This window comes from Salvia hispanica, chromosome 6, assembly GCF_023119035.1.
Source record: "Salvia hispanica cultivar TCC Black 2014 chromosome 6, UniMelb_Shisp_WGS_1.0, whole genome shotgun sequence".
In the NCBI taxonomy this organism is placed as follows: Eukaryota; Viridiplantae; Streptophyta; class Magnoliopsida; order Lamiales; family Lamiaceae; genus Salvia; species Salvia hispanica.
In genome coordinates, this window is record NC_062970.1 from 17,226,544 (window position 1) to 17,298,632 (window position 72,089).

A 72,089-nucleotide genomic window follows, 5' to 3' on the forward strand; every position below is an offset into this window, starting at 1 on the left:
GTCTGCGAATACGTGATTTGACATCCCTACATCCACATTTTATTTTATCGACTGAGATGTCAAGTAGTACTATAATTTTACCAAACAAATCAAATATGTCATGAGTTAATTGCGAACAAATCCATTCTTTATAATTTTTTGACATAATTTTGAAGATGTATGACATATCCGAATTTGATCTGATTATATACTTCTTCCATCCCATAAAAGTAGACCTGTCAAATTGAGTACTCATGGATTAGGGGTGGGTAAACGGTTTTCGGTTAATCGGTTAACCGAGAACCGAACCGAAACCGGTCGGTTATCGGTTAACCGATAACCGACATTTACGATTATCGGTTCGGTTCCGGTTTTAAGTTTTGCTAAATGTCGGTTATCGGTTATAACCGACCGGTTATCGGTTATAACCGATACCGAATTAAATTCAATTTTAATTTTAATTATATGTTTATTTAATACTAGAATAAAGTATAATTTACTTCAAACTTTGTCACAATTGAAGAAATTGTAATTTATATCTAAATTTTGTCTAAATCAATGTCAAAAAAAAGTCCATTTTAATTTGTGTCACTATCAATTAGAGTATTAAGTATAGAATATAGATCATGTAAAGTTCAAGTCTTTTAAAGTGCCTAAACAATTTATATATTACTTTTAAATAGGAGTATAATAATAATAATAATAACAATAATAATAATAATAATAAAAAGTAGATGAAAACTTAAAAGTTAAAACAATAAATAATTTTAAATTCAATTATATTTTTAATTAATAATAACTGAAATTGTAATTTACTTTTAAACTTTGTCACAATAGAAGAATATGTAATTTACTTCCAAATTTTGTCAAAGTCTCATGTTGCATATTTGCAATGTCAAAAAAATCTATTTTAATTTGTTAACTATTAGTTATTTATACTTATAAAGTTATAATATATCAAATTCAATAAAGTTTCTAAATATATTTTAAAAAATAAGATCTCTCAAAGTTAACGAGTGCTTAAGCAATACTACTATTTTAAAAATAAGATAACCTTTCACTTATTATTAGAGAAAAGTTTTCAAATTTTAGATCATTTAAAGTTTAAGTCTATTAAAGAGCCTAAATAATAATAATAATAATAATCATCTGTAATTTACTTCTAAATTTTATCAAAGTCTCATATTGCAAATTTGCAATGTCAAAAAAGTCTATTTTAATTTGAATTTATTATGGTGTAATAATAATAAAAAGTAGATGAAAACTTAAAAGTTAAAACAATAAATAATTTTAAATTCAATTATATTTTTAATTAATAATAACTGAAATTGTAATTTACTTTTAAACTTTGTCACAATAGAAGAATATGTAATTTACTTCCAAATTTTGTCAAAGTCTCATGTTGCATATTTGCAATGTCAAAAAAATCTATTTTAATTTGTTAACTATTAGTTATTTATACTTATAAAGTTATAATATATCAAATTCAATAAAGTTTCTAAATATATTTTAAAAAATAAGATCTCTCAAAGTTAACGAGTGCTTAAGCAATACTACTATTTTAAAAATAAGATAACCTTTCACTTATTATTAGAGAAAAGTTTTCAAATTTTAGATCATTTAAAGTTTAAGTCTATTAAAGAGCCTAAATAATAATAATAATAATAATCATCTGTAATTTACTTCTAAATTTTATCAAAGTCTCATATTGCAAATTTGCAATGTCAAAAAAGTCTATTTTAATTTGAATTTATTATGGTGTAGGATGAAATTGAATGATTATGACTAAAATGCAAAAAAATATGATAAAAAATTTGACGTTTTCGGTTTTACAATCATGCAGAAATGCGTAGAATTGAGAATACACAAAATCAATTAACAAGTGAGAAAATTTCAGAATTTTATATATTATAGATTGAATCATTGAATTGAATGATTGATCATTGAAGGATGACCGTGAAATAGTTAATTCAACTTTCGGTGATAAACTAATAGTGTGATTAGGTGTAGGTTGAGTTATCTATCACAACCTTAATCATGCAAAATAAACATTTGAATAAGTTAAATCAATTCGGTTAGTTCGGTTATAACCGAGAACCGACCGGTTCTAACCGAGTCGGTTAATCAAGTAACCGAACCGAAGATCGGGTCGGTTCCGGTTAGTTTTTTGAAGGCATTTTGGGGTCGGTTAACCGACTAGTCGGTTCGGTTATTAACCGAACCGACCGAATAACCAGCCCTATCATGGATACCTAATCTGAAATTTTCTGGTACGCGATCGCAAAATTCTCAAAATCCAATACACGATACCCGGCCCGAATTTGATTTCGAGTATCCAGCCCCGAAAAATTGAGTACCCAGTCCCGATTGTAATTTTATTTTTTTTTATATTTTTTTGAAAATTAACTACAAAGTTTTACAATTCATTTAATATCATTTAGTTCGAATTTAATACAAAATTGAAGTAGTATTCAAGAGAAAATAACTGCAAACTTTTAGCCATACAAAGTTCTTGTAGTAGTTCGAATTTAAGAGAAAAATAACTACAAACTTTGATAAATACAAAATTCATAAGTTATAGTAACATATTAACATCTTTTATCCATCCAAAATAAGAAAATAAATTACATTAAGAAATTAAATTACATACTAACATCTTTCATCCATCCACATGTAATTAAGATACTAAATTACATTTTTCATCTTTCATCCCTCTACAATAAGAAATTAAGTAAAATTAAATTACATCTTTCATCCTTCCACAATAAGAAATTGACATATTAACATCTTTCATCCATCTACATGTAATTAAGAAATTAAATTATATTTAATTATAATAAAAACATAATCTATTAATTTTAGAAAACAAATCGGATAATTCGGGTATACCCAATTGGGTATCGGGTAACCTGATACTGATCCAACACCCGATCATCCAAAATTCTCACTACCCGATCCTGATTTGATACCCGAAAAAATCAGGTTTCGCGTATCCAATTACCTGACATTTTCAGATTTGGATATCGGGTATCCAATACCGAATATCCATTTTGACAGACCTACATAAAAGTATGAGCATATGATATGATACGAGAATTAAGACAAAATTGGTAAAGTAAAAGAGAAGGGTAGTTAAAGTGGTGTTAGTGAATAGTGAGACCCTCATTATTACTAGTGTTTTTATAGTGATATAAGTTATAAATAACTTGATGTATAGGGAAAATAAATTTTGATGGTTTTCCATAATCATAAATTCCCATATTTTTATGAGACGAACGAAAATAGAAAGTACACGTATTTTTATGGGAGTGAGTGAGTATTTTTTACGATAATTTGCCCTTAAAAAAATATTTAACCAAATTGAATCAATCAAATTTCAAAGGAAAAATCTATTCATACCTAATAAAATGAATTTTGAAAAACAAAAGTTAAAAATCAAATTGAACCGACTTCAAATTTTTCCTCAAGCTCAGTTTGGATATTTATTTGCCCCTAGTCAGTATTTCCTGATAGTATAAAAAATCGTGATTATATATAAACCAACCAAGGACTTCATTTTTAATTACAGATTGAAAGTAATGTGGCTGAATTATCTCAAGCCCAAACAGAAATCAAGTCCAGGCCCAAGAAAGAAGCTCAAGCTCTTGGATATATCGTTTAGCTCATTGTTGAAGCTGAAAGGCGTTACTTTTCTATTTTAAAACGGCTAGGTTTTGTCGTTTCATCTCTTGTATTGTGTTTCATATATAAGGGGAATCAGAGAGAGAGATATAGCAGCACACACAAAAACCACGCAGCTTTTCCATTCTGAGTTTTACAATTGAAGCAGGGATTTTCAATTGAGGGATTAGCTTTAGAGATTGGTTTGATTTGTATCAGGATTCTTTGTTTCTGCGTTGAATAAAATCACCTCCTACTTCGTCCGTGGATGTAAATCTCGCAAGAGATTAAACCACGTAATTCTCGCGTCGTCTAATCGATATATTTGTTCTTGATTTAACAAATTGGCGCCGTTTGTGGGAAGATGATGACGCCGAGGATGGAGGCTGAAAAGTTCACTGGTCGAAATGATTTTGGGCTCTAGCGAATCAAGATGAAAGCCCTACTGATACAACAGGGGCTGTCCGAGGCGATCAAGTCGGATATGCCGGAAATTGTAGAAGGAGAGGATGAGAGAATCTTGGCCAAGAAGTGGGAAACGTTCGAGAATGCTCACAACGCTATTGTGTTGTGTCTTGGAGATAAGGTTCTTAGGGAGGTATCCAAAGAAACTACTGCGGCTGGGATTTGGGCAAAATTGGAATCTCTCTACATGACGAAATCTCTTGTGAACCGCCTATACATGAAGCAGAGGTTGTATTCCTGCAAGTTTCAAGATGGAAAGTCAGTCGAAGAGCAGTTAGATGATTTTAATAAGGTTGTAGACGTTAGCCTTGATGATGAAGATAAGGCTATCTTGCTTCTAAATGCGCTTCCAAAATCCTTCGATCATCTCCGAGATGCTATGTTGTATAGGAGAGAGAAGACCATCACTCTAGACGAGGTTCAATGTGTTCTAAAGGCGAAGGAACCTCAGAAAGTTTCTGGCTCGAGTCGTGATTGTATTTTGGGCCAGAAGCAGGGTGAAGAAGTAAAGGAAACGAGGAAGTTCCATTGGTGCCAAAAACTGGGCCATTTCAAAAGGAATTGCTATGCATGGAAGCGGAAGCAGTCAGAGTTGAATGGCGAGGCAAGCACGGCTGATTGTGTAGCTGAACTGGAGCCGGCACAAGTTCTTAATGTGGATGAGAAGGAGATAGCTGATTCTTGGATCATGGACTCGGGATGCTCTTTCCATATATGCTCGCACAAGGATTGGAATGAGAATCTTGTTGAGGCCGATAGATCGGTTTTGTTGGGCAATAATCAGGTATGTACCATTAAAGGATTGGCAATATACGTTTTAAAATTCATGATGGTATCGTTAAGTTGCTCACGGGTGTAAGATGCATACCGACAATAAAGAGAAATCTCATTTCTTTGGGAATGTTGAAACTGAAGGGCTATTCTTTTACTTCATCTCATGGTTGTATGAGGGTTTGTAAGGGGGATTTGTAGCTGTAATGACTGCCATTAGGAGGAACAACCTTTATTATCTTCAAGCTGAAGTTGTTGTTGGGAGCTCTTGTATAGCTGAGGATGACAGCTTAAATATGTGGCACATGAGTTTGGGCCATGTTGGGGAAAGAGGAATAAAGGAGTTGTTGAAGAGAGGCTTGATAAACGGCAGTGATCCGGGTACAACGAGATTGTGCGAATCATGCTTATTGGGAAAAAAGTAAGAAACTGCCCTATAGTTCGGGTAAACACAGTTCCACAAAACCTCTTGATTACTGTCACAATGACTTGTAGGGGCCGAGTCCAGTCAATTCTGTAGGGGGAGGAAGGTATTTCATGAGTATAATAGATGACTACAGTAGGAAAGTTTGGATATATGTTCTCAAAGAAAAATCAGAGACTTTTGATAAGTTCAAAATATGGTGCAAAGCTGTGGAGGTGGAAAAGGGGTACAGTCTGAAATGTTTAAGGACTGATAATGGTATGGAGTTCCTGTCTAGCGAGTTTGACAACTTCTACAAGGAAAGAGGATTAAGAGACATAGGACCTCACCTGGGAATCCGGAACAATATGGGACAGCAGAGCGAATGAATAGGACTTTATTGGAGAAGGTCAGATGCATGATGCTTACATTTGGGGTTCCTAAGAAGTTTTGGGCAGAGGCCGTCTCTACTGCTGCAAAATTGATAAATAAGTGTCCATACTCAGCCATAAATTTTGATACGCCGGACAGCAGGTGGTTTGGTAATCCTGGAAGCTATGAGAAGTTGAAAGTCTTTGGCTGCAAAGCTTATGCTCACATCAAACAAGGAAAATTGGAGGCAAGAGCTTTGAAATGCATTTTCTTGGGGTATCAAGATGGAATGAAGGGGTACAGATTATGGTGTACCGAACCTGGTCATCAGAAGATTGTAATCAGTCGTGATGTTATTTTCAATGAATCAGAAATGCCCTACAAGGTTGGCAATACAACAAAGGAGACCACTGAGTTTGTGGATTTTTGATCTAAATAATCAGAATGGTCAAAGTGGCGATGATTATGAATCAGTCCAGACAGATTCAGATCAAGAAAGTGAACCACCTGAGCAGATACTTGAAGCATCAAACGATCATGATAGAGGAAGTGATTATTTGTTGGCAAGAGATAGGATAAGAAGAGAGGAGGTCAGACCACCTAGCAGATATAGAGATGCAGATTTTGTCTACTATGCACTTTGCATAGCAGAAGAGTTAGAGCTTACAGAGCCAAGTACTTATAAAGAAGCCATTGGCAGCAAGGATAAACAGAAGTGGATAAAGGCAATGAACGAAGAGATAGAATCCTTGTTGAAGAACAAAACGTGGATTCTTGTTTTAAGATCTCAGATTCAGCAAAGGCCTATTAGTTGCAAATGGATTTATAAGAAGAAGGTGAAGGCTTCACAAGACGACAAAATTCGATTCAATGCAAGATTGGTGGCTCGGGGTTTCACACAAGAGGAGGGAGTCGATTACAATGAGATCTTTTCCCCGGTTGTGAAGCATAGCTCTATAAGGATCTTGTTGGATATTGTGGTCTGCAAAGACTGGGAATTACATCAATTGGATGTAAAAACCGCCTTCTTGCATGGAGAATTGGAGGAAATCATATATATGGAGCAGCCACAGGGCTATGTGAAGCCAGGTGATGAAGACAAAGTTTGTATGCTCAAAAGGAGCATCTATGGTTTGAAACGGAGTAGCAGACAATGGTATCTGAAATTTGATGATCAGATGTCCAAGATGGGGTTCAAAAGGTCAGCTTTTGACAGCTGTGTGTACATTAAATTCAAGAACAGGAAACAAGTAGCATATCTCCTATTGTATGTTGATGATATGCTTGTGGTTGGGCCAAGCATATCAGAGGTAAATCAGGTCAAGGTGGAGCTTGAAAGTGTCTTTGAAATGAAGGATTTAGGAGAAGCAAAGAGGATACTTGGGATGGACATCATACGTGACAAAGCTAAAGGAAGTTTATTGCTGGTACAACAGGGATATATCATGAAAAAGTTGAGTGAATTTCGGATGATCAGTTCGAAGCCAGTATCTACTCCATTGAGTCAGCATTTCAAGCTCTCAATCGACCAGAGCCCTAAATCTGATTTGGAAACGAAGAAGATGTCCAAGATACCATAATGTACACTATGGTATGTACAAGACCCGACTTATCTCATGCTATTAGTCTAACCAGCAGGTACATGGCTGATCATGGGGATGAACATTGGCAAGCTCTAAAATGGACTTTGAGGTATCTGGTGCGCACTCAAAGCCATGGACTGGTTTTTTCAAAGCAAGAAGTAGTTGAGGATGAAGAGCTTGTTGGCTATTGTGATTCTGATTTTGCTGCAAATACAGATAACATAACAGAAAGTCTCAATCTGCATATATCTTCAAGCTTTATGGGACACAATCAGTTGGAAGTCCAACCTTCAGTCTGTGGTCGCACTTTCAACGACCGAAGCAGAATATATTGCTCTTGCGGAGGCAGTCAAGGAAGCAATATGGCCAAAAGGGATACTCAATGATTTTGGTGTTGATCAAAGTTCAGTAACAATCTTATGTGATAGCAATAGTGCTATCATCTTGGCAAAACATCAAGTTTTCCATGAAAGGAGTAAACATATTGATGTTAAACTCCATTTTGTGAGAGATGAGATAGCAAATGGAAGGGTGAAAGTGAAGAAGGTACACACTGCAGAGAATGCTGCAGACATGCTGACAAAGGCATTACCAAGTTCTAAGTTTAATAATTGCTTAGACTTGGTTAAGCTTATTGATCGATGAAGGGATATTGATGAAGGTGGAGGTGATGATAATGCAGCCAAGGTGGAGATTTGAAAGTAATGTGGCTGAATTATCTCAAACCCAAACAGAAATCAAGTCCGGGCCCAAGAAAGAAGCTCAAGCTCTTGGATATATCGTTCAGCTCATTGTTGAAGCTGAAAGGCGTTACTTTTCTGTTTTAAAACGGCTAGGTTTTGTCGTTTCATCTCTTGTATTGTGTTTCATATATAAGGGGAATAAGAGAGAGAGATATAACAACACACACAAAAACCACATAGCTTTTCCATTCTGAGTTTTACAATTGAAGCAGGGATTTTCAATTGAGGGATTAGCTTTAGAGATTGGTTTGATTTGTATTGGGATTCTTTGTTTCTGCGTTGAATAAAATCACCTCCTACTTCGTCCGTGGATGTAAATCTCGCAAGAGATTGAACCACGTAATTCTCGCGTCGTCTAATCGATATATTTGTTCTTGATTTAACACAGATGTTGTAATTGGTACCACAACTGTGAACAGAGTCGTTAGCTATGCAGTTGACTGTTGAAAATGTGCTTCAGCTAGCCTGTTTGACACCCCCGAAAACATTGAGGACAAAAAAATTTAAGTAAATTGAATTATGAATCTAAAATATATAGTTCTCCCTCCATCCCCGATTAAGAGTCACATTTTTCTATTTCGGTCCGTCCCTAATTAAGAGTCACACTTCATTTTTAGCATAAATAGTAAGTAGGTCTCACATTCCACTAACTCAAGTCACTCACATTTTTTTATAAAACCAATATTAAAAAATGGGTCACACATTCCACTAACCTTTTTCAACCAACTTTTCTTTACATTTCTTAAAACGCGTGTCCGGTCAAAGTGTGACTCCTAATCGGGAACGGAGGGAGTACTATAAATCAAATAAATATCATCGCTAATTTAATCTATCAATATATAGATAAATAAAACAATTAGAAAGGAAATATGATAAAATTAAATAAAATTTGTAAAGTAGAATCGTTGATTAACTGGATCTCTCTTAAGTCATTTGCTTTTAAGACTCCATGTGCTTTCTTCAAACGAAGAATCATGTGAAAAAAATATGATTTACACGTTGGTACAAGGGGTAGAACTGTACCCCCAAAATTTTGTACATTAATACGTAGTCCGGTTTAGACAAAATTCGTCCGTGGCCTAGTGGTAAGTTACCTCTCTTCTCCAAATTAAGTTTATTTTAATCTATATCATATCTAATTCAATTTTATTTTTGTTCTCAATTCATATTTAAGTTTTATTAATTATTTTGTTTTTAACAAATATATTTATTAGTTTAACCACTAACTTGCTCTTTTTTAATTTAAATGCATTCTTTCATATTTAACTTTCATTAATTAATTTTTTAATAGATACTTATATGACAAATATAAAATATATATTTGTAATTTAAAAAAAAAAACTCAATGTAAATTACTAAATTGAAATAAGTATTATAAAATACTCCATATTTATAAAACTAACTTCCTCATTATATTCATATCTATATTATATATTGCTAATTAACAAAACATGAATACATGTATTTCAAATGTATAATTTATGTGATACTATAAAATAATTTATTTTTATTTAAAATAAAATTTTGAGACGTTCTAATTATTTTTGCATCCCCAAACTGAAAATCCTGGATACGCCACCGTGGATAATAGTAAATTCTACTGATGGATTAAGAGAATAGACCATGGAGAAACATAACAAATCATTTGATAGTTATTTCCAAGTTTCAACAGACACATTTATAGTGCAAAGGAGGTTGAGATCTGATATGATTCGGATTCTATAAGACATATATAGTGATATATGATGGGGAGAGATTGAGCTTTGATTGAAAATAAATCTTCAAAAAATGGCGAACATTTGCATGACCTCTTATGCGGATTGTGGGTTCGGTACTACATACCAACAAGACGACTTCTTCCACGGATAGCGGGTTTGGTACTACCACACCAATATACGATAAGAAATGTTCTGTCTCGTGCAATTTCAATAAAATAAGCATAATTTTTCCTACCGAGTTTTGATTGAGGTGTGCAAGATATCAATGCAAAAATCTTTTAAATATATAGAACGTGGTGGAACTAAGAGATTAACTTAAACTCGTATTTGAAATAAGTTTTGAGGGAAATATGATGTTATTTCATGGTTTTTTTGTCAATGTAGTGTATTAAGAACTTTTTTCTAATATATGATGGAAACATGAATACATTTCATGTGTTTTGTGATTAAATATATAACTTTAATAATTTTTTTATGTTGTTAGTTGTTCAATTTTAATGTTGGATTCATTATGATCAAATGCGTTTCAATTTGCATAACCATAGAATAGCTCTACGAAACTCAATTTAGTCTTAATTTCATATTTTTCAACTGCTACATTTTTAAAACAATCATGATTGTACATAAAACCGACTATTTTAAATTAGAATTACATACCATAATTGTATCGATTGGCCATATTTATAATCATTTTATTCATAAAAAATGACATGCAAATGGATATGATTTTGTTTTAGCAATACAAATTAATTTTGCTATATAGCAACACAAAATTTATTAATACTAATACAATACCCTCCGCGGCTCCGTCCTAAGGTAGATGAGTCATTTTTTTCACTCATTTTACAAAATTGATACTAATAAATAGTTAAAGTGAAGAGAGAATAACATAGAGAAAGTCTTCCTTATCTATTATTCTCTTTTTTACTTTACTCTCTCTCCATTTTAATTGTTTATATTTATTTTTGCAAAACATGTTCAAAGAAGAATCGATATAACTATCTTGGAATGGAGGGAGAACATAACTACGTACTCTTTAGAACATCCACAATAGGACGGACTAGCCAATAGCCTAGTACTAGGATTAACTAAAAACACCTTCTGCCACATCACTAGGACTTCCCACCTATCACTAGGACTAGCCGACGCCCTAGCCAATAAAACAATTTCACAAATTCACAAATTTTGAATTAAAAATTCGACATGAATACGGAAAAGTGCAACCATTTTATTTCATTTAAAAAAACATACATAATTCAAAAAAAAAAATACATAGTGAAAAAAAAAAAACCATCTCCAAGCTTCACATACACGGCCCCTGTTTCACTCTTCGGAGTCCCCTTGGCCATTCCCGGCGGCATCGGCATCCCCAACAGCTCTCCCAACGGCATCCCCGTATATATAGAGTTGAAATTAAAAAATAAAAATAAAAAATAGTTCGCCGATCACGTTAGCACAATAGCGGACGAGCGATCGGCTAACACCCTCCGACCGCGGACGACCGCTCATCTACCCCGTTCGTCCGACCCGCTTTCGCCGCCCCAATAGTGGCGAACGCGACGCTCGAGCCGCTAGCTGGTCGCTAGGGAGGGCGTGCGTACGTCCGCTATTGCGGATGCTCTTATTGTAACTGAAATGTCTTCCATTGTGCATAGTACGGCACCAATTAAAGGTCGAAAAGGCGGTGCTTTCTTCTTACTAATTTATCATATATCAATTAATTATTGTATATCTATATGGACCATGTAGTAATTAGGCTTGGCTATGGACCATGTAGTAATTAGCCCTGGCTAAATAATCGGTTCGATCAATAACTGAACCAGCCCATTAGTCAACTGACTCTTAAAAAGGGTTGAAAAGCTAACTGGTACAGTTGTTCGTTACTTCACTAACCGAATTGGAATCGAATCGATATCAATTCAAAAATAGTTACATTGAATTTCATTGAAATATTACGTGATACAAATATATTTGTAGTTTAAACATTTATAAAGAGTTAGAAATTAAACAAAATAAGAGGAAACATCTAATTAAACACTATAATAAAATTAATCAAAGTCCGACAATTAAAGCATAATTAATCACAAATTAAGAGCAAAACAATTCACCAAAATTTCATCTAATAAACAAAATTCAAACACAATGTGTAAAACAACAATTCATGACGTTCATACTTCACCAATAAAAGTTTAAAAAAAAAGCACATAATCAAGTGCTTGAGTTTCACCCAACAAAACATGCTACTATTATTAATTGAAAATCAATATTGAAACTAAAAGCAAATCTAATTGCAGTTATCTGCACTGACCAATAGCAGACTTCACTCAAAATACAAAACCGGTACCGACCTAAACACCGACATGTTAGTTATTGTTTAACCGACATCCGATCGATTCCGATTCAATTATCGGGTAACCGAGGAACCGTTTATCCAGACTATTACTACTTTGGTAATTAAAAACACAACTCACATGTTTAGTTTCGAGAATGCGTCAATAATGTTAAATTGGATTAGCCTTGGGTGATCTGTTTATTGCCCTTTTCCATAAATAAAGCATTTTGATAGCAGATACTAATAATTAGAATCAACTATCTCCATTAATTGAAATTTAAAGGAAAGTTGCAGTTAAGTAGTTAACTCTATTATTATTTGACTGTCATTAAAAACGAAGGAGTCCTATTTCGCATCCCACGGTCAAACATCTATCAAATCATCAAAATTGAAAATTTCTATCACACGTAATATCATTGGGATTGAGATGTAATCAAATGAAAACTCTAAATATTGTATAAATTCAAAACTATGATCTGAATCATTGAAAAATGTCAACAGATCACAAAAAAGCATTAACAGGAAAATGTCAACAAAATTTCAACGGTAGTCAATGATTGATGTTGTGTTGATATTGTGTTGATATTGTGTTGACATTAATATCTTGAAATTTTACACTGTGTTGATATTTGAAACTGTGTTGAGGAGTTTTGAGTTTGTACAATATATAAGTTTGTATTTTATCACTACCCATCATCATTTATATTAAGTTGTAGCATAGTTTTGAATTTTGATGACTGAGAAAAAACTACTCCTATATCTTTATGTTACTTCACTATATTTTATACTTCGCCTGCCAATAAATATTCCAATTTATTAAAATGGGGTGTCCATATTATATAAATGATTTCATATTTCGTTAACAAAAAATAATTAAAATACAGGGTTCATATTATACAATCAAAACTAAATAAAATATTATATTGATGAACTGTATTCAAATATGAGTATATGACAATTTTTTCGGCAGATGTATCGGCCTGGTCGCGTTCCAATCATTTGCAGGCGATTAGACTCTGTCATCGAATATTCAAATTTTTCTATAGTACTACTAGCATTATTTTGAATTAAAAATATATTCAACGCAGTTTGTGTCCATAAACGATACAATAATAAATCAGTGCTCTGCCAAATAGTTTATTCATAATATCATACAGTCATGAATTGGTTTGAAATTACGTTTATTAAACCTGGAAAAACTCTATTAAGGTTAGATAATATATTCACAATAAGTTGCTATATTAATTAACTTCTTATAGCAATTAAACCTGGTTAGAGATTTTTATAGTAATTATTAGTTATAGAGTAAATAAAAAGTCGCATCTACTTAATAAGTTAATATGATTCGTGCGTAGCGTGAACCCAACATTAATTATGTTTTGCCAACCGCTAAAATGACTTCATAACGATAGGATGGTCCACACCAGATTGCTTCTCCAAACCATTTGCAAGGTTTCCAGAAACCAAGTTTCTACGCATATACCAACACCATATATTTATTCATATATATATATATATAATACCCATCGCTTAATTTGTATTTGCATCGGTTGGATATATATTGGAAGCTGGACGTGCACCGTTCTCGCTTTCGGAACACAAATTTCGTCGTTTCCAATCAGGTATAAGCCTAAACCAGATTCAAAGTATCGAAAAACATGGATTTTATCTCTTTCTCAATCTTCTCCTTCACTAATTGTGATTTACTTCGCGCGTTCCCCTGTTTTTAGATGATTATATATGATTTTTCGTTGTTTTTGGTGATTCAACGAATGCGATCGAATGATTCGCTGCGGTGACTTTCGTTTAATCCGATAGATTCGCAAATCTGGAAATTTTTAGCTGTATGAAATGGATATTTGTGGAAATTTGGGGCTGCCATGCAGTTTTGAAAAATTATGAGGTGGAACAACGCGATTCATACGACTTTTCTGTTTTATTGGAATAAAATATGACGTCGGCTGACAGCTGCTGTATATGTTAATGGTCTCTTTCTTTCTTCTCCTGATATGTTACTGATATTGATGTTGCGATTTAATTTCATGCTGCTCTTTCGTTATTGACTACTGAGCATTCGATGAACTCTATTTGGGGTAAAAACTGAATCTCTGGCTTTTTTGAGAGTTTCGATGTTTGAGGTGATAGTTACCTACAAAAAGGAAATCGTGTCACTAACTTTGCCTTGATACATCATCATCTTCTGATTCGATCATGGGGTTGTGGCACTGTCATTTTAAAATTTCCATAACTGTATATACTGAAAATGGCTATAACAGTGAAGGAAATTTTGATACACATGTGGTAGCATTGCTTTTATTTTATTAATCTGATGTTCAAAATATTGAGCGATCTCTGCATTTTCTATTTTTAGTATTGATGATAGATACTGATATTGTTGCAGATGTGAGTTCGATCGATGGACTTTAGCAGTGTTATAAGCAGTTTGGTAATGAGATTCTCGAAGAGAAGAATATCTTGATTGTTAAGAAGCTCTCTTGTCTGGTGCCTGTGTTCTGGCCATAGAAGTGAAGGCTAATTCAGTCGAACATGGAGATTAATCAGTCCAATGAATCTACCAAAAACTTGAAGCATTTCCCATTGACTCCGTTTAGAATTTTCAGGGGTCTGCTATGTTTAGTAGTATACCTTTTGACTGCGTCTATGTTCTTAGTGTATTTCGCACCTGCAGCTGCTGTTATCCTACGGCTATTCAGTCTGCGCTGCAGTAGAAAAGCTGTGTCGTTATTGTTTGGCCTATGGCTTGGTCTCTGGCCATTTTTGTTTGAGAAGATAAACAAAACCAGGGTTATATTTTCTGGTGATCAAGTTCCAGTGGAAGAGCGTGTTCTCATAATCTCCAACCACAGAACCGAGGTTGACTGGATGTATCTATGGGATTTCGCCCTACGGAAAGGATGTTTGGGGTACATTAAGTATGTTCTAAAGAGCAGCTTGATGAAGCTGCCAATTTTTGGCTGGGGATTTCACATTTTAGAGTTCATCCCAGTGGAGAGAAAGTGGGAAGTTGATGAACCAGTAATGAATGAGATGCTCTCAAGCTTTGGCGATCGTGAGGATCCATTGTGGCTTGCTGTGTTCCCTGAAGGAACAGATTACACGTAAAGCCTCTGCTTTTCTCTTGCTCGCTGCAGTTTTTTCAGACATTCGTATATCAGCTTTTTTTTATCCCTCTTCTTTTTATGACATTTCTGATATACTGCCCTCTTGCTTCATGCAGAGAACAGAAATGCATGAGAAGTCAGAAGTTTGCAAGGGAAGGTGGATTGCCAATACTTAAAAATGTCTTGCTTCCGAAGACAAAGGGCTTCAATGCTTGTTTGAAGATCTTGAGGGACTCTCTGGATGCAGGTTTTTTCTCTAGATTGTTTTCTGTTAATTATTTGGGATGGTCATTTAAAATTTATGATCTAGAGCAATATGCCTTCATCAACCAGTCTTTTGTCTACTAATCATAATCAGTTATTGGTTATCCTGGCCTAATGCATAAAACCTTTGTACCGTGAATCATGAGTTAGTTTTGTAATGGTTCTGTTTGGCATTTGCATATTCGCGTCTGTCTGTCTGTCTGTCTGTCACTTCTGTCTGTTCTGCTTGGCACTACATACATGACTACTGATGTCACTTGAACAAGATGTGTTAGGATCATGGGCGTTCACTTTGTGTGATAGGATCAAATTTGAAGGATTAGAGACCAAACAAGTTTCACTATTAAGCAAACCTCAAATAATCTGCTGTCATAATATTGAGGCTTCATAAATCTCACTTCTTGAAATCATATATTGGCAGTTTATGATGTAACTATAGCCTACAAGAGTCGATGCCCTTCTTTCATGGACAACGTATTCGGTGTGGACCCTGCTGAAGTGCACATGCATATTAGACGCATCCCTCTGCAGCAAATCCCCTCAACTGAAAACGAAGCTGCTACGTGGTTAATGGATGCTTTTGTACTAAAGGATCAGCTGCTCACCGATTTCATCGTGAACGGTCATTTTCCTGACCAAGGAACAGAAGAGCAACTCTCAACAGTGAAATGTGTTGCTAATTGTGCAGTAGTGATTGCTTTTACTAGCCTATTCTTGTTTCTAACATTTTTCTCATCCTTTTGGTTTAAAGTTTACGTTTGTTTAGCTTGTGTATACCTAGCTTGTGCTAGCTATTTTAATGTCAGACTAAAGTCTGCTGATACATTCGTCAAAGGTAGATCCATGAAGAAAAGTTATTGAACAGATTGATTATTGTGCTTTCAATCAATTAGACGTTCAATCCATGTGTTCATCTCTTTGAATGTGCTACGCACTACAAAAATAGCTCGTCTCTAAGAAGTCCAGAGACAAAATCTGTGGTCGTTGCACTTTGTATGAAAATTCTCTTACAAATATCGTCACTGTTTACGTTGTCTATTAGAAATGTTGAGATGAATCGGCACTGTTAGAACTGTTTTTATTAATTACACGTTTAAACGCTAAGCGTTGCAGCTCTGGGCCTACAACAAAAGATATTAATAACTATTGGCACTCATAATCGGGAACTATTCAGGTACCTGAAACCCAATCCTGACATCAGTTAATCCAATAAAGAGGAAAACCATTACACCAGTTTTCTCGTATTTGAACCCATAATTTAGGGTTTCAGGCTCCCAAAATCCACTAGGTATCTGGTTGGGATTGGGTATACAGAAATACGAGAACTAAAAATGAATTTGTGAAATTGAGATTTTGTGATATTATGTACTAAGAAATTAATTAATTGTCATGTTTCAGTCTTAAATTAATACTGATTTCTTATAAAGAAGTAGGTTCCTGACTTATATCAAATTCGGATCATGTGCGTATCTATATGCTAGGATTAAGATGAGGAATTGACGAGTTGAATCAACTCTTTTCCCTGGATTTTTTTATCCATTGAATCAACTCTTTTCCAAATCTTGATTTAGCAATTTATGGAGCTGCTTTTATTAATAAGAGTTAACTAGGAGTACTATGTTTTGCGTGTGTGGGTCAAATGATAGAGTGATTAATGCTTGGACCAAATGTCACGAGTTCAAGTCGATCATAGTACGACCTTTAAAAAGTTATGTTTATTTATCAATAAAAGAGTGAACTACATAAACTGTCTCTGGACTTTGCCGTTTGCACGTATGCAGTCCATGAACATTAAATACTAGTACTATATCAATTGCGGTCCTTGGACTTTAATATTTGCACGCTTTTTTGTTGGTCCTTTTGCACTTTTTTTTTTTTCATTTTTTCATAGTCCAGAGACCGCAAATGATAATTTTAAAGTTCAAGGACGGTGCAAACGAAAAAGTACATGGATCATTTTTATAGTGTCTATTAATAAAGATAATTTTGCAGAATTTTTGGAAAAATAAGAAAAAAGAAAAGGTGCTCTCCATTATAGTTCAAAGTTGCGTTATTGAATTTTGTTGTCTTCATTCTTATAATCTGTTCAAATTATTAACCTTATTTTCATAATTACATATTATTTGAAGTATACATGGGAAGACTCTCCAATTTACAGAATAGGTTATTCAGATTTTATGAAAATTATAATAGTTTAGATTTATTGTATTGAATTTTTTTTTTGTAATTGAGTTAGATGGTTTAAGTTAATGAAACTTTTATGAAATATTGTACTTTTAGAAAAATGAGTGTGAGTTTTCTAGTTTTTAGTTTTTGGATAATTTTATGCAATTTTGATTTTTTTTTTAATGTTGGGAAAGGTTTTTATTGATTTTGATTTTTTCAGATAATCCGGATATGTTTCAATTTTCGGTTCAATTTCAATTTTTGGTTCAATTAATTTAAGCAAAAAAATGAAGCAAAAATGAATATTAACCCCTAGTTGAAATCACATATAATAGCAACTGCAAGAGTAATTTATTTAACATATGTAGCGACATAGACAACGTGTTCTTTATATTTTATGAATCCTAGTTTTTTATTTTCAATATAGTTTTTAAAATCACGAAATTTGGTTAAATTTTAATCAGATTCTTACGATTTGAAATTGAATTGTTAAATAAAAAAGTTTCAATTATCCCGTCAACATACAAAGTGTCTTTAGCGATGTTTAAAAGAACATTGTTTTAAAATAGGGGCAACTGCTTTTAAAGTCACAAACTTTCCATGAATTCTGGTTTTTCCCACGAACTTTAAAAAGTTCATGTAATGTCACGAACTTTATTATAGGTTGTCATTTTCTCATGTCAGGTTTTCCGGTCTGAATCAAACTGTTCGTTTCCTATTAAGACAATGTACAAATTCTTTTATCTTACTATCGTTATCTTCGTCTTTGAAATAGCTTCGTGTGCGTACCTTGTACGCCTCAATTGGAACTCGGATGAAGAAGTTATGGTCATTTGATGAAGGCTACGACCTTTGTGCGACCTTGTACTATCATAATGGCCATGGCTTCTTCATCCGAGTTCCGATTGAGGCGTACAATGTACCCCTGCTAAGCTATTTCAAAGACGAAGATAACGCTAGTAAGATAAAACAATTTGGACTGTCTTAATAGAAAACGAACAGTTTGAATCAGACCGGAAAACCTGACATGGGAAAATGGCAACCGACAATAAAGTTCGTGTCATTACACAAACTTTTTAAAGTTCGTGGGAAAAACCAAAATTCATGGAAAGTTGATGACTTTAAAAGCAGTTACCCCTTTTAAAATATGTAAAGAAAAACTCATTTTAAGCATCAACAAAAAATGTCTTTTAAGGATGAAATAATTGAGAAAAGTTACAATTTTGTAATTTAATAGGAGTATTATGTTTTTGAATATTGTAGAACATTTCTTTAACCAAATTTTCATGATTTAAATAATTATTCCTTTTTATAATTAATCGATCATACTAAATCAGTTGACGTTCATTACCATTCCATCCTTTAACTATTCATGACCTCACACCATTTATAACCATTTTTTATTTCATCCTTAAATTAAGAGACAACACCTGCAACAATTCATCACATCCCATAACTATTCATTAGTCTCACTATTTCATTCTTCAATTTAAAATACAAGTAATAAAATGTCATTACAAAACTTGAAAATTACATTTCAAATTCCCAAAATTAAAATTTACATAATTTAAATCCTAAAAATTAAAAAGGACACAATTTAAATCATAAAAAATGAAAATTATAAATTATAATATTAAGTTAATTAGATTAATCTGGTTTAGTTAAAATTATATTTATTCATTAATTGGTCAAAACACGTTTGACCGTTAATTTTTTTTTAAAAAATGCGAATTCTGGACTAAAACATACTCCCTCCGTTCCATAACAGTGGAATTATTTTGCTATTTTTGTATGTTCTATAGTAGTGGAGGGATTATTGCTTATGATCCAAAAATAACACTTTTATTGTATAGAATCGAAATATTTTTAGGACAAATATAAAAGACTAAATTTGTAATTTAGTAAAAAATTTTTTATCAGAGTTGTAATGCTCATCCAAGACAATCTACAGGAATTGATTCCATGAAAATCCAATACAAAAGAACATAGCATTGTGGATTAAAAAGATTTCATTGGATAATACTGATAATGATAAAATGTGAAAGCGTAAGCTTTATCCTTATTTTTTATTCACACGAAGAAAATATTCCCCATATCCATAACAACAAGCATTAATGAGATTCAAATCTAAAACTAAAGTTTTCAAGAAAAAAATGTCAATTATAGTGCAACGGAAATAATACTTAAATAATTCTTCCATCCTCTAAAAATAGAAACTCTTTCTTTTTTGGCTCATCTTCTAAAAAATAAAAACTTTTTATTTAACGAAATTTCTCTCTCTCTAAAAAGGTGATACCCATTTTTCTGTTAACACACTTTTTTTTCTATCCTCTCTTATTTTAGTTATTTTACATTAAAATCTGTGCCGTTTTAAAAATATCTATTTTTTCCGAGACAGATGGTAGAATATTTAAACTGTAAGTAGAGAGGAAACTACTAAGCAATTTCTTGTGAATATTTGGCTGTTTACTGTCACACAATTTTCAATTTCTATATAAACCCCATCGTTGTTTCCAATTTCCAAACCTTCAAAATTGTATAATAATGGCGATTGCAACCATTATTACAAAGCCCTTCAGCACCGGGGTTTCGAAGCTCCGCCACCTCCGCTCCAAGCCAAACACCGCCACTCATCCACCGCCGTTGCCAAAATCCGGCAGCAGAGAAGAGGAATTCCGGCGGGTTTTCCGGTTCTTGGACGCCGACAACGACGGAAGCATATCGGCGGACGAGCTGACGGCTTACTTCGGCAGCGTGGGGGAGGCGGTGTCGCGCGAGGAGGCGGAGAGGATCATCGGGGAGTTCTCGGGAGGAGGGTCGTTGATGCTCAAGTTCGAGGAGTTCGTGAGGGTGATGGAGGGAGGCGCGGAGGAGGAGGTTCTCCGGCAGGCATTCGAGGTGTACGAGGAGGAGAAGGGGAGCGGCTGCATCACGGCGGAGGGGCTCAGGCAGGTGCTCACCCGCCTCGGCCACGTCAAGTCGCTTCGTGAATGCAAGGCCATGATTGGGGTCTTTGATCTTGATGGCAATGGGGTTCTTGATTTCCATGAGTTTTGTAAGATGATGACTTAGATTTCATTTCTTACTATAACAAATTCAATTAAATATGAATTAATTGTAATAGATTGTGACTATCTTTTATTACAAATTTATTAATTGAAAACAATGATTTTTAGTACTTCACAATTATATATAGTTATGTGTTTGTTAACAGTATGATAATCTTTTCTGACTGATTTTCTAACATTATTTGGAATAATGCTGCAGCTTACGCAAATCAAATTATTAAGCGATAGTCAGATTTTGTCGACGGTGATAAAATGCAACAACTATATAAGTTTATAATATTACATGTCAAATTTAAAATTTGTGTAAAAAAATACTTTGAAAATTTCGTGATATTAGGCGCTAACACCCCTAAATAAATTACTTAGTAAGATCAAATATAGTTTTGTATGCCGTGTGAATTCTTTTTCTTCATTCCTTTTTATTTTATTTGGATATACATGATTAGTTTCTTATCGAAATCCTGGGTGAAACATTTATAGCTGTAGTCCAAAAAAATGTTAATAATGAAAGTGTATATATATTTTACTTCGTAATACAATTTGTATGCATGCATAATAGGAGTGCGTTAAAATGAAAACACCTTTTAAAATAACACCATACCACCATTCTTAGCTAATTATTTGTACACGTGGACGAATAATAAGCTGTCATATGACAATAATAAAAATACTCAAATGTAAAAATCTCGGCCAACAATATACTACAACACTGTATACAACAATTTTTTCTCGGCCAGCAATATCCAACACGCTATACAGCAATCTATAGATTGTTGTATAACGTTTATAATATTGTTGTGTATCGTTTATAATATTGCTGGATATGTTGTGTCACGGTGTCACTTTAAGAGATGTTGTCATTTTAAGTATACGTATATATAAAATCCTATGATACGTTATTTTTTTTTAATCTACCTACCATGGAATTAAATAATGATGATGATGGATATAATAGGATTATGCTATATAAGGAGTATCATTTTTTCTATGTACAGTATATAAAATTATTGCTATATAATACTATAATACTGAAATTGCTATATGATATTGTTGCTATATATTTTCTATATATTATTATTGCTATGTAGTAATATTATACAGAAATTGCTATACAATACTATTGCTATATATATAACTATATATCTATATTTGTGAAGGAAAATCTAAATAATACTCCTGCACAAAGCTTATTACTATATGGAGTACTAATAATCTCTCCATGATTCTATCCACAATCGAGATTATAGTTATGGCTCCATTTTTGATTATACACAAAAATCAATCATTTTTTATTTTTATTTTTAGCAAGTCATGCATTAGTACCCCTAACATTTTAGTTATTTTTGTCTCTTTATTTATAAATTAGTAACACTGAAATCTGTATTAACTGTAAATCAAGACTATTTGATTCTGAAGCTTCAAGAAGTTGAATATGTTAAGATTGGTGTCCTTTTCTTTTTAATTAGCAAACAAAATAAATACTATAGGTAATACTAACAAATAATATAATCCAATAACGGCCCATGCAGCAGCAATAAATGTGTCATCCTTTCGCCTCGAAATACTGCTACTAAGATCTGCCACAAATTAACCACAGCATATATAGTATAGTTGATGCAATTGTGTTATATTCTAAAATCAATTTGATTAAAATTTATAAATATAAGTTTTAAAAAATTAGAAAATAGTAGTCTAAAATAAAGTAAGTGAATAATGTTACTTCTCAAGGATTATAAATATTGCTTAAAAAACGAGAATACTAATACTAAATTATTAATTTAGTGCTCAAGACGCAGATGCGCTCACAATTTAAATCCTTCACTTTTCAACTTGTAAAGTTTGATATATAAGAGGACGGTCGAAATTATATGCCACTTGTCTGGAACGACATATCAAGACAAAAAAAATGTATGGTTGATTGGAAGAACCCAATGTGTAGGACATTGTATTTATTAACTTTATATTTGGGAGATACATAAAAAAACAATCTTTTGACTAATTTTCGAAAATTCCGTATTCTACAATCTATATACAGCTCATTTTTCACTCATTAACCCTTATTTTACAAAATATGGTGTATATATTTTTTGATCCTTACCAACCCAATTAGATTGAAATAAAAAAATTTAAATGCTTATATCAGTGGCGGACGCAGGATTTTAACACTGGGGGTCCCAAACTAACGTTATCAAGTTGCGTATTTTTAGTATCAATAAGGCCAGAAACAATCACGACATGAACAATACGGATGACGTGAGATAAATAATTTGAAAATGAGAAATATAAGTTAAAGTACGTACAAAGATAGTAAAAAAAAAACAAAACTTATATAACTAGAAAAAACATAAATATATTAATCTAGCTATGAGAAAGTAAAGAACCATGAATAAATTAATGGATAAATAAATCTATTTAGTTGCCTGAGAAAATCGCAAAAATCAACATATATATTCATCACCACAAGAATAGGAACCTGTGACATCCGTGTAACTTGGCCGACGAATTGACCAACTGAGCTATGTATTCACTTGCCAATTTTATTATGAATACTACATATACAGTAACATCCAAATTGAGTGGGGGTTCCAAGGGACCCCATGGCTCTTAGTGGGTCCGCCTCTGGCTTATATAGACAAAATATATAAAGCAATATTCTGGTCATCCTACTCCACATTCGAGTAAATAATCTAAAGTTTGTGGTATCATTTCAAATAATCTTTATGAGGACGTGAAATTGAATAAGGTTTATTTTTAATTATAAATATATGATTATTTTATGATTTTAATTTAGAATATAAATTTTCAGAGTTTTTGGGTTCTAAACATATGAGGCTATTTTGAGTGATAAAAATTGGTTTTGGGCATCGGTAAATCTGAGTGATAATCCATTCAACTCTCCAATCTATTAATTCGGAGTTGTTGGCTTTAAATGAAGGTAAATAATTTCTAGTTTTTCACATTTTGTAGATTTTAGGCACACATTAGAGAAGGAATGATGTTTGAGTTCTAGTTCATTCAAAGTGCGACATATTTTAAATATATTTGAGAGATAAAGAGAAATAGACTTAGCAGTGGACTGTGTGGGTTTTAAAGCAAATTAGTGAAGTAAGAGTAATGGAGAAAAAAAGTGGTTGACATATTACTAGTGGAAAATGAGACCTTCCTATTAGAGATTCCTGTTAGAGAGAGATACTTACTATAGATAGATCAAGACTAAATTTGATGGATGGATCAAAATGAAAAAACATGATTATTTATCATGGACGGATGAAGTATATAGTTTGGAATGTTGATCAACTTTTAAATAAAATCTGACCTCTTATGAACTTGTTGTTGCAGTAACGTTTCTTAAGATATACTACCTCTGTCCCTGAAAATTTGATACATATTACCATTTCGGTCCGTTCCTGAAAATTTGATACACTTCACTTTTACCATTTTTGGTAGTGGACCCCATATTCCACTAACTCATTCCTACTCACATTTTATTATAAAACTAATACTTTAAAAGTAGGACCCACATCCCACCAACCTTTTCAATTCACTTTCCATTACATTTCTTAAAACCCGTGTCGGGTCAAAGTGTAGCAAATTTTGAGGGACGGAGGTAGTACTATTACAGTAGTATTTTGCATGTAGAATCTCATACTTCAGCTTCTAAGACTAGGTAGACTCCTAGAATTTCATGGTCAGTTATTCTGACTGATTAAATAAATTTGATCGAGTATATTTGTTGGTTCCTTTTGTATTTGTAATTTGTGTTTAACCAAATATATTCATTGCACTGCCCTTGTCCCTACCAGATACTTATTGTGAAGTGTGATTACCTCTCCTACAGGATTCAATGTTGAGACAGTTGAATACAAAAACATAAGCTTCACTGTCTGGGATGTTGGTGGTCAAGACAAGGTATAAGCTCTACCTCATTTTGAACTGCATTATTGACATTCAAGTACCTTTGAGATTTGTGATCAAAATGAGTATCCTCATAAGAACATTAAAATAAGGTGCTTCAAACCTGCTATGTGCATCTCTTTATCTTACTGAGCTACTCGAGTTAGTTGGGCATCATAGGACTAGTCCAGCCTTCCATAGCATATTACAGCTTGAGCCATAAAAAATGCTTAGAAGGAATTAATATTCTAGTTTATATTTGATGCAAATATTTATTTGATATACAATGTTAGGATAGGTCAATGAACTCTTAATGATTCATGGAAAATTTAAGATCAGGTTCCAATAGAGGAAAACATGTTTATTTACGATAACTTTATATAGTTTTGTTGCTTCTCGATATTACCATTTGAATGTCAAAATGTTGATTAATTGTTTAGTAATAGACTATGGTCAATGTTACTGTTCTCAGTAGTTTCTGTTTGTGTTGAGTGACATACTGACATTGAAGCAATGAGGTGGAATTGGTAAGCTAATTGTTTCTCATGTGTTAGTCGGTATCCAAAGTATGTAATACTTTGCTTAGCAAACTGACTCCTTTAGATAGATGTATGTTTTTCCTGATGATGGTTTCCTGAAAGATGCTTTAATATGGATCTTGTGGATTCAAGGAACATATGTTACGCAAGACATGTTCTTGCAAAATATTCAAATAAACATAACAAAGAAATAAAACATTAAGAAAATGATGACAAGGAAACGAAAATGAATGTGTATGAGTTAGATTAATGATTGAGACCTTTGAATCTTCTCCAAAACAATGAAGACAATTCAAGACAACTTTCACCAAAACAAAAACCTAATGGCTCCACTAAACTCAACAAGAACTAATAAGACATACCTTAACATTGAACTTATCCAGGCAAAAGAACAATTCAACCATAAGAGATTTTTGATAAATCTTCAAAGATGAAGAAGATTCTCAAAATTAAGTATTTGGAGTGTTTACATGTCAAAAGTTGCTATAAACAAACCATAACTATGTATACTAGGTGTGAAAAAGAGAGCAAAATTGCAATGTCTTGCATATATAGCTAATTTCTGGACAAATTGTCCGATCGTGCAAAATTGGGATTTGAAAACGTCCAGCCCGCACAAACTCAGAATGCACTTGCGCACTGTACAAAACGTCTGACAACACGTTTTTACGCATCAAAATGCCTGGCCCGCGCAAATCAATCTAGAATGCGCGATTTTCGTAAAATGGCCATAACTTCCTCTCATGTAGCCTGCAAGGTACTCAAGTGAAGCTGTTTCGAAGATGAAGATAACGGTGGTCTTAGAAGTGAATTTGGACATAATATTGATAGTAATATCACTGTTTGAATCAAACCCAGGTCTGACTTGACTTCTTGTTATGTGTTCACCCTCTTCTCGGACCCCCATGAACCCATGACCCTCGACGATGTTGTATTATATGATGTTGAACACCAGGTTTCACATCATGCATGGTTTAGATCTTTAAGAAAGTGCCATGCTTGTACTGCATTAGGAGTCTATGAGCTTTCTGAAAATTTAAGAATAGCGAAATTAACTACTCCTACTTGAGATTAATACATATCGTTTTTCATGGGCTTCAGCTTCATCTCTTGAGATGCTCATCCTATGGTGAAGTCTTCTTATCATTCTTGGATTTATTTCCTAGCTGCCTTTTATTGTACCTAAGCCATTTTAGCGCATAACTAAGTTTTCATGCCTTGTTTACATAGTTTGAAACTTTTACCAGGAATTGTACTTGTTAACACTCTAGGAACAATTGCTCAATCTTTTTACGCAATCTAAAGCTAAACGAACATATCGTTGTTGTTATTTCATGTTTGTTTTTTCTTTTTAGCTTTTAGCTAAAGCAATATTCATGCCTTGTTATTTTTATGCTTCTTGCTTGCACCCGACTATGTTCATTATGGCCTCCATTGTCTAGATTCGACCATTGTGGAGGCATTACTTCCAGAACACTCAAGGGTTGATTTTTGTGGTTGATAGTAATGATCGAAATCGTGTTGTTGAGGCTAAGGATGAGCTTCATAGAATGTTAAATGAGGTAAAACATGACTACTTTTAGTTTTTGCTTTACAAAATCATCAGTAATTCATTTTATTACAACTTTTTTTTTGTCATGCTGGGTTGTGGCGAAGTCAATTAAATTTCTTGAAGAATTATGCTCAAATCTTATATTGAGTGAATAATTTAACCCTACTTATAAAAGGGTTTGTGTGGTGCCTATGTAGGATGAACTGAGGGATGCCGTGCTGCTAGTTTTGCCAACAAACAGGATCTCCCAAATGCTATGAATGCTGCTGAGATAACTGACAAGCTTGGGCTTCACTCCCTTCGTCAACGCCATTGGTACCCCCTCCCTCTATCTCTTACTATATGTAAGTAGATTATTGCCTATTTTTACTCTAAAGACGGTGTGTTGGTATGGGTTGCGGGTGTCACACCCCAACCCGGCTGATATATATTCTTAAAATAAATAAATTCAAAAATTTTAAAGATATTAATCCACATGTCAAATAAAACACTTCTATCATATACATTTGAAAACCAACATCTATTTATTACATAGATATCTATGAGCCACAATCCAATGTATATAAATTTCACCTTTAATTTCATATTACAATTATCAAACATATTCTCCATCCAATACATATAATCATAAGCATTAATAATCATAAATAATTTCACATCCATATGAATATGCATATCTGTCTAATTTTGTTGTTCTGTGACAAATCAAGCCTGATATCTGCCCGAAATTTTCAATATGCCAATATGATTTGACCCGAAGGTCCCAATATGATTTGACCTGTAGGTCCCAATATGATTGACCCGAAGGTCCCAATATGTCCACTGTGATTTCAGACCCAGAACAAGACCGTCACATATCCTCTTTAATCAAATGATTCAAATAGATCCAATATCATACGTAAACCAAATCAGTTGCTTCACTTACATATTCTCATCATACTTCGTCAAATGCTTCCTTCACGATATATAAAATATATTTATTGCATCAATCATATATAACTGCACCGATCACGAATCCATATCATATTTCACAAAATAATTTCAATATGATATATAAAACATATCTATTACACTAATCACAAATCTATATCATTTTCCACCATCAATATCAAATAACACATTACTATATTAGATTCATATCATATAATTCAAATATTCATTATAATTCAAATATTCATTTCAAGTCGACTTAATCAATCAATCATATAGCACTGTAATTAAAAGCGTAATCTATACCCATCTGATTAAAATAGATAATTTATTCGAGCTCCTAATCTCATGCTCCTGCTTCCCAGTTGCAATCATTGCTCTATTTTTCTTCCGAAGTTGGATTTTGGTTAACTGACAGTGTGTGTGAAGTTTTCTATTTTCTTTCTTTACCAAGCACCACTATTTCTGTCTAATATTGTGATTTTTCTATCTCCCTTTCTTTTCTTATGAAGGATAAAGATCTGTGTATATGCATGCGAGAGAGTTTTTTTTGGTATTCCGTTCCTCCCCTCTAAAAATATTTTCAAAGCCTATTTGTATACATAATATCCTATATTGGATTTGAGAAGGTTTATAAAATAGACAAGTGTTCATTTTAGTAAATAGGCCACGTATATAAATTTGATGACTAATCTTCTTTCTGAATTCTTTTATTTTGTTATTTCTTTAATAATTAGTAGGTGTACTAAACATATATATCATATATAATAAAACCATTTAAAATATATAGGAATTAAAGTTGTATGTACATATAGTTTTCCATATACACACACTAGATTCATAACAATACACTTTCATACACACACATTTAATATTAATATTTACTATTTATGATCACATATTTTACACGTACTATATCTATATATATTTATATCTATTATTAAATTTTTTCAAGAATTCAAACTAAATATATTGAAAGGCACGATTTAATAAGTACAAGTATTACTCTATACAATACTCACTAAATATATTTATAACCTAACTTATACTAAAATATACGAAAATATTAAATAATACTTATTTGGGTCGTGAATGTTAGAGCAGGTATATCCAGAGCACATGTGCCACCTCTGGAGAAGGGCTATATAAGGGGCTTGATTGGCTCTCAAACAGCATTGCTAACAAAATAGTTTGAGTGATTCCCTGAAGGAGCTAATGGAAATTGATTACATCTTATTTAAGTCTTAAAGACGAAAGGTTGGATGGTTTTTGGCGCCAATTTAGAGTACGGAGTTTTTTTTTTTTTTTTTTCGGTATTTTCTCATGTGATCATGTACTGTGATTACTTGTTTTTCTTTTTTAAATATGGATATCCTACTATTTTCTCATTTCACAATCCACAACCACAGTCCTTTACTGCCCCTTGGACAGGCATGACTTGCGTCTTGCAGGGTTGAACTTATAAAATCACAAGAACAAAAGTCATCTTAAACTGCCCATTCGTAACTCAAATGTCACATACTATGATACTTCAGTACATATCCACAATATTTCGCCTAATCTTACCATTGTTTCTGACCAACGAAACTACAAAATTTTTGTTAATTCATCAATGGATTGATGTGAAATCTACTTGAATAGATAATTACTTTGTTAATTCATGAATTTTAAAATTTCAATTTTTTTATAAATGTTAATCACAATATATTATATAATGATATATTTTTATCATGATATAACAAATATTATTACAATAATAAAATTAAAGTGTGACATTTTGAGTATGGGAGATGAGATCTCAAAAATAGTGACATTAGTGAATACTCCCTCCGTCTGTGAATAGGAGTCTCATTTCTATTCGGCACAAGTTTTAAGAAATGTTAAGAAAAGTGAGTAGAAGAAAGTTAGTGGAATATTGATCTCAATTGTATATATTAGTTTTAAATGATATGTGAGTGGAATAAGTTAGTGAAATGTGATGTCTCTTTATCATTTATGGTAATTATGAACCGGAACTCCTATTCGTGGACGAACCAAAATGGAAAAAACGGGACTCCTATTCGTTAACGGAGGGAGTAATAATTACTCTCTTTGCCCTTTACTATGATTTATCTCACTTTCACAATTTTAACTAAAGGAAAATAAGTGAAAAATGGATCCTACTTTATAGTTTTATAGTATTAACAAAATGTGATTAGTAGAATTGTAAAATTCATTTATAAAAAAAATATAAAATTGAAATGACACGTTTAATAAAAGTCGTCTTAAATTTAAAAAGTGAGACACATAATGAACTATAAAAATGGTCTCTGAATTATAGGTTTATCTCGTAAATAGTCTCTAGACTTTAAAATATTTATAGTAGTCCTTGAACTAAAAATTTATTGTAAAATTGGTCCTTTTGGCATTTTTCCACCTGAAAATGCCCTTTTGGGTTGCTGGGTTATTTCGTCTTTTCACATTTTTTACTTTTTCAATGTGATATTATTTCAATGATATACTAAATGTCTAAATCTGATATTATTTCAAAATTATCTTCTTCTTCCATTTTCCATCTTTCATTTTGTTTCATTTTCTAAATATCAAATTAATTCTATAATTTAAATTAAAAAATTTAGATTATTAAATTTTAATAAATTATTTTAATTAAAATTATTAATTTATGTATTTTTTTCGTCTCACATTTATATATATGGAAATAAAACAATGCAACCAGCTCATACGAAACTCTTTTATAATATAATACATAAATTAATAATTTTAATTAAAAATAATTTATTAATATTTAAAAATCTAAATTTTAAATTTAGTTTTATAAAATTAAATCTAATATTGAAATAAAGAAACAAAGTGAAGGATGACAAAGGTAATAAAAAATAATTTTGAAATAATATCATCATTGAAATAATAATAGATTGAAAAAGTTAAAAATGTGAAAAGATAAAATTGCCTAATAGTCCAAAAAAGACTTTCGGGTGAAAAAAATGTTAAAAGGACCAATTTTAAACTAAACTCTTAATTCAAGGACTAATGTAGATATTTTTAAAGTGAAGAGACTACGAGATAAACTATAATTATTCATGGACTATTCGTATAGTTCACTAAAAAAAATTCATGTTCATCCGAATGCGTCAATTGCATGATTTTGGGTGATAAATTGATAATGCAACTTCTATTTAAACGTATGAAATTGGTAAATTGAAGTTTTCAATCATTGTGAAACGATATACCAGGGCAGGAATCATTACTCGGGGAAGGTTGCCGAGCGTGGCGTGGGGCGAGGCGGCGGCGCTGCTACAGATTTACATACTACTACTTTGCTTCTGGTGAAGTTTCCATCTGAGCATTTACTTATTCATTTTTAGCATCCGGCAACTCACTTATTAGTTGATTTCGATTCATGTGATGTTTGTATAATAATGTGATTCCAGCGGAAAATTAATTTTCCCCAAATTTGCAGAGATCGTGTAAAAACTGAGCACATAAACCTCAGATCGGAGTAACACACAATTCCATGGCGGCGATTTACAGCCTCTACATCATCAATAAATCTGGCGGTCTCATTTTCTATAAGGTAAAATGCCTTTTTTCTGTACCTTTCACTCTGTTTAGTGTTCGATGTTTTGGAATTCAAGAGCAAATCTTAATACTGAATTTAGGATTATGGATCAGCCGGAAGAATGGACACTAACGACAGTTTGAGGTTAGCGAGTCTCTGGCACTCGATGCACGCCATCTCGCAGCAGCTCTCTCCCGTTTCCGGCTGCTTTGGGATCGAGCTTCTTCAGGCTGATACTTTCGATCTTCACTGTTTCCAGTCTCTTACTGGTTAGATTTTTCTCCTATTGCTGGTTTGGGCTTTTGTGTTTAACTCATTGGGGTTACAGCAATTTTATCTAATTTCTTAAGCTATTTAGGGTAGCTCTTATACTCATCATTGCTCTTGTCCTCTGGTTGAACATGTACTTCAAAGTTCAAATCATACAATTGCATAGTGCTCTAATAAACAGTTTGGAAAGATCATTTGAGAATCTGAGATTGTTGTGGGTACATAACCTGGATTCGCCTTTACAGTGATTGACTAAATAATTGACTGGATTTCTATCCTTGACATGATTTCTAAATCGACCTATGATGGCAAAGTTATATTTAAGCTCATGTATGGGAGCTATGACCTTACGGGTTGTTAGAGAGAGACCCATCATACAAGTAAGGACAACTCTCTTGCTTGATTTTATTCATGCTCATGCTCTCTTTTTAGTTTTTATAGCGATTACATGGATGTAATTAAACGAAGATAAATTTACTACATCTTGAAATGAGGAGGAGTTCTTCATAAGACGTTGCCTGATAGAAAATCAAGCTAGAAATCCCAAGCAAGTTCTAGATACCAGCTAATAAAACTGTACTCTCAAGCCTGGTTGGCTGATTGCCATTCTTCACTCATGTTTCACTTTGCAATTCACACCAAATGAACATTAAATACCATAAAGTATTGTGGCGTAACATGCAATACACATATCATTAATAATAGTGAAAATGAGATGTAACATAAAGATGTACCTGGAAATTGCATACAACACCAAACTTGTGTGTCAAAAATGTGAAAGTATCCTTGAAGTATCCTCTCCCAACAGCTTGCAGCCACCTTGGATTTCAACTTTGAGGTACATCCATGCATGTTGGTAACTTGGTATTGTCCATTGCTGCTTCTGGTCATTTCCATTATAAAAGTGCCAACAAATTTCTTTGCGCCTTCTCATCTCAAACTGTTAAGTCTAAAGTTGTTGTAGTGGTCACGAACACTTCACCTTCTTTATAAACCTCATTGCTGAGCCTAGTCCTAATATATACCTTTGGCGGTAGTCGTGTTTGCTTATGGTTGATAAAGTTAGTCTGATGCTCAGTTATAATCATTACAGGGTCAAATAGTGAAATATTGTTAGGCCCATGATTGTGATAATTGGTCGACTGTACTAATGGTATAATACAGCTGATAATTTGTGGAGACAGGTCACTGATTTTGATGCAACATTTTCATTAATGAACCAAACATGGATTCATGGGACCAAGGGCTGTAAATCGCCGAGCATTGTATCTCGACTTGATAGTTTTCGAACAAACTCGTTATTTCGTGTCAGCTTTTTAGTTTCAATTGAGGCTGTCAATTATTATCAGCATTTATGCATTATACTTTAATTTAAGTTGAGCAGTTCAAGTTTGACAACTACTATTAATGCTGGTCTAAAAGTAAATGGAATAAATTTGTTATTTCTTGAAAAAGATCTATGCAGTAATGTGGTAATTGCATGTATATATGATTACTTCTTGGGAATCTCCTGACAGTTACCTATGTAAAGGCGGTTTTCTCTATCTCGCCACTGCCCCCCTTATATATTGCCTAGTGATTCTTGAAACTTTGTGGGCTTTTTTCATCTCACGTGGTATCATGTATGAAATAACTGTAGTTTAATGAATCATATTGTGTAGGTACTAAATTCTTTGTGGTCTGTGAGCCTGGAACTCAGCATATGGAGAATCTCTTGAAACATACATATGAGTTATACACAGATTATGTCTTGAAGAACCCTTTCTATGAGATGGAGATGCCAATTCGATGCGAGTTGTTTGACATAAGTTTGGCACAGGCTGTACAGAAGGAGCGAGTCTCCTTATTGGGGAGATGATCTGCAACATCATAACCTGCTATCAGGCTATCTCGTGTTCATGCTCGTTCTATAGTAAGCTTGTTTCGATTATTTTGTGGTTCTGTTTTGAAAACCATGATAGAAGGTAAGGTGATTCAGTTTTAGGAAACACAGATTTGTATATGCACATGCTGCCTTGTCGAGGCTGATTGTTTTATAATTCAGATTTTTGAACTCGTGCTGAGCATGGGAAATGCATATGATAAGTTATGTTACTAATATGCCATGCTGCTTTCTTGTTTATAAATGCTGCACTGGTTTGTGCTCTGCTCCTTGAAGAGACCATATGTTGCTTATCTATGTTGTGTTTTGGGGCCAAAACACACAAGATTTTTTTTTTTTTTTTGCAACAATACTTGAATCATCCAAACAAAACTAAAAAAATCTTAGAGCCTCACTGTATATTTTTCTTCTTTTTCTTCTCATTATCTATAGTTTAATCCACAACAATACAATCAAAATCAGTCCCATTTTAGTCCAAATCAATGTTTTCATTTCATAAATTTTATTTAATTGTGATATTTGCAAAATCAAAATTAATGACTTAATAATAGTAAAAATTACTTCAATATACTTGATGAAATAATTGTGATTTAGTTGTGTGTCTAATTTCTTTGATTAGATCTTGCTGAAGACCAACGTAAGTTCGGTCTGCTTTGATGAAAGCCAGTCGACTAGGAAATTGTTGGAATTCGGGCGATAGAAACAGATCTAAGTAGAGATTTTATACAGACGTTTGTACTGCAACTCTGCAACAGACAAACAGGTCTGGATAATACAGGTAATTTGCCTTCGTCGAAGATGCAAAGACTATGAGCAAATCCAACTACTACATGCAAACTAAAGACAGCCACAAAACATGTGAGTCTTCTTTATTTAGGTAAAAGGTTCATCACCATCAACCAGAAACCTGGCTACTTGCTCCGAAGCCAGGGAAGTCCATTGCAGAATCGTTATAAATTTCCCACCAGCGGTCAACCAACATTTTTACATCTGCTCTCTCCATATGCTCCCCTTCCCCCGTATACTGCCATGGCTTTGAACCAGCGACGCAGAAGTGAACCACCTTCAGTACATCAAACTCAACATGCTCGGGGTGGCGCCATATCATTGCCACTAACAAGTTGTAGACCTGATGGATTGGCTTCGCGCTGTCCTTGAAGAACAAGTTAAGCAGATCCTGCAGATTGAACTGCTAAGACAAGTATGTGTGGAGATCTTTAACTTATTCAAGAAGCAGTCGGCATATTTTTACCTGCTCGGCAAATGGGGTTAAAGGTGTGACATCAAGGGTGCTCAAGAGTCTGGCGTATGTGTCGAGACAAGGCTCAAAAAGAAACATGCCACAATTTAAATAAAACGGAGGCCTTTCCCCCAGTTCTTGGGGACCCGGAACCACCTGCGGACAAGTTTGGCCACCCATCTCGCACAAGCAATCCATCACTGCGTAGAAGCAACCAGACGGTAAATCGAAGAGGTTGTCTATATTCGCAAGCACTTGAATGTCTGCATCCATGCAAATCATCTTTCTATACTCTGCAAACTGCAAAAATTTTAAAAATCTCATTTCATATTAAATTTGAGTACATTTGTGGCTCATATTATGCCTACTTATGTAGTTAGAAAAATACTACTACTAATTAATAAAATGGACTCAATGAATATAAATTAATAAGATACATTAACGTCTTCCTTAAGACAGCCTAAACATTACATGCAACAGTGAAAACTGCTAACTGTCCCAATGTAACAATCACCAGACCTGACAGTTAATTTTTTTTCAAAAAAGGAAAGAAAAATGCAATCAATCACCTTCCAAAGCCGAAGCTTGCAGTAGTTGATGGTGAAATATGCCCTAGCAAAGGAGCTCTCCTTGTTGCTGATAGGATCAATCTCACGAAGGATACATCCCTGGTTCAAGAGCATGTTGCGATGCTCCTCTGGAACGTCAGGAAAAACAGCCACCACAAGCGGATAAGCTGCTTGCACCTTCCTTAATCCCTTCGCCAAACAAACAACACCTTTCACATAATCACCATCACCTGCCAATAAAGTAACGTATGCATAACTATGAGGACCGCTATCTATAATCTCATGATCCATTTGAGCTACAAGTACTAAAAAAACAAGAACAATTTTCTAATGAACTTGAAGCATGCACAAGCATATAAACAGATATACATAGCATCAACAGTGTGCATGTTCTCCACTGGGCACTGCTTTTAGGTAGGAGTCATTACAACGCCTAGCCACGTTTCAGAATTTCAGGGAAACGGATGAGACGCGTATTCAAGAAGCACTATCTGCTCACATTTTTCACATTCCTCATGCAGTAGAGTAGATGATGGATCAACCGCTTGAACGGAATTAAAGGCGTTGCTTTTCTGTCACAGTGGAGAGATAATGCAAGTCCTTACAGCCATGCTATGACTTCAACTAATTTGTTTGTTTATTAATTTGTAACCGTCAAAGAATAAATCCGGCCCCAACCATTGATATCACCTTCCAGTTTTGGCGCCTCTCAAAAGCATTTATTGAATAAATGTTGCGTCCCATTCGCACCATGTAAGCATGTACTTGTACCGGTGTGGTCTAAAGTTTAGCACCACTCAGTTGTCCTGCGAAGACCTTGCAAGTCATGATAGTATATCCTGAGGAGGCAGCCGGGGTTGATAGTCAGTTGTTGGATGCTAATTGAGCCACAAGATTATGATGGATGAATCACACAATCTCATTTGGAGACATCTCCATCCCTGCCTTGAGGACAAGGCTGTTTTCGGAATTGATATAGATCAAAATTAGCAAGGATCTGTGGCATGTTAATCTTAATTCTTGTTAGTAGTAGTTCAGCTGGGAGATAATAATTCAAACTCTCCACTGCAGGCTAACAGAACATGAAATAGCCTCAGACAACCAACTAGAAAATCAGTGTATATGTAAAGCTCCACAAGTTTATATGTATGAATAGAGTACTTAGAAAGTTAATGTGTTGATGATTTTTGTTTGATTTACACAAATTTAATAAATTTGAGAATGTTACAACTTTTATTTCAATTTTGAAACAATGAAAATATTAAAGATAGATATAAAAAGGGGTCTCATCTAAATAATAAAACTGTAAACACTCAAATTTAGCTAATTTAACAAAAGTAGTTTTTAAAAATATTAATAAAAATATTTGTAAATTTTTTATTTTATTAATCAATCAAAAAATTTTCATATGGTAATAGTACTATAAAGAGGCTTCAACTGAGTCTACCATATTGTCTGTTCCAAATTTTTTGTCTTCGAGCGGTCCAATTGTAATTCAAGTTTGTTTATAAATCGGGTCTTTGACTCATCATTTCTCTTTATCATTCAACAAGATTAAGATCGATAGATTGCATATGAATATGTGTTGATTTGTTCAAGATCGATTTTTAAGATTGCCCTAAGAAATTGGTGGATCTTCAAATCACCTTCTTCTCCTTATTTTCATTTCAATTTGTTCAAATACCCGACTAATTTAGATACTTGTTGAAACAATTTCATTCCCAAAGACCAAAGCCGAAAAATCAAACAAAATAAGACCTTCAAATCATCAAAAAAACCTGTTTATGTGTTTTCGAATCGCTCGAATCCCTATAAATGGTACACATATTAATAAATGAAGAATAATATTAATGTCAATCAAGTTCATTCCAATATTAAAACACTATCTCAAAAGCATATCAAATCCCAAAACACAACCTAGTCCAAACTAAATGAAAAACTAAAATCAATATCATAGGGAACAAATCCAACTAAATGAAAGACTAAAATCAATGTCGTACTGAACAAAGGGATCAGAAATGATAAGATCCAGACAACAATATATATCCTCAGTTTAATTTCAGTCCGCAATATAGTCCATTATTGAAATATTCCTCTTTTCCTCTCCTTTTTAGTTGACGGTTTTTCTCTATCTCATCTCAGTTTTTGTATCTTCTTCAATGACGATTTCTCAACTATTTTCGTTCACCATTTTTAACATTGTGCTCCTAAATATTCATTTTCCAGTCTATTTTCTCTTGCCTAAATCTCTTCTCTCTGTTTCGTTTGCTCGATCAATAACACACTTATATAGAGAACTGTTTCGTTTGCTCGATCAATAACAACTTATATAGAGAACATAATAGATAAGAGAAAAGATGATGGGAAAAAGAATTGTAGAAATTTCTAGTTGAAAAATATAGGAGAGAATAGAAAAATACATAAGAGAATGGGGAAGAGAAAAGAGTCTAGGAAAAGAATATTACTATAAACTTCTTATAAAAAATTAGAAGCACAATTTATATAATTTTAATTATAATTAAAATATTTATAATAATAACAATATTAGAGGAAAAGTGTTCAATATAGTATAATCCATATCCGCATGCCTGATTGGATTTTTTTAGGTATCAGATCCCGAAATCCAAAAAATAATAAGAAGAAAGAAGAAGAAAAGAAGTAAATAGACCAATTAGAAAAAAAATACCTTCTAAACAATAGAAATAAATACTGTAATTACAAAGTTTTGCTAAAATTCAACAAAATTTATCAACAAAATCAAGCTTCGAACAAATCAAAAGACGATCAGATACATTTCTATCAATCGCGAAGATAAGCTGAAAAAACAAATAAATTGTGAAAGTTAAGCTGAAAACCAACTAGATTTACCAAAAAAAGACGATCTTGAACAAATCAAGAGTATTAATACAGCTCAATCGATCCTGATGCAATTAGAGAGTCTACTTTAATCCAATATAGAAAATCAGATTTTGAATCATTTCAAGAGTAAATGTATGCTGCTTAATTAGAATCTACTTTGATCTTTTCTATTTCCCCGAAACTTAGCTTATGCCAGAATCTAGTGGATGCACCAGATGCTTTGACCCACGTTGAATGCTGGGCTGCTGGTTGAAGATAAAAGTACATCGAACCCGTATGAAGTTTTCCCATGAGCCGATTGTATCCATTAAGCAAATATGGGTTTGATCAAAATTTTCTTTTCCAGAGTAAAAAAAGCAAGAATCACATCATTATGAGCATAAAGTCCCAAGTTATGGAATTCCAAAAACAACTTAAACGAGATATGATAGCTTTCTTATGGTCTAACATACATTATTTTCGTTTTGCTATGGATTGTAATCTCTAATGAAATAGATAGCTCCAACACATTCTGATAGCATCCCTATTATTTAGTTTAGTTATTAATTTATCATATCTTTTCTATATATGCTTAGATATTTGATTCTTGTCATTAAGTTAGGATATTAATACTCCCTCCGTCCACCATATTGAGTCAGGTGGACTTTTCTGCACTCTTTTTTTATAAAAATCATTTCTGACAATAGTGTTTCTGTAAACCGGTCAACTGATGGCTTCCCATTAGCTCTCTTGCCGTGTAATGAACTTCTTACTTTCTGAAGTTGAGTATTCAAACTGCCTTGTTATAAACTACACCCTCTGTCCCATTAAAAATGAAACGTTTTCCTTTTTTGGTTGTTTCATTAAAACTGAAACGTTTCCTAATATGGAAATAACTCTATCTCTACTTTTTCATCTCTCTTACTTTACTCTCTCTTCATTAACTCACAAAACAACATTACATAAAATCTCGTGCTAATTTCCAAATGTTTCATTTTAAGTGGGACGGAGGAAGTATAAACAAACAAGATCTTGATGCCAAGACATAAGTGTCTGTTTTATTTCTTTTGAAAGGAAACCACCCAACAATTAGTTGAGTGTAGAGTTGCTTTAACAGAAGAAAACAGATATTCCAATTTTCATCCATGGCTAGGAATAATTGATTTAAGGGTTAAGGCTCACATAATACAATCAAGAAAAATAATTTAAATTAAAATAATGCAGTATCTCTATCATCCTATGTGTAGTAATTGAAGTGTCTAAACAGGTATTCATATAGGAATACGAAAGAGAAATACTCTCTCCGTCCCACATAATTTTACCCAATATTCTATTTTGGGCCGTCCCACATAATTTTACCTATTTCACTTTTACTATTTTTGGTAGTGGATCCCATATTCCACTAACTCATTCATACTCATATTTTATTACAAAACTAATACTTTAAAAATAGGACCCACATCACACCAACTTTTTCAACTCACTTTCCATCAGATTTCTTAAAACCCGTGTCGGGTCAAAGTGTCCCAAATTATGTGGGACCGAGGGAGTATAAATATTACTCCCTCCGTCCCACAAAGATAGTCCCACTTTCACCTAACACGGGTTTTAAGAAATGTAATGAAAAGTGAGTTGAAAAAGTTAGTGGAACGTGGGTCCTACTTTTATATATTAGTTTATAATAAAGTGTGAGCAGGAATGAGTTAGTGGAATATGAGTTTTATAATAAAGTGTGAGCAGAAATGTGTTAGTGGAATATGAGGTCCACTACCAAAAATGGTAAAAAGTGAAAAACTTTGTGGAACGAATGAAAATGTAAAAATGGGACAATCTTTGTGGGACGGAGAGAGTAGCTTCAATACAGGTCCACAGTTACCCAATAACAAACATAAGCACATATACTCCTATAAACTATTTCCATAATTTCATAACATTAGGAAAGAGAACTCAATAAAAAAAAGGAACTATGATGAAAAATAAAAAATATAATCAAAATTCAAAATTTGAAAATAATGATTAAAAGTTCAAACCAAATACAAAAATCTCATTTGAAAAACTTTCTAACAGATAATCGGTTGAACCATGAATCGATAGTTTGACCAATTCACTTGTTGGTCCAGTTCTTAAAACGTTGTACACCATTATAAGAACAACTTATTTAATTTTCTCGATTATAATTGATCATGCCACAGATAAAGGGGACCTATAATGAACCACCACCTTCGCCGGCGGCATTGAAATCCAAGGAAGCATCATTGTATATATCCCACCACTTGCTTACCAACATCTTCATGTCTACTCTGTCCATATTCTCTTCCTCACCGGTGAATCTCCACGGCTTAGACCCCTCCATGCAGTAGTGAACCACCTTCGCCTTCTCCGCGTCCACAGCCTCAGGGTGCCGCCACAACATTGCCACCAATAGGTTGTACTCCGGAGAAATCACCTTCATCTTCTCTCTAAAGAACATGTTCAAGAAATCCTAACAAGTTTCCAACTCCATGTTAACAAGACTTTGAGAATGTGCATTCTACATCTCTTTAAACATATAGTAATAATTTTCATTAAATCACTAAATTTGGTAAAAATTTAGGGAGTCTCACTCATAAGATTAAAAATAGAATATACTGTATAATTTTTAAAAAGGGAATACTAAATTATGAAGTTTCAAAAAAATTCCATTTGTTCCATTCACATAGAAAACGACGTCTTTTGGCCGTACTCAAACAATATCATTTTCCCAAAAATAAGGAAGAAAAAAAGAAAAAGAAATAAGACACATCATTTTGAGAATCACCAACAAACATTTATATACACGAGACCGTTATTAAAAACTAAAATCTCGTGATTTAATATTTCATTTCCAAACTTTATGAAACTATTCAAACCAAATTCCGTGATGTAAAGAACTATTATCCCTGTAATAATTTGAGTACCTGCTCAGCGAAAGGGGTGGGAGGGGTGATGCTGAGGGTGTGAATGAGATCACGATAGGTGGTGAGATCAGGCTCGAAAACGAACATGCCACCATTAAGGTAGAAAGGGGGCTGAGGCCCGAGTTCCTGCGGCCACCGGAGCTTCTGCGGGCAGACATCGCCGGACATCTCACACACGCAGTCGACCACCCCATAGAAATAGCCACTCGGAAGCTCAAATAGGTGATCTACGTTATCAAACACTTGCACATCCGCATCCATGTATATCATTCTCTCATACTCCACAAACTACACATCATCATACAAAAACCATATTAGATGATTAAACAAAAAAGTGATTAAATGTGTAAAATAAATGCATACCTTCCAAAGGCGAAGCTTGCAGTAGTTGAGAAGAAAATAAGTCCTAACATATGTGTGGTTCTGATCGGCATCGGAAGAAGGGAATGCTGGCTCGATCTCACGGAGTATACAGCCCTGCTCCACCAGGATGCGGCGGTGCTCCACCGGCACGTCGGCCAGGAGCGCCACCACAAGCGGGAAAGCACAGCCGACTTTCCTCAAACCCTTGGCCAATCCAACGACGCCTTTCACATAGTCGCCGGCGCCAGCCAAGAACGTCACGTAGGCATTCTTAGAAGCTCCGGCTGTTGCCTTGACAATCTCTGGATCCATTTTTTGGAAGACAGATTTTGGACACAATTCGTTGATTTATTTATAATCATGAAGTGCGACAAAATTTAAACATCATAAATTTTTTCACTTTTTTACGAAAAGAAAAAAAATACTACTGTGCTTCATTTATTTTAAGGTAGTAGAGATGCGTTTTTAGTACGAGATTTAAAAAAGAGAAAAATAGAAAGAGAAGGATACAGAAAACTACGGGAGTAAATAAAGAATTTTGTTAATAAAGAAAATGCTCAACTACCTTGTAACGACCAAGAAATGAACCCGATTCAACTATCTTTAGACAAATGGGTATTAAAATTACTTTAGAAGGTTATGAATACTTAAAAAATGTTTATGTGCACTATTTTATTTTTATACAGTCTTAAATCTTTTATTGATGGCGACAGCGACAATGATAAACTTATGTCTATACACTAAGAGCAAAAAAAGGAAGAGTACGGAGTATTAAAATTTGTTGAAAAAATCATGTAACGAGATGTCATACACATACCGACAACGATATAATTATACCTATATAAGATGGAAAAACAAATTTATTAGAATCACTGAAACCAGCTTTGACATCACACGTTATTCTCTCTGCATTTAATGCATAACAACATTATACTAACTAGATATTATTCTCTTTATTTATTCTTTCATTTCACACATAAACAACACTGCATAAATAGTTCATATACATTAATATAATATGCTTAGTCATGATTGGGACGAAACTTACTCTTTTTTATTTTCTCTTATATTTTCTTTCTTCATTCAACGTAGTCATAAGCAGAAGTGCATAAATTAGTCCAATTTATTATTATGAACAACAGTATTAAAACGAAAAATAGTCACAGTTAGGATAATTAGTCCCGATTTATTACTGGTAGAATTAAGTATCGGTTTAAGCATCAACATAAAACATTATTCCAATAAAAAAACATAAGTTGACTTTTAGCATAAAGTAAGATTATTAATTAGATAGAGATATAAATGAATGGCCTGGTAACAGAGAGATAAAAGAAGAGAGAAATAAAAAATAAGAAACGGTTCTTCTTTGACGTTAGAAAGGACAAAATGAGAAGAAATAGTACTCCCTCCCTTCCCCATTAATTGTCACTTTTGCAATTTTCATCCGTCCTCTATTAATTGTTCATTTTCACTTTTACCATAAATGATAAATAATTCACTTTTATCATAAATGATAAATATGTTGTACATTCCACTAACTTAGTCCACTCACATTTAATTATAAAACTAATAAATAAAAGTGAGACTTTTATTCTACTAACTTTTTAAATCCAATTTTCTTTACATTTCTTAAAACTCGTGGCGAAACCAAAATTGACAACTAATAGGGGACGGAGGGAAGTTCTCTCTCCGTCTCACAAAATTTGTCCCAATTTGACCCGACCCGATGCAGATTTTAAGAAATTGTTATATTAAATGAAGTTGTGTAGGGAATAAGGATCACACATTGAGGAGATTGAGGATGTATTTAATGTCTATTTTTTTTAAAGATTCCAAATGAAATAAATTTTGTAGGACGGACGAAAATGAAAAATTGGATAAAGTTTAATTGAAAAACGGAGGGAGTAAAAAATATCTCAAATGACTTCAGAATTTGTAATGCAATTTATGTCATGGAGTAGCAAAAATATGCTCTTGTATTTACTCTAAAAAATGGTGGCAAAATAACTAATACTCCTCAATGCAAAAAAGTAAAGAAAACATAACTGTTCGAAAATAGAACGAAAATATTTCATACATAATTAAGTCTCACCTAAAAACTGATATACAAAATAAAGTCTCATCTGAAAAACTCAAATAATATTTATTTTTATTAGGTATAAAAAAAAAGTACAAACATTTAAAAAAATACATTCCACTTTTTATTATAAATAAGACTGAATTTGCAAAAGTTCACTTTTAATTTTATTACCAGTAAAAATAAGAAGTCTAGTTTTAAAAATAAAATAAGCAAAACTTACTAGAAGAAAGCAGGTACTGGCAAAAGTAAATAAGTAAGAAATGATCAAAACTAACCACAGTTTCCTGAAAAAAAAAAGGAGTATATAATGTCTAGGCCATTGCAAGACATTTTTGATACAAAAGTTGCATACGATATCTAACACTTATTTAATTTTTGTCAACATTTGGCATTGATCACGCCGCAGATGAAGCGGACCTATAGTGAACCACCACCTCCCGTGACAACGGCAAACCCTTACTTAGGCGTTGGGCTACATTGAAATCCAAGGATGCATCGTTGTATATATCCCACCACTTGCTCACTAGCATCTTGATGTCTTCTCTTTCCATATTCTCTTCCTCACCGGTGAACCTCCAAGGCTTCGACCCGGCCACACAGTAGTGAACCACCTTTGCCTTCTCCACGTCGACAGCTTCAGGGTGTCGCCACAACATCGCCACCAATAGATTGTATTCCGGCGAAATTGGCTTCATCTTCTCTCTAAAGAACATGTTGAGGAAATCCTGACAAATTTTCAACATCATGTCAATTGGATTTTTTCAAATTTGTCCACTACATCTATATAAAGGATTTCAAATTTAAAACTAAGTTTGTAAATTTTCAAATAAATAATTGAATTAAAAAACTTTTTTCTCAATTCATTTATCGAAATGAAAATAATGTCATTTTATAATGATTAAAAAGCCGATATCATTTCATCAAATAAAAAATAAAAATGCCATGGCAGTTTTGAGCACAACCAAAAACACTTCATTTTGTACCTAGATAACATTGTTTTATTTATACTCGAATTGAACGAGTGAGAAAATGTAAAATTATGATTTAATATTGTTTCACAATATGATAACATTGTTAAATACTCGACTTGAACGAGTGAGAAAATGTAAAATTGTGATTTAATATTGTTTCAAATATTATGAAACGAATGACAACATAATTAAATTTGTGTAAAATTGTGATTTAATATTGTTTCAAATATTATGAAACGAATGACAACATAATTAAATTTGTGATACGGTAATGATCAAATTTAATTAAATACTACAAATAACGGCCACAAATATTTTTAACTGTAATTAAAAATGTTAATTTGTATATGTAACTATACCATCAACGTTATCTCCTAAAGCATCCTTATCCCCCGCAGGGGGGGCGCAATTGATTCTGATGAACAGAATTGCAAGTAGAGCATCCTCATTATCAGTATCCCAACTATAATTAAAAAACACATATAGAGACATCCTAAAAATAAAAAGAATAAAATAATTTATCCTCAACTTAACTTCTTTTTGAGTGGTTATTTTAAAAAAAATGTGTCACAATTGTTGAGTCCTGAATTGTGATTATTTTAAAAAAATGTCTTACCATTGTTGTGAAAGATAAATTTTTTGTAATGGAATTTATAATATAATTATATTATTTTATAAATAAATCAGAAAAACTGAAAATTTGTAATATTACTATTTGACTGATCAATTTGATTAAAATTCATCATATTATTATGTATATTAAAAATTATAATATTTCATTTAAAATTTGTGATTTAGATAGAGTACCTGCTCAGCGAAAGGGGTGGGAGGAGTGATGCTGAGGGTGTGAATGAGATCACGATAGGTGGTGAGATCAGGCTCGAAAACAAACATGCCGCCATTTAGGTAGAAAGGAGGCTGAGGGCCGAGTTCCTGCGGCCACCGGAGCTTCTGCGGGCAGACATCGCCGGACATCTCACACACGCAGTCGACAACCCCATAGAAATAGCCACTCGGAAGCTCAAATAGGTGATCTACGTTATCAAACACTTGCACATCCGCATCCATGTATATCATTCTCTCATACTCCACAAACTACACATCATCATACAAAAACCATATTAAATGCACCACAAAAATGTGACTAAACAAAAATGTGATCAAATGTGTCAAATTGTACATACTCCTTCAGTTTTTCAAATTAGTTAATCCGTTTCTTTTCGAAATTAGATTTAATTAAAATAATTAATATTCAAATATTAAATAAATAAAAAGGTAAAATAGGGAATTGAACAAGTTTTTGCCAAAATAAAAATTCAACTAACTTAGAATAAGTCGAAATAGAATATGAGTCAACTAATTTATGACATAGAAAAGACTAGAATAAGTCGAAATAGAATATGAGTCAACTAATTTATGACATAAAAAATACTACTAGAATACGACTCAACTAAGTTGACAACTAATTTATAACCTAGAAAATACCAGAATACGACTCAACTAAGTTATGACAAAAGAAATACCTCCCAAAGGCGAAGCTTGCAGTAGTTAAGAAGGAAATAATTCCTAACATAAGCGCGGCTTTGATCGGCACCGGCGCAAGGGAACGCCGGCTCGATCTCCCGGAGAATACAGCCCTGCTCCACCAGGATGCGGCGGTGCTCCACCGGCACGTCGGCCAGGATCGCCACCACAAGCGGGAAAGCAGCGCCGACTTTCCTCAACCCCTTGGCCAACCCAACGACGCCTTTCACATAATCGCCGGCGCCGGCCAAGAAAGTCACGTAGGCATGCTTGGAAGCGCCCACCACCGGCGCCGCCGCGTTTCCGGCTGTTGACTTGACAATTTCGGGAGCCATTTATGGTTGGTTTAATTTGCAATAGCAACTTTTTGTGACCTATGAAAATGTTTTGGAAGACAGTGTTTGGATGAAGAGATTTTGATCGAATATATATAAGGTGGATGACTTTGGAGCTAAGTCAGCAAAAATGATAACGTGTAATAACGCAGAGGGAATCGTATGACACGTGGAAAACTTCTTCATTTAAACATATCATCTTTGCTTCTTCTTCTTTCGGTTCTTGCACTATAGTATTAATATTTATATTGCAAAACAAAAATAGCAAACGTACTATGGTACAAGTAATTTTGTCCCACATAATGCTATAAACCAACGCTGAGAAATATTATACTAGATGTTATGTTTCATAAATAATTATTAGGAATTTAACACCTCTTTGAACTATACATTTGGATCCGTCAATAATAAAGAGTATAATAGAATGAAATTTGTAAATGAATTGGTTTTTTTTTTTTTACAATTTGTATTTTTTAATGAATTTTCCTAGTATAATTTATAATATTAGTTATAGAAATTCATGAGTTCTATCCTAAAATCAATTGGTAATAGAAGGAGAAGACCATGAAACTTATATACTAGTTTCAGTTTTCTATTGACACCGATGTGGAATATTATACGTTACTTTTTTTAGTTTCAATTGTCAACACTTTCCCTCAAATCCTTCAAGGTGAACCTTTTTTTAGTTTCAATTGCCAACACTATCCCTCAAACCCTTCAAGGTGAACCTTGGAGGAGTTGGACTTTTTTCTGATCGTTTGGACAACTGGTCCAATTTTTTTGATCAGTTGGACCAGACCCAAATTTAAGCCTAGATATACTGTTGGGTCAGTTATTTTTTCGATTTCAGTCCAGATACACTGCAGTGTCAGTTAAATTTGACCCACAGTCGGCGACCCGCTCTGATACCATGATAGAAATCCATGGGTTCCATCCTAAAACCAATTGGTAATAGGAGGAGAGGACATAAGACTTATATACTAGTTATAATTTTCTATTGACACCGATGTGGAATATTATATGTTAATTTTTTTAGTTCCAATCACCAACAATTAGTACTCCCTCTGCCCCATAAAAGATGTCACACTTTTTTATTTAGTGTGTTCCACAAAAGATGTCACATTTTCTTTTTTGGAAAAAGTTTTCTCTCACTTTAATATAAAAATATTTTCTCTCTCCATTTAACAAACAAATAAAACCTCCTAAAATCTCATGCCATCCCACAAATGTGATATCTTTTATGGAACGGAAGAAATACTATTTCATGGCGTGACAATTTAAATGGCGATCTGGGAAAAAGGAGTAAGTCATAATCAATGGATCGTGACCAAATCGTGGCCGCTCTTAGGGAGATCAATTATTGCATTTTTTTTGTGCGTTTGTTGGCTAAACAATAGAATGATTAATCTTCGGACCAAAATTATGAATTCGGTTTACTATAACCCGGCTTTAAATTATCTTCATTTGCCAATAATTTTTTTTACATGCTCTACTATATTGAAATTTATTACACATCCGTATTACAGTCACTAAGTGAATTATTTCTTTTATTAGACAGGTTATTTCTTATTTTACTAATACTTAAAATTTTATTTTTTATAATTTCATGCACAAAAGAAATTTCTTCTTATGTATTAATTTTTGTCAAAGTTTTACAATTAAAAATTCTATAGTCTAAATATATTGTCATATAATGTGTACAAAAAAGAGAGAAAAAATTAAAAATAATTTCTAAGAATTGATTATACATACAACATAGCAATATACTACACTATACTATCCAAATCACTAAATATTACTACATTTGTCTTAAAATTTTTTTAAAACATCACAAGTTTAATGTACAATTGATAAAATAAGAAAAAAAAATTGATAAAGTGAGAGAAGAAAAGAAAAATTGATAAAATAAATGAAATAAGAAGAAAAAATAATAGAAGTTGTGTTAGTGGATTGTGAGGTCCATATTCTAAAACAGAAAATTTTTAAAAAATCTAATTTTAAGGTATAATCTATATTGGATATAGTTTTTATTTTTAAGAGAGAAAGATAATATTAACATTTTACAGAGAATCTAAAATCTGTAAATTATTATTAAAATTTTACATAGAATCTCATATCTGCACCGAGCCCACACTTATGATCGTCTTTATCTATTGGTGATGGATAGACTCAAACATTTCATTCCTAGCTTGCCATCCACATTATCTCTATTCTCTAAGATAAGTACTGCTCTTCAATTAGGTTTGTTTTTTTCTTCCTTCCCGACTTTTGTTTGTCTTGCTTTAATTTGTAGTTTTTTTCTTTTATTTTTTTGTTAGGAGGAGGGATTTGAAGGTACATATTATTCGAAGTTTTTTTCTTTTATTTTTTTGTTAGGAGGAGGGATTTGAAGGTACATATTATTCGATAATTTTGGGTAGCAAGCTTTCTAATTAGTACTCAAGCTCAAGATCATCTTGGTATATATATATTCATCGTTGAATTAAATTTGTTCTAAAAGACGCCTATATTACAATGTTCCATTACATAACTGAGATCCGAATTGAGTTGAGGGGATACCGTATAAAATATATATTGCATAAAAAGAAGTGTCTAGATCGATGAATTCAATTTGATAATAGTAGCTTGAGAATAACAATGTTTCATCATTTGTCGTATTACAGTATAAGATATTATGAAATAGAACACTGATATAGTTTTAGACCTTATTGCAACATATATAGCTAGAAATTTAACTTCGTTATCATCTCAAGCGAATCTATTTGATACTAAAAGTATTTTTGGGGTAATTTAATACTAAAATATTTATATTTGGAGTATTATTGTTAGTTGTTAGTTGTCGCTAGAGTTCGCACACAAAACTCACATTAATAAAACATTACTCCATCCGTATAATAGGAGTCCCATGTAAAAAACAGTAACTCGAAAAAGTTAGTAGAATATGAGGTTCACTTTTTTATATTAATTTTATAGCAATAGAATGTAAGTAAAGTGAATTAGTGGAATGTGCAACATACTAACCGTTTATGATAAAAGTGAAATGCGATTCTTATTGTGGGACGCACAGAAATGACAAAATGTGATTCTTATTGTGGGACGGGAGTGTATCTAGTTTGGGCTAAACTCTGACAATTTTATTTGTAAGACATTTAATAAAAAGCTTCAAACCAGCCGCGGATCCTGGTGGGGTCGGGTGGGGTCAGTCGACCGCACCAACACACTAAAGTGCAGAGTTTATCATAATCTTGGGAACTCTCTTTTGTTGTGGCTTAATCCTTGGGTGTCTGATGCAAATGATGCAGAAATGTATGAGAATGACTGAACTGGTAATCAAGAACTCAACTAATTAAGAACTCTAGAGTATAAAACTCATTGTAAAATTAATAATCAAAAGTCTATCTTTTAAGATCAACAATAAGACCTTTATATAGGCAAAAGGAATCCTAAACTTATGGAAAATAAAACTAGAAGGAAAATAACTGAAAGTAAAATAAGCAAAATAGGAAAACCTAATTTGTAGAAAGAAAAACAATTACTTTTAATATTTTTCCATCTACTAATTATATTAACTAGAAAATAAATAAAATAAAAAATATAACTCTTCCAATACTGCATCAGTGTCTCTCATAGGTATTGTGCTCTTTCTGCTATTTTTATTTTTATTTTTATTTTTATTTTTGATTTTGGGCTAGTGTCTCTCATAGGTATTGTGCTCTTTCTGCTATTTTTATTTTTATTTTTATTTTTATTTTTATTTTTATTTTTATTTTTGATTTTGGGCTTGGTGTTTATGTGTTTACAATTTTGGATAAATTGTTGATTAGTTCGTACCGTAGCTCGCTAGAGCTGCAAACTCAAGCGTTGACTGTTTCATAAAAAAAATTTCTTTTAAATAGAATACCGTTTCTTCCCGGTTAACATTTTAGGCTTGGGCTTCCATCACCTATTAAGCCCGTAATATTTTATCTTTTTTCTATTCATTCTCATTCTTGTTAGGCGATCCTATACGTATAGCCATTATAGTTTATATTTTAAAAATATTTAATAAAAATATTATGTTATCCCTATACAGTCACTAAATTTGATTAATACACAGTCATTAGTTTTATATTAAAATATGCGTATAACAGATGTGGAACCAGAGTCCACTACTAAAAATGGCAAGTAAAAGTGAAATTTGACAAATTTTTAGAATAAACAAAAATATAAACAAATAATAAATTTTCAAGAATGGAGAAATTATAAAAGAGAAATAGAATTGAAAAATAAAAGAGTATCCAAATCAATTAAAACTTTAGGTTACATGTATAGGGTCGTGTTAGGTTGAGATTATTTAGCTAAATTGAGAAATGAGATGCAATATGGGCCACTAATCCACAAGATTAATAAAATGTCAACAAATACCACATTATGTCAAAAGGGGGTATAATTGTAATTTCATTAATAAAAAAAGCTTAAAACATAAAAACGTTTTTCAAACCAGTTTCAAAAAGCTCTCTAAAACTCTGCTGAAAAATCTTCAAACCTTCATGCAATTCGAACCCCTTCAAAATCTGCAAAATCTCACCGATCTTCAAAATTCAAACCGTAAACATTCAAACAGAGTTTTCTAGAATGACGATAGAAGAGCAAAATCGAAAAGAATCGGTTGAAACATCGATTGAAGCTGAATTGGCTGAAGCAGCGGTCGAAGAGAATCGACACTCGAAATCGGCGACGGTTGAAGCGACTTCTTCAGGTTAAGAAATTGATTCAAATTTTAAGTATATTGCTTCGATTTGGTGTATTAAAACACATCTGGATTTCGTATTTTATGAATTCGATTCATACTGAATTTTTTTGTTGATTAGCGATGGTAGAATCGGAAGAGATGGAAACAAACAATACTGCTGGAAAAAACGGAAGAGATCAAGCATCACCTTCCAGTTAAGGATTTGTTTAAATTTTTAAGATTATTGACATTTTATATACTAGCTATTGACATAGCTATAATATTATACTGTTAACAGTAGTGTATGCTTGTTTGAATTGGGCGTTGACATAATTATATTGACATAATGTATGCTTGTTTAAATGACTGTTAGGATGACTGTAAAAAACATACAAATGTATGGCTGTAGTAGTATGTCAACAACTATTGACATAGTGTATGCTTTTGAATGGCTGTTAGGATGGCTGTAGAAAACATATGTATAGTTGTAGTAGTATGTCAATAGCTATTGACTTATTGTAAGCTTGTTTAAATAGTTGTTGACATAGTCATATTTATGTAATCAGAGTATGTTTGCCATAAACTTTATAAGATAATCGACAGGGTATGTCAACATTATAACTTTAACTATTGACATAATAATAATAATAATAATAATAAGATAATTGTGGTTGCTATATATGGGATATACGTGTTAATTGACAGAGTATACTTCATAAATGAACTTCTGTTAATTGTGCTTGCTATATCTATTGACATAGCTATAATAATATATTGTTGACATAGTGTATGCTTGTTTGAATAGGTGTTGACATAATTATATTGGCATTATGTATGCTTGTTTGAATGGTTGTTATGATGGCTATAGAAAACATACAAATGTATAGCTGTAGTAGTATGTCAACAACTATTGACATAGTGTATGTTTCAATGTTTGTTAGGATGGCCGTAGAAAACATATGTATGGTTGTAGTAGTATGTCAATAGCTATTGACATATTGTAAGATTGTTTAAATAGGTGTTGACATAGTCTTATTTATGTAAATAGAGTATGCTTGCCATAAACTTTATAAGACAATCGAGAGGGTAGGTCAACATTATAAACTTTAACTATTGACATAATAGTAATAAGATAATTGTTCTTACTATATATGAGAAATACCAGTTAATGACAGAGCATACTTAATGCCTGAAATTCTGTTAATTGTGCTTGGTATATCTACTGAAATAATTTTAGTAATATACATGCACTTGATGTCAACAGAGTACACTTGTTATTCTCATGATACTTTGTATAATTGATATAGATTTATTATGTTTGATTTTAAACCAGAAAACAGAAAAAGATCCAAGCGAAAAAGGAGTACCTCAGTATCTCAGAAAGAGTTAATTATTATTAAGAAAAAGCAAAAGAAAAGTGTAGAGGATGGAAAACAGATTGTTATTGCTGAAAATCTATCTCAAAGGCTTTTAGTGAAAAGGAAGCCGATGTATTTTGTTGATGCATTAAGCAGACTGAATGAGGAACAGATTAATTCTGTGAAAGAGTTGGGTTTCGAGAGTGTCCTACATTTCAAAATTGATTACATCCCTAGCAGATTAGCATTAGCATTATTAAAAAATTTTGAAGAAAATAAGTGCAAGATAAAGCTTAATAATGGGAAAAAAATTCATATCACTGAAGAGGATGTGGAGTTGTATATGGATTTCCAAGAGGTGACATTACTTACTCCAGAGATAAGTGTAAAGTAATGCAGCTTTCATGAGGGAGATAGCAAAACAATGTGGTACGAAACCAGCAAGTGTGAACCATAGCGCTACTGAAAATGTTATGTTAAAAGATTTTCAAGGAGGAAGACAGTTCAAGAGGATGTTCTTGGTCTTACTAGAATCAACATTGATTGAGCAATCAATATGTGGAATGGTAAAATCTAAGATTGAGGAGATAATTGATGATCTAGATAACGTGAGGAATGTCAATTGGTGTTCGTATATAATATCAGTTCTCAAATTTGCAAAACAAAATTGGTCGATCACAGAGAAGAATGCCTTTGCTGGACCACTTCCCTTCCTTATGGTATGTTTTACATTTTGCATTACAGATTATAAACATGATTACATTAGGTTGTATGTGTAATTGATATAGATTGTACTATAGTTAACATAAGTTGTATTAGTTATTTAAGTGGCTTGTGTATAGAGTTGACACTACAAACTAGTAATTTATATGCATTTTTTAACTTATGCAGCTCTGCTACTTAGACAGAGTTACACAAGACAAGCGTCCTGTTCCTCGGACATTTCCATTAATGAAAGGATGGAAAAGTGAGCACCTTCAGGCTAGAGAAGATAGAGAGATAAGTGCAGAAGTTTTTGGTTTAGGACATATAAAGAAGAGATACGTTCGTAATGAGGAGCAACAGCAAGGGAATGAAGAACAAAGTATTGATGTAGATGACAGTGGAGTTGGGTCTTCTTCTCAGAACCTACTCCCATCAGATATGGTGAAAAATGTAGTAAAATACATCAATCAGATAAATGATGGCAGGACCAATCTTGTTAGAGTCCTCAAAGAAGCTTCTTCACAGATCAAGAATAATGATTTATTCGGATTTGTTTGTGATATTGCTAGAAGCGCAATTGGAAGCCGAAAATCTCCGGTTGTATCTGTGAGTGACACTTTCATGCATTTGTCCCAGTCATTTCATATAGACAATAATGTTGCTGTTGATAACTGGAAAGCAGTGTTTGATTCAATACGGAATGCTGAAAAAGAAAACGAAACACTTGAAGATTTGAATTAATTTCCAACTTTCAGATTGGGAGATTTCTTCGATAAAGTAAGCACATAATCAACCTATATTGAGATTAATACATCATTTTGTTGATATATGTTTCTCTTAGTTGACACTGGATTACTCCTACAGTTTAGAAAGTTAACATTGTTGAACTAATTTTTGAATAGGCTATAGAAGAAAGAAATATAGAAAATTTACCTACCTCACCAGTTGGTAATCCTGAAGAGGCCAGACAGACTGTTGAGGAAGATGAACAAAGTAAGGAGAACATGATGTGTGATGGTGATAACGAATCAAACTCTCATATCTCGACAGCCGTACTAGGATCTCCACAGACAACATCCCCATCTCTACAACAACAAGAAGTCAATGCTTCAGAGCTGCCGGCGAAGAAGAAGGTGAAGATGACCCGACCCGGAATCCCACCCCAGTCTGGCTCTCGAGGGGGCCAGACCCAGAAATGAATTACCCCTCATGACCAAGTAACTTTTATTTTCAGTATTAATTTCATTCTTGTTTTTTTAGAATGTTTTTGTTATTGTCTGTGTTTCTGTTGAAAATTGCTATATGTGTCTACCTTCTCCCACTTAGCCCAATGTTTGGTCTAAGTGTGAGAAATTTGTGTTTTCTGTTTTAATGTTGTCTTCTCCCACTTAGCCCGATGCTCGGTCTAAGTGTGAGAAGTTTATTTGGATATATTGCTTGTTGTATGTTGGATTGACTGCCCTGTTTCCCCCCTTCACGACGATGGCTTGGGGACAAGCTTGAGTGAAGTGGGAGGGGGAGGGGAGTCAATGCTTGTATGTGTTTAGAATGTTAAGAGTCGTTAAGTCTAGGTTTTGTTTGTGTCGCATGAGCTGGTGAATATAATACGACATGATCTCCTTAGTGAGAACAATTGAAGACAAGATGTATTTCGACTTTGAAGCCTTTTCCTTTAATAAGACGAGGTCAGTCTGGATGAAGTAAGAACGATAGAAGATGCCTTAGCTGACTTGGTTGTGAAGCCCCACTATAAGAGCGAGTTATAAGCCTAAAACAATTTTGAGCTAACACATGTGAAATGGGGCCGCCACTGAATGCTTAGGGAGAAGAGTCCTGAAGGAGAAAAAATAGGGGGAAATTGGGTTATGAAGGTATAAGCTGGACGAAGTCCAGAATGAAAAAAAAAAAAAAAAAAAAAGAGAGAAAAAAATGGAGGTATAAGTTGGACGAAGTCCAGGGAAAATATGTCTAAGGGCAGGGAGCAATAGTAACCTGACCCAGGAACAAAAGGGGGAACGAAGTGTAGAAAGGAGAAAACTCTCATAATCCGACGCTTCAGTGGTGTGGCAATAAATTACGAGAGATTCGGTCCTAACATCCCCTGTGAGGAATGAGTGATCGAGTGAATCCAACAATTGGGAAAGTAATAGGCTATCTTGACGAACCGACAGATTGATTAGGTGGAAGAAGGGAAGGGGACAATTTGGAGAAGTGCAGCCTGTTGGATTGACCTTAATCTTGTGGGGACGGTTGCCTAAAAGTTGAAGCTAGTTCATGCATATGTGTTTATGTGTTTTTCTGTAAGTGTTTTGTCATTTTGTGTGTCAGTTTGTGTCTAGGTCTAGGGTCTAGGAGTCTGTGTTAAGTTAGAGTCTAGAGAGTCGGTCAGGGGATAACCATGCGTTGAAATTCGCCTTATTTCTTTTTCTTGTCTTTATACTTGAGGACAAGTATGGTTTAAGTGTGAGCAGTTTGATAAGGCTAATTTCATGCATCGGTTATATGATGAAAAGTCACCATTTACTGGGTCTAACACATTGTTTAAGCCAGGTGTGTGAAGGAAATTCGCCAGGTCCAGGAAGAATTGGAGGAAGTGGACTAGCGAAGGAAGAAGGCGAAAAATGAGCAGAATCGAGAAAGAAAATGGCTAGACGAGGGGAGTCCGAAGCTGAGGGCAAAGAAGACAATTCACACAAAAAAAGGCCTCTGCTGGACCCACTTTCACGCCTATATAAGGAGGAGCATGCAACACACATGATATGGACGATAGCTCTCAGCTCACACACACACACACACTTGGGAAATGGGAATTTTGGGGTAGAATAGAGGTCTAATCTTCGGGAAAATCTATGCAACACCGTCCTCAAGGAGGGCGAAGATACAATCATTTACTTTCCAGCGTTTATGTTTTGATTTCTGTCGAACTTCGCCGTTTCGAAGTCGATTTGTTCGTTTTGCTACTTGCTGTTTATCTATGAATTTTATTTCTTGTTATGATGGTGTTGATTCCGTGTTGATTTATGTTGATTCTATGTTTTGAGGAGTTTCTTCCGGAGGTTGATTGTTATTCACTTTGTTGGATGCTTGCGTACTTGATCTGGGGAATATGAGTATCCTGTGGTTGTTGTTGTTGATCTGTGGAGAATTGGTGAATCTGTAGTTATGGAGATGATTTCGACCGGAGTTTGTCTTGGATGCTTGGATCCGGAGTGGATTTAGCATTCGAAGTGTGGATCTGAACAGGGGAATTGAATTGTGCATGGATTTTGAACTTCTGCTTTCGTTTTTGTTTTACTTCATCTAGGAGATAGAGATCTGAGTTTTTGTTGGGTTTCTCGGCGTTTTCTGACGTCCGATCAGTTGGTCGCCGTTGAGTTACTATCATTGTTCTGTTTTCATCATGTTTCAGTTAAATTCCGATTATGCTTTGCGTTTTGTAGGTAGTTAGGCTTAGAATTGGTTATTTTGCAGCTTTTTGGTCGTACACTTCTATTTTTGGAAAAATGGTCCCCATTGCATGCATCGAGTTTGTCTAGCTAGATTTTTGGAAAAGTATAGCTTTGATGTTGCAATACTGGTATGCTTTTTTAAATATAGCTAACATCATGTTTAGAGTTTTGTTGACATAATTTATGTATCTTGCTAAAATGCTTTGTATGCAAATTTTAGTTTAGTTGTTTATATATTTGCAGAAAGATATGTTTGAGGCATACTTTATAGAGAATAACATGACAGATCTATCAGAAAATGTACAAAGTTATTGCTTTAGATTGAGCCACAAGCACCAATAAAGAAGACAACGGTGTTTATATGATGAGACATATGGAGACATACTTTGGCAGCAAGGGAAGGGATTGGAATGTCGGCTTTTCTCCACGTGGCATGAAGATTCTACAGGTACTCAGAGGAAGATATTGCGAAGCAATGCTTACATCAGAGAGCAACAAGAAGTGTATGGATATGATACGCGATGCTAACATCTGGATGAATGCAAACTAGCAAAGATTGTCTGCGTTACAAAACAAGTACAAGGAATGGTTTAGCCGTAGAAGCAATAAGTAAACAACTGTTTTATTCTGATTTGAACAAAGAGTGGTTTGAATATTTGATGTTATCATGTTTTTTAGATGGATATGTAAAACAATTATCTCAACTGATTTTTAAACCATGAAGTCTATATTAATATGTCAACAACTTGAATTAAATGTCAACAGCTCAAAAAAAATCCTTTTAAATAAAAAATTATACAACTGTTTTTCCTTATTTTTTAAATTTAAAACAAGTTCTAGCATCATTATCATACACAAATGTCAATAGCTTGCATATCAAAACTCATCAAATTGTAGCAAAAAACTCAACAGTTTGACAATAGCCTGATTTTCAAATGTCAATAACTTATAAAAAAATGTTAACAACTCGTCAATAGCCTTCATAGAAAATGTCAACAACTAAAAAAAAAAAAAAACACTTATAATTAAAACAAACAATTTTTTTCCCCCTAATTGACACATGTTCATGAATTATGGTCATAAAATACATGTCAACAGACAACAAATCAAATGTCAAAAACAAATAACAAAGTGTCAATAAAGTGTAAGAAATGTCAACAACTAAATAATTCTCATATCAATAAGAAAAATATTAAATGTCAACTATTCATTTCTCTAATAAAATGGCGGAAAAAAAATGGCAGTTCAAATTTTTTGTAAAACTTCATTCCTCAAAAGCAAAGTTAAATCCTTAACTTCTTATTATTATTTGCCGGAAAAGAAATTCATTTCAAAATACACTCTCTCAAAAGCAGAGTTATAATCAATTTCTCTTCCAACTACTCTCTCAAAAATATTCAACTCTAAAGAATTCAAAAATCGACTCTTTTTCATTTCCTAACCCTTCATCTACAAATAAAAAGGCGATTTCATCTCCTAGACAAATCAGTTTTCTAGGTTTCTGAAACAATTATAAGTTTTAGCAATGACAACCGAACAACAAAATACCATGGAATCGAATGAACCGTCGATCGTCGCCGGAAAAACGGAGTCCGATTTGGAGATCAACACCGAATAAAAAAAAAACCACTGAACCGACTAATTCAGGTTAGAGATTTCATTCGTTTTTTAATTATATGGCTTCAATTTTAGTTTTTTAAAACAAAGTTTGATTATTCAAAAATTTTAATTTTAGGTTTTCATAATTTGGTTTTCTGATAAGTTCGACTTCTGTTTTGGGGTTAATTAGCAATGGAAGTAGATGAAGAATCAGAAGCGAGACTCAAGGCGGGAAATAAAGAAACAGAAGAAGAATCTTCTTCAAGAGGGACCTATTCCCGGGCTACGACATACCCCAGGGGGTGCACCAGTTCCCTCGCCCAGAGCATGATCCGACATGGTGGGGCAAGGCCCCCATGATTGCTGCCCCAGACAACGATGAGTACCTGGTCGAGTATCAGGCAGATGATGAAGCAGCTCCACTGATGAGGAGTCCGTTTGAGCCCAGACAGTTCTTGGGGTTGCCTGGTGGACTACCCCCACCCGATGAGTTGGACACTGAATAGGATCGATGGGCAGCTGACATGAGACGATGGTTGGCATACTTCCAGGACGACCTCACTATCATTAGGGATGAGATACACCGTGAGGTTTGGGCAGTTCCGGACGCTGCGATACCTCATCCCGTGCTGGAGGTGTTACCAGGAGAGGCTGCAGATGACCCGATTGAGATCAGTAGCGACGATGGCTTTGAGGGGAGCTCGTGACTGAGCTCTCTAGACTCGGATGGTGACTGATAGAGTAGTGTTAGTTATGTACCATCAGCAACGGACCCTTTTATGAGGCCGTCCTGATGCTAGTTGTTTTTATTTTATTTCTAGTCCCCTTGTGACGTGAAAACTATTTCTTCCAACGGTTTCACGATCTTTTTGCTGTTGGTCGCTTAGATTTTGGACTTTCGTATGTTATGTAGGAGGATCAGTTATTTACAAAAAGTCCTCTCTAGAGGCAATTTTGGCTTGATATATATATATATATATATATATATATATAGGATTGTGATCAATTGAGATTATTTAGGCTAATTGAGAAATGAGATGCAATATCAGCCACTCATTTTTATTAAATGAGTGGTCCAGATTTTGCCACATGAAAAATATTTTAGCTTAATTAATTACAGAAGGGCTGAATGGTAATTTCATATTTTAATTAGGATTGCAGCGCTACTTTTCCTGCTCCATTTTCGTTTTTGCTCATCTATTTTCCCCAATTAACCAAACCCTAAAATCCACAATTCTCCCGCCGACAATGAATTCGATTCCACCGCCACGGCCAATGGAGAATCCGCCGCCGCCAGCGACAAAGACGCGAACAAGAAGATCAAATAGAACGGCGAAAAAGAAGTAAAAAAAATAACAAAGATGTCGAAGAAGGCGGAGACGGTGCTGCTGGACGAGAATCGCTACCTCTGTTTTTCACAAGTAATAACAGAGATTGATTAATTGGTGATGAATTACGGCGAGGATCGATGAATTCGGAGCAGAACGGAGTGTTGGAATTTAAAACTGACGAAGCGGTTTTGGAAGGTTTTGACGCGAAGAATTTTGGAAGGAAAATGATGGAGCTCCGGCGGATTAAGTCGGTTTCAAGCGGAAAATCCAGAGATCTGGTGGTTGTTTCCGATCGTAAGGTTTCCAGTAGGAAAAGGAGATTCAATGTTAAGAAAGAGATTAAATTGACGGAGGAAGCATTGTTGGTTCAGTTACTGGAAACGACGCCGGATCTCGAGACGGCGGCGCAGCCTTGCTGTTGCATGGAACGATTTTGATTATTGGTCGGCAGTGAGAGATGGAGGACGCGGTGGCGGTGGAGCTGGATTTTGTGAGGAAAGGCGGGAAGAGCTACAGTTTCTTCGCAGTTTATTGTAACTTATTTCCTTTTTCAATATTCTTATTCGAGCAAAACACTTTTATTTTTGTTAGACTGAACTTTCCTTTCGTTATTATGTTTATTTTCTTATATTTTAATTTGAGTATTGTAAATAGCAGAAACTATTGTAAATCACAATCTTTTGTTGGTTTGAAATTTGGATAGTGACATTAATATAGTTAATCTTGATTATCAATTATGATGGATGTGAGCTGGATTGGAGAATCAAGGTTAATCATAATGCACTCTAGGTGTTTGGTGATATTCCCCAGTTGGAAATTAGTTGCTAATAGTTAGATTCAAGATTTAACTATTTCTTTTTTTTAATGTTAACTACGCACATATAATGTCAACTACATATACAATTCATGTCAACTACACACATTTAATGTCAACTATGTATATAATTCATGTCTACACATATATAATGTCAACTATGTGTACAATCCATGTCAACTACATATACAATTCATGTCAACTACACACATATAATGTCAACTACGTGTACAATCCAACTACATGTACAATTCATGTCAAAAAGTATTTATTGAATAAAGTTGTTGACATTTGATGTGTAGTTGACATGAATTGTATATGTAGTTGACATTATATGTGTGTAATTGACATGAAGGACTCGTTTGATAAAAAAAATTGGATATGAGAAGATATGTAAAACAAGATAAAAAATACGGGCTTCATGTCAAGATATGCAAGATATGATTTTTTTTTCGTTGTTGTTTGATTGGAAAGAAATAATCTAAATTTGTATAGTATATTATATAACATGGCTTAACTTGACAAATTGATGGGTTACATAAACATGGTTAAAGTTATAGTTTTCGTGGAGGTGACGAAATCGTCCAAGGATCTGAGGCACAGTGTGCCGGCGGTGTTGGAGGTGGAGGTGGATCCGAGCGGTGGACCTAGGATACAGAACGCGGCGATGGAGCTGTATAGGAGAAGGGAGGAATCCGCGAAAATCAATATACAAGTTGTTGACAAGCTGTAGACATTTTGCTATAAGTGTTATTTTTTAGTTGTTGACATTTTAATACGAGTTGTTGACATTTGATATTCTGGCTATTGATATGTGAATTATAAGTGTTATTTTTTAGTTGTTGACATTTTAATACGAGTTGTTGACATTCAATATTCTTGCTATTGATATTTGAATTATAAGTGTTATTTGTTAGTTGTTGACATTTTAAGTGAGTTGTTGACATTATATATTCTTGCTATTGATATGTAAATTATAAGTGTTATTTTTTAATTGTTGACATTTTAATACGAGTTGTTGACATTCGATATTCTGACTATTGATATGTGAATTATAAGTGTCATGTCAACTACGGTACATATCGTGTTAACTACACGTACAAGCCTTGTCAACTATGTTACATACTATGTCAACATAGAACCATGTCAACAACAATTATAAGTCATGTCAACCCAACAATTATAAGTCATGTCAACAACAATTATAAGCCATGTCAACTACACATAGAACCATGTCAACAACAATTATAAGTCATGTCAACAACAATTATAAGTCATGTCAACAACAATTATAAGTCATGTCAACTACACATAGAAACCATGTCAACAACAATTATAAGTCATGTCAACAACACGTACAAATCATGTCAACAACAATTATAACTAAATGTCAACTACACTTTCAAGCCATGTCAACAACAATTCAGTCATTTTATAAAAACAATATGCTATTTAATCTTAGTTTTAGTTATTTTAACAATATTCTCTTCTTTCTCTTTTCCTTTCTCCTATTGCTTTTCTTTGTTCGTTTCAACATGTGTGTCATCCATTGGGCCTACAGCTGGCGGTGAGAGGCTGATTCATTATTGTCATCACCCACTGCGTCCTCTTTTGTTCCTTCAACTTCTTCTTCTTTAGCATCCTATTGAATTAGTAATTTATAATTAATATCAAATTAATTTGAATTAATTCTAAATAACAAAAGATAAGATTTGGCTCACCCCTTTAGATCAGAAACTGGCGATGTAGGGATATTTTCTCTGTTTCTTTCTTCTGCATACTACTTGTAAATTAGTTCTACAATGTTAGTATCTAAATTGTAGGAGTAATCTAATGTCAACTCAGAGAAACATATGTAAATAAAATGATGTACTTACTTCATCAAAGAAATGTCCAAATTTGAGAGCATGTAGTGACTGTGAAATGTTCATGAATTTTACGAATTTCCTGCAGCAAGGAAGAGGCACAACCTGTTAGATTTCTTAGCTTTTTTATCCTAATATGCACAAAGTTACATCAGCTGGATTTTTTTGATCATCACAAAAATTCATCAATACATAAACTTCTACCAAGGATTTAACGTCTAATGCAATTCAAATATTTTTACATATAGCTCAATACAGCTGCCCTAGTTTACTAAAACAGTTAACAAAAATGAAGCAACGAGTTAAAACGAAACTTGTTGGGAAAGTTCACTGAAGCTAATAACTGCAATCACTGCAAGGAGAAGTGCGCAAAGTAGCCACGTCGAGCTAGCAACATCCAACCACTCTCCCAACCACTCTCTACTCCCTTGTGAAATGTAGTTACTGAAACGTAGAAATATAGATTATGATGATGAGGATGAACTTAATCATTAATTGAACTGGATCACTTGTAGCATGGCTTGCTGCATGTGGTGACGGTTGAAGCTGATAGAGAGTTAAGAACACAAGATGCCTTGAACATTAATATATCAAGATGGCTTGCTGCATGTTGATGCCTTGAACACGTCTGTCTAATTAGCTTGCGCTTCTTCAATTGCTAATCAACAAAAAAATCATCAGAAATTGAATTCATAAGAAAACAAATCCACATATGTTTTAAAACACTAAAATCTAAGTAATAGCTATTGACTTACTACTACAACCATACATATGTTTTCTACAACCATCCTAACAGCTATTCAAACAAGCATAAACTATGTCAATAAAATTATGTCAACAACTATTCAACAATCATACAGTCTGTTATTATAGCTATGTCAATAGCTATTGACTTACTACTACAACCATACATATGTTTTCTACAGCCATCCTAATAGCTATTCAAACAAGCATAATCTATGTGAATAAAATTATGTCAATAGCTATTCAACGATCATACAGTTTGTTATTATAGCTATGTCAATAGCTATTGTATAAAATGTCAATAATCTTAAAATTTTAAACAAATCCATCTCTTCTGATTCTACCATCACTAATCAACAAAAAAAATCAGCAGGACTCGAATTCATAAGAAAACAAATGCAGATGTGTTTTAATTCACTAAAATCGAAGTAATATACTTAAAATTTGAATCAATTTCTTAACCTGAATCAATTACTTAAAATTTAAAATTCAAGCTTTCACTACTTATTACCAATCAAAATATCAAGAACAAACACTTTCCTGAAACCATCTGTGAAAATAAATTTCAATTAAGTGACAAAATAAACCTCAAATTTTCCAATGCCCTCAAGAACCAGGTCGCAATGAAAGATTCCTAATTACTACCAGATCGCCTACAAAATTTAAAAGAAATGTAAAAAAAGTAAATATAGAGACTCACCACTCCACTATCAGCTAAAAACATTTCAACAAAATCACATAAGCAAACCTAAAAAGCAGAACACAAATTAAACTAATTAAAAAAGGAGAAAAGACGATCAGACTTTATTCTCAGCAATTGAACATCAGAAAATCAGGGCATTGCACAAGAATCATCAGACAGTTCGAAATCAAAATGAATACACAAATAGTTAAAAAGAAGACATATAACACGAAAAAAAAATCGAATCTCTAACCTGAGTGAAGAAAAAAAGTGAAAGTCCGAGCCAAAACTGAAAGTATCAATCGATGAACCGGAACAGAAATGTAGAAACAACGTTTGTCAAATCCACTTCTCCACCTTCATCTCTCACGATCTCCGCCGATTTGGAATGCCGATTCTCTTCGATCGTTGCTTCAGCCGATTCAACGCCGGTTGTCTTCGATTTTGCTCTTCGATCGTCATTGCAGAAAACTGTTCGATTTTGAAGGTCTACGAATTGAAATTTGAAGACCAGCAGATTTTTCAGCGAGATTTTGAAGGTTTTCGATTTTGCACAATTGTGTGAATTGTATGAAGATTTGCAGATTTGCATATTTGAAGGTCTTCGAAATTAGAAAATGATTTGAAATACAATTTTATGTTTTCCTCCATTTTATTAATAAAATTACAATTATACCCTCGTGTTGACATAATGTGCAAGTTGTTGACATTTCATGAATCTTATGGATTAGTGGCCCATATTGCATCTCATTTCTCAATTAAGGTAAATAATCTCAACCTAACAAGACCCTATATATATATATATATATATATATAGGGTTGTGCTAAAATGACAACACCATTTAATATAACACCATACCACCATTAGGGGCCCTAGGATCTGGAAATCCGACCGTTGCTAAGCTGCCATGTGGCAGCTCTTTTTTTTTTGTTTAATCAAATTAAAAGGCTGAAGGGCAAATTGGGAAATCTCTTTATAATTTGATACAGAAACAGATTCACGCTACCCTTCTTTTCTTCCATTCTCAAAGATTTTCGTTTCTGGATTTGTCGCTAGATTTCTTTAAATTTTTCAACCAATTTCGATTTTGATTCACGATTCTGCAATATCTATCGCCAAATTTCACCCAGCATGTTTAATCCAGTTTGAGTTCATCTCAATTTGACCAATTCAATGACACGAGCTGTGCGATTCATCTCAGTTTGATCTCTGCAATCGATTCTGTTATTTCTGCAATCCATTCCATAAATTCGTTCAAATATGGGTGAATCAATTATCGATTTTGATCTGGATGTTTTTCCAGCAGGTGGATTTCGTCATTACCTCAATTCTCGATCAATTTTTCATGTGTTTTCTGTCGCACTATGGATTATTGTCATATTTAGTGATGGATTGTTTGCCAATTTTGTCAGATTGAAGAGTATTTTGTGATTTTGATTGTAGGGAAAGTTTTTGTTGAATGTTGCTTTGTTTCTGATTCTGTTTTGTATGATTTGCTGTTTTACGTATTACATCTTGTTGTTTTGTTATATGGTTGCATAGTTTGTTCTATTTGTTGTTTCTGATTGTGTTTTGTTATATTTTAATTGCCTAGTTATGTTTTGTTATATTCTGATTATGTAGTACTAATTGTTCTGTTTGCTCATTCTGATTCTGTTTAATAGTTTTAGTAATTGCTGTCAGATTTTCGTATGCAATAATTGCTGGTTTATGTGTATCACATTGCTGTTCACCTTATCGTTTATTGCAGTCAATTGTATCTGAACTAATTTGCCTCATGTTTTATCTTTTTATCCAGTTGCATGTGTGCCAGCATGCCCCGACGAACTCCGTCCTTATGTTGGTAAGAAATTCCATTCATTAGATGAGGGTATTGCCTTTTATGAAGCTTATGGTCGTGAAACTGGTTTTGATGTGCGTAAATGTGGAATCAAATCTACTAGAGATGTTGTTACGTGGCAATATCTTGTTTGTAACAGAGAGGGATTGAAGGTGGGGATTGAAATGGATGAGATGCATGCACAAGAGGGTTTTATAACCAAACGTAGACGCACATCCAAAAGGTGTGAATGTAGGGCGCGAATATCACTCAAGTATGTATTTGAGGCTGGATTTTTGGGGTATGTTGTTCAAGAATTTGTGGAAGTTCACAATCATAGTATGATTGAACTTCCATTTAGACGTTACATGTATATTAACCGTAGGTTGGGTGAAGTACACAGGCGATTCATATGGGACTGCACGAAAGCCAATATTGGACCCACCATGACATTCAAATTCTTGAATGAGTTCTTGGGCGGCTATGACACTGTTGGAATCACCGTGGCAGAACTTAGGAATTATGTTCAAGGTCTGAAAACTTATGTTGAAGGTTCTGATGCACAAATGTTGTTAGATGAAATGGCGAGGAAAAAGAAGGCATGTCCTGATTTCACATATCACTATCAGCTTGGGAGTTCAAAAGAGTTGAAAGCGCTTTTCTGGTGCGATGCAATATCTAAGCGTAATTATCAACTGTATGGTGATGTTGTCTCCTTCGAATCCACATACAATACCAATAGGTAATGCCTTGTTCATTTATATATAAATTATACATTCCTTTTGCTAGGACTCTAATATTGCAGTCTATTGGTTTTTAAGTTTCTGGAGTTGTCTCCAAGAATCAATGATTACTTAGCCTTCTCCACGTGATCTTCCAATACTAGACCACGGATCTTCTGACTGGTTCCCAAACTATATCTCGATATCAGGGTGGACTGATCTCATCAAAATACTAGGACTCGAATAAAGAAGACAGAAGAAATCCTTTTGGGAAAAGGAGTAGAATTCGAAAATTCCTACAGCTGGGGAAGCTGAAATTTTCGAAAATTACAAATAATGAAATTGTGATCATTCTGTCTCCTTTATTCTCCTATTTATATTAAGTTCCTTTTGGGCCCAGACAGAGATCTATGGAAGGTTTTGGATATGGGCTGTATTCTTTTTTACTAATTGAGTAGACATGATTTTAAAAGCTTATATTGGAATATTACGAGCAGCCACTACAGAAATAATATTGCACTCCCCATCCAAATCAGAAATTACAAGTATTAAGTTTCCATTATATATATTATTTATTTCTCGCTTAAGATATAAATGTCCATTAATTTAATTAATGTCTGCTATGGACTTAATTAATTAACATCTGATCAATTCAAGAGTGGACTTAGCAGAAACAACTTTATTTATTATTCATAGGTAACCAGAAACTCAGTAGCCGATTTAGAATAATAAAACCTTATTTAAAGCTCCTCTTGAGGACATTATCAAAAGAGACTCACCTCGCGCACGATTAACATAATAGCAATCCTAGCACCGCTAAATATTAATCACCACTACCCAATATATGGGATTATTGGGTTCACGCGCTCACCATTTGATAAGTATAGTGCATAATCAATACCGTATGCTCAATGCTAACATGTGTAGATTAAGAAATAGTATTTTATCAAGACCTGGTCTTTAGGTGGATAGCATAAAGGAGCAAAATATTGTGTTAGATCCATTCGATGCTATACACACCAACGTCATCTTATTTCGATGAGCTTAGAAATAATCGGAGTGACATTACGACCTTGCGATAGGTAGTCTAGCTTCCTCTGGGTTGTGGTCTTTTCTTTGCAAAGCATTGCATAGACTAGATATATCGAACCACCATTCATTTCACATCATGTTTGAACATGTTGCCACAAAGGCATTTTATGTGAAAAATCTGCTTGGTTGTTCTCTGATCATATCTTTTCCACCATAATGTCTTTGCTGCGTACTTGATCTTTAATTAATTTCATCTCTCTATGTGATTGCTTAGCTTTATTAGCTCGTGTGTCCCTTGAGTTAGCCTTTACTAGAGTCATACTCCAAATGTAATACTCATAGGCATACTCAAACTTACGATTAAAGCTATTAGGAAGATACTCCTAAGGTAAACACATATTCAGAGGATGACTTACTCGATCACTGATTAGTCATAAAACTAAGTCAGTGTAACCCCAAGGACATTACATGAATGACTGGTAAACTAGAATATAGTTACTAGTCTTTCTCAAGCACTAGGGTATATTCATTACCTCAATCAAAATCCTTTGCCATGGTTAATATGATATATACTTGCAATGCATAAGCACAACTAATATCAAACTTAGTACACATTATAGCATATATGAGACATCTATCTCCAACACTAGTCTCATTATTCTTAATCTCACTAAGCGTCAAACGACACTTGACTAGAGACAAGACAATTCCATCTTGAGAGGTATAAACCTTTTCATGGAATTTCTAATGCTTAAATGTTCCAAGCAATGTGTAGATATAGGATTCCTAAGAGAATGTCAACATTCTTTCTAGCATCTTAAAAGAACTTAGATGCTTAAGAATGTAATTAGTTTCTCTTAAATCACTTATCTTAAACTGGGTAGACGACCAGTTTCCTACGCCAGATGCCAATCTTAGTTGTTTGCAACTTTTGTAGATTTCATCATCGTAGAGTACCAATAATACCATATGTAATGCACTTTCAACTTCCTTGTGCTTATAGCACTGATAAGGACACAAGTCAAATTCCAAATATTTGACAATTTGATTAAACACATATACTCTGATTTAGATGCTTGCCTAAGACCATGAAGGTCTATATAAGCTTCCAATCATGCGTTTCTTGCCCTTAATTACATATCCATTAGAATGTTCTAGTAGATGATTTCCTCAAGACTTCTATTTATAGAAGGCTGTCTTGACAATCATAATACATACATTCTAATTTATGTAAGTTCTAATAGACAATATGATCGATTAAATCCTGGCACAACGATAGCGAGAAGATAATTCTCTTTGGGCATAACCCATTGTCATTGTCTAGCCATTTGAGATCCACATTTACACTTGCAAAGATACTTGCTCCCACTGACTGACACAGCCTGTAGGTAGTATTGCAAGTCTTGTAAAATATGTTGTCTATCATAGATTGTAATATGGAATCTATCACCTTTTCAAAGATGATTATCCAAATTAACCAATACTACATTGTAGTTAAAGGGATTATGTTCAAGTTAATCTAAGACTGAGTCTTACGACACTCTTAGACCCATGAACTTGTTGTGTTCCAGTGGAACGCTCCCACTACGACATGGTTCTTACAATCTTAGGTACTGAAGTTGATTTTATTAGTGCAAAAGTTTCTAATGGTATGACTTCTTGGTAATGTGGAAAATCTGATATCTCTCTCTTTATTTTGAGAGTCATCACGCTGTTAGGCTTGTAGTTCATCTCATGATCTTCATACAAGAATTATATCTTTGAAGATTACAGAACTTATAATCTTACATCATTTGGGACAAACCTTAAAACATGCCTCAGTACACAACTCCAATTTCTTGGACACTTTTCCAACACGTGTTGGAACAACATTACACCTTGAGATGTGCTAGACTAGAGACGCTCTAGTCCACAACTCGTGTTTTGTAGAAGGTACTGATGTTGGTAGTTTCTTTAATGTTTATCCCATCAATGATAAGATCTTAATGAGCACAACTCATCACTTAATCAAACTTGTCTTAGAAAGACTTCGATTCCTTCTTACATAACTATCCCATTCATTAGATGAATGCTTGGATTCGTTAATGGAGATTAGACTCCCACTACTGATCATAACCCTTTGCTCGTCTCCTTATGGTGTAAACCATTGAGACTTGCTAGTCTTTCTATGTTGCACTTCTATAAGTATTCTGAATCTCTTGAAAAATCAAATGATTCTAACTCATAGTGCATCAAATAGACTTTCTCAACTCTCAAGCTATTTAACGAAATGTTAAAATCTTGATAGTCTAGATCAGTTCGAACAATTGCTAAGTATTTTCTTGGCCTTAAGACTAAGAGCCATAAATACTTTATCATTCAATGATTAAGAAGTTGATGTGTTGTTGAATACTCAACCTTGTCGCACTTATATTATTTTAATACTATGATGCCTTAAGCATCAACCATAAAACAATAGTTGAGCATTAATAGCTCCCACTGCAACAAAAACCTAACTGGATCAAGATCTCTTACTTAGAAGTTGCATTGTCATGTAAGTCATTGTCCTTCTATAAAATAGGTCAATCCAACTCACAAAGCATCTTTTCTCGCTTTAAACAAACTTTGATGACAATTCAGGCTCTCCCATTTCCATATCTAGTCTTTTGTTCAAATGAACTAGGACTTAAGAAAATGCAGCCTTTATGAATTCGTCATCTATCATGTTACTTTCCTCTAACAGTAATATAACGACTATTATTCTGAAGATTTTCTACTTTTCAGTTAAACCTTCTTGTAGTCATTTCTTATTACTTTAGGCGATGACTTGTGTGTCAGAAACTATTTGAGTGATCAAAAGATCCTCAAAACATTCTGTCACTCTAGGATATTCCAATCGAATCATCTTGACAGATTCTATTTATATCCATCTTTCATCGTCATTAACCAAGACTTGTCGAGCTACTTAAAAGGAAAATAGCTTGACCTTATTCCTCAAAGAGCTTGTCAAGTACATGCATAATGCATTCTCGAACATTCTTCGTGGAATTATGTCGAGGAAATGGAGGACATGAATCATTGAGTATAAACTCCAAGCTTTCAGCGATGAGAATCTTATCCATTTTCGTTTCCGGTCTACATAATTTAGGCATTCGAGTTTACTTTCTTTAAGGATCGCAGACAAATATTAAATGACATAATGAAGATTTGGCAAATAAACTTATTATCACATACTCATGCTCAATACATAATCGCAAATAACCACAAAACAATTATGTATCTTGCAACTGTAAAATTAAAATTTTGTACCCTCAAGCAGAGGTCAATACGCATTAAAATTTTAGCAATTTTACTGGTCACAACACCGACGAATAGTCCAGAGACCGCAGCACGGCATGGCCGCCAAATGTTGCCTAAGCTCGACCATCAGATTTAGCATTACAGAATCTTGTTTCTACAACACACTCCCATAACAATGCTCATGTGCTGATAACAAAACCAAGCTATCTCATAAATTCTGTTTGAACTTCTGAAACTTGTAATTTCTTAGGATTATTGTCCCCACAGCATGGGTGGCGATAATATTAGAAACTACTTTCTAGTTCATACTATTTATATTTGAGAAGTCTGCCCTTATGAACTTGCTATTTCTTAGGATTATTGTCCCCACAGCATGGGTGACGATAATATTAGAAACTAGCTTCATAAATTTGCAAACCAACCGATGGAGACCGTATACAACGCACTTGTTGTAATCATCACTTAGATATTTTTATATGGTTTTTGCATAATTATCACATAAGCAGATAAAGCAGATAATCCACTTAAATTAGATAAACACCAAATAAACAGATAAATCCATTTAATGCATAGCATTTAAACACACATGATAATTATCGAAAATTATTTAATCTAGTCAAGGGAGAATCAATTAAATAATTAAGTTTTATCTTGGATAATAATTATCCATATTCATTTAGGATTTATCAAGATAGTGTTAACTATCTAAATCCATTTAGGATTATTCTAGATTTTATTTCGATAAAACCAAATCCTTCAATTCAAGATAACGTTGATCTAGGATTATCATTATTTAAATCGCACTAGGATATTACTAGATAGAAACAAACTTATCATAATCCATAAGATAAAAATAAAATCCTATCAATAAAGATTTATACAAATCTTAATTCTATTTAGAATAGACATCCAGAATATATCAAATATTATTTAGGATTTCTTAGATAAATAAATTCATCTAAATCCAATTAAATAAGGATTTTCTTATATATCATCTTTATCCTAATCTATCTAGGATATAAATCCAAAAGATAAGGATAACTTGGATATAATACTTATTTTGATCCATCTAAGATCTGTCTTAATAGAATTAAATCTATTCAAATCCATAGGATAAAATAATTAATATAAATGTTTATCCTATTTCATCTAAGATTCATCTTGGATTAAATCCATATAAATCCATAGAATACGATAATATTATATTATAATTGTTCAAATCTATCCAAGATTTATCTAGGAACAAATCCATACAAATCTATAAGATAAGAATAAAATATTATGTTATCACTATCCAAATCCATCTAGAATTTATCTATGAATAAATTCATATAAACTCATAGGATAAGATTAAAATAATATTATTATCATCTAAATCCAACTAGGATTCGCCTAGGAATAAATTCATACAAATTCATAGGATATAGATAAAAAATTAGATTATTATTTTCCAAATATAACTAGGATTGAACTAGGAATAAAATCCATACAAATCCATAATATAAGGAAATAATCTAGTTAATCCATGATTTAATTCATAATCAAATCTTATATAATATATAAAATCCACAAAAGATATATTCAAATCTTATTTCCAAATTAATCTTGAATTATTTCCAAAATTGAATCAAGGATTTGGAAATCCTAATCAAAATTTGGAAAGAGGTTACACGTTGAGCTATGCGAGGCGATGGAACACGAGTCCAGGAACTGCCCACGAAGGGCTCCCACTCGCACAACAACCGCTGCTGTTCTGCGTCGCGCAAACTGCCCAGCTCGAGAGCTTGGGCTGCCGACACAGCTTGGCCAGCCCGCCGCCGCTGCTGCCACTCAACGCTGCTGCTGCACGG

The 72,089-nt window shown here is 33.5% G+C and overlaps 6 protein-coding genes and 1 pseudogene across 8 annotated transcripts; 4 read left to right on the top strand and 3 right to left on the bottom strand.

Annotated features, from left to right (window-relative positions):
* Window positions 1-13,497: 13,497 nt before the first annotated feature.
* LOC125191737 (probable 1-acyl-sn-glycerol-3-phosphate acyltransferase 4) lies at window positions 13,498-16,317 on the top strand. The gene is made up of 4 exons (XM_048089139.1): window positions 13,498-13,648; window positions 14,428-15,145; window positions 15,265-15,395; window positions 15,834-16,317. Exons 2-4 carry the CDS (start codon window positions 14,574-14,576, stop codon window positions 16,271-16,273), a joined length of 1,143 nt encoding a protein of 380 aa, XP_047945096.1. The 5' UTR covers window positions 13,498-13,648; window positions 14,428-14,573; the 3' UTR covers window positions 16,274-16,317.
* A 3,805-nt stretch (window positions 16,318-20,122) lies between these two features.
* On the top strand, window positions 20,123-20,650 carry LOC125194819 (probable calcium-binding protein CML41). Its single transcript, XM_048093038.1, has one exon. It carries the CDS (start codon window positions 20,123-20,125, stop codon window positions 20,648-20,650), a length of 528 nt encoding a protein of 175 aa, XP_047948995.1.
* Window positions 20,651-22,894: 2,244 nt separating this feature from the next.
* Window positions 22,895-28,756, top strand: LOC125194820 (annotated as a pseudogene).
* Window positions 28,757-30,661: 1,905 nt separating this feature from the next.
* LOC125194353 (trafficking protein particle complex subunit 4-like) lies at window positions 30,662-33,488 on the top strand. Of its 3 annotated transcripts, none has more exons than XM_048092526.1 (4): window positions 30,662-30,887; window positions 30,993-31,135; window positions 31,221-31,389; window positions 33,052-33,488. In XM_048092526.1, the coding sequence occupies exons 2-4, from the start codon at window positions 31,076-31,078 to the stop codon at window positions 33,246-33,248; spliced, it is 426 nt and encodes a 141-aa protein (XP_047948483.1). In that variant the 5' UTR covers window positions 30,662-30,887; window positions 30,993-31,075; the 3' UTR covers window positions 33,249-33,488. The 3 variants fall into 3 exon arrangements, with proteins under 3 accessions (XP_047948483.1, XP_047948482.1, XP_047948484.1); XM_048092525.1 differs by having other exon boundaries at window positions 31,022-31,135; XM_048092527.1 differs by lacking the exon at window positions 30,662-30,887 and having other exon boundaries at window positions 31,022-31,135; window positions 31,234-31,389.
* A 489-nt stretch (window positions 33,489-33,977) lies between these two features.
* Window positions 33,978-35,389, bottom strand: LOC125194352 (galactinol synthase 1-like). The gene is made up of 3 exons (XM_048092524.1): window positions 35,082-35,389; window positions 34,525-34,812; window positions 33,978-34,449 (listed from the first exon to the last, which is right to left on the bottom strand). The coding sequence occupies exons 1-3, from the start codon at window positions 35,370-35,372 to the stop codon at window positions 34,168-34,170; spliced, it is 861 nt and encodes a 286-aa protein (XP_047948481.1). The 5' UTR covers window positions 35,373-35,389; the 3' UTR covers window positions 33,978-34,167.
* Window positions 35,390-40,122: 4,733 nt separating this feature from the next.
* LOC125194821 (galactinol synthase 2-like) lies at window positions 40,123-41,539 on the bottom strand. Its single transcript, XM_048093039.1, has 3 exons — window positions 41,219-41,539; window positions 40,856-41,143; window positions 40,123-40,401 (listed from the first exon to the last, which is right to left on the bottom strand). Exons 1-3 carry the CDS (start codon window positions 41,528-41,530, stop codon window positions 40,123-40,125), a joined length of 879 nt encoding a protein of 292 aa, XP_047948996.1. The 5' UTR covers window positions 41,531-41,539.
* A 2,044-nt stretch (window positions 41,540-43,583) lies between these two features.
* Window positions 43,584-46,202, bottom strand: LOC125194127 (galactinol synthase 2-like). Its single transcript, XM_048092176.1, has 3 exons — window positions 45,793-46,202; window positions 45,077-45,364; window positions 43,584-44,023 (listed from the first exon to the last, which is right to left on the bottom strand). The coding sequence occupies exons 1-3, from the start codon at window positions 46,126-46,128 to the stop codon at window positions 43,694-43,696; spliced, it is 954 nt and encodes a 317-aa protein (XP_047948133.1). The 5' UTR covers window positions 46,129-46,202; the 3' UTR covers window positions 43,584-43,693.
* Window positions 46,203-72,089: the final 25,887 nt, after the last annotated feature.

What these genes read in the sequence shown, in the direction of transcription:
- LOC125191737 (XM_048089139.1), top strand. Translation starts at nt 14,574, where the DNA reads ATGGAGATTAATCAGTCCAATGAATCTACCAAAAACTTGAAGCATTTC. An exon ending in CCTGAAGGAACAGATTACAC is followed by an intron (nt 15,146 to 15,264) that starts GTAAAGCCTCTG and finishes TGCTTCATGCAG; the next exon opens with AGAACAGAAATGCATGAGAA. An exon ending in GAGGGACTCTCTGGATGCAG is followed by an intron (nt 15,396 to 15,833) that starts GTTTTTTCTCTA and finishes ATATATTGGCAG; the next exon opens with TTTATGATGTAACTATAGCC.
- LOC125194353 (XM_048092526.1), top strand. Translation starts at nt 31,076, where the DNA reads ATGGCGGCGATTTACAGCCTCTACATCATCAATAAATCTGGCGGTCTC. An exon ending in GCGGTCTCATTTTCTATAAG is followed by an intron (nt 31,136 to 31,220) that starts GTAAAATGCCTT and finishes TACTGAATTTAG; the next exon opens with GATTATGGATCAGCCGGAAG. An exon ending in CTGTTTCCAGTCTCTTACTG is followed by an intron (nt 31,390 to 33,051) that starts GTTAGATTTTTC and finishes CATATTGTGTAG; the next exon opens with GTACTAAATTCTTTGTGGTC.
- LOC125194821 (XM_048093039.1), bottom strand. Translation starts at nt 41,530, where the DNA reads ATGGATCCAGAGATTGTCAAGGCAACAGCCGGAGCTTCTAAGAATGCC. An exon ending in GCAAGCTTCGCCTTTGGAAG is followed by an intron (nt 41,144 to 41,218) that starts GTATGCATTTAT and finishes GATGATGTGTAG; the next exon opens with TTTGTGGAGTATGAGAGAAT. An exon ending in CCACCCCTTTCGCTGAGCAG is followed by an intron (nt 40,402 to 40,855) that starts GTACTCAAATTA and finishes GAAACTTGTTAG; the next exon opens with GATTTCTTGAACATGTTCTT.
- LOC125194127 (XM_048092176.1), bottom strand. Translation starts at nt 46,128, where the DNA reads ATGGCTCCCGAAATTGTCAAGTCAACAGCCGGAAACGCGGCGGCGCCG. An exon ending in GCAAGCTTCGCCTTTGGGAG is followed by an intron (nt 45,365 to 45,792) that starts GTATTTCTTTTG and finishes GATGATGTGTAG; the next exon opens with TTTGTGGAGTATGAGAGAAT. An exon ending in CCACCCCTTTCGCTGAGCAG is followed by an intron (nt 44,024 to 45,076) that starts GTACTCTATCTA and finishes AAAATTTGTCAG; the next exon opens with GATTTCCTCAACATGTTCTT.
- LOC125194819 (XM_048093038.1), top strand. Translation starts at nt 20,123, where the DNA reads ATGGCGATTGCAACCATTATTACAAAGCCCTTCAGCACCGGGGTTTCG.
- LOC125194352 (XM_048092524.1), bottom strand. Translation starts at nt 35,372, where the DNA reads ATGGATCATGAGATTATAGATAGCGGTCCTCATAGTTATGCATACGTT. An exon ending in GCAAGCTTCGGCTTTGGAAG is followed by an intron (nt 34,813 to 35,081) that starts GTGATTGATTGC and finishes AAATTTTTGCAG; the next exon opens with TTTGCAGAGTATAGAAAGAT. An exon ending in TAACCCCATTTGCCGAGCAG is followed by an intron (nt 34,450 to 34,524) that starts GTAAAAATATGC and finishes TTCAATCTGCAG; the next exon opens with GATCTGCTTAACTTGTTCTT.